We start from the raw sequence: 72089 nt of genomic DNA, 5'->3' as shown, positions 1-72089 counted from the left end.
CAGTTGGGGCTGAAAAGTCATTAGAATATGTGTCAGGTCTAGAGATGGGATAAGCAACTCTGTCTCCCTCTCATGTGTAATCCTAAGTCTCTCTCCCTTTTCCTGTTCGTCTGCACTGTTGTTTTTGTACAGTCTTTCTGCTCTAATTTCCCATTACTTCGGACAGGGCTGGTCCTTGAATTTTTTTCCTTCTGATCAACCTAATTTTTTTTTTCCTCATTGCTTCTGGCTATTCATGACTACTTCTGTTTAATGACATTACTTTTGTTTTTGTTTTTGTTGTTGTTGTTGTTTTGCTTTTCATAATTCTTCATGGCTTCTAACTCTCCCTCGATTTTTATGGCTTTACCTCCTCTTCAAATCTTTTCTTGGCTTTAGCTCCTGCTGCACACTGCTTTGCTCTCTTTTCCGTGTTAAATTCCAAAAAGAGACTTCACTGGCCCCGTTCCTTTTCTGGCATCAGGCCATGCTGTGAATCTGCTCCAGTGTTTACATCAGACGTCCTTCGGGTCCGTCAGATGTAGATGTTGGAGTCACACGTCATGGGATGCGATCACATTCAGAAGAGACCATAACAGTATTAAGAGTAAAGTCGCAAAGACTATAAACTCTGAAGCAGAGGAGATACCTTTAATCTGTAAGACTGTCAGCTCAGCGCTGCTGGCAGAGGAGAATTTCTAATTCTGGTCATTCATTCAAATAATATATATGTGATTTTATGCCCATGTGCCAAACACTGTTCTAGCCTCTGACGTTATAGTACTGATCAAAAATTAAAACGAATCGCCAGCTCCTCGAGAGCTGGAATCTTTGCGGAGAGAGGCAATGCTACAAAGAAAAGATAGTAAGTGCTATGAAGAAGGCGGTAAACACTATGAAAAACAGCCAAGCAGGTTAGAGGCACCTGGGTGGCGCAGCTGGCTAAGCACCTGACTCTTAGTTTCAGCTCAGGTGTTAGGTATGATATTAGGGTCTTCAGACTGGTTCCTGCATAGGGCTCTGTGCTCAGCAGGGAGTTTGCTGGAGGCTCTCTCTCCGTCTCCCTCCACCGCTCCATCTTATACACGCTCTCTTTTCTCCCTCTCTCTAAAATAAATAAAAATAATAAAGCAGGTTAAAGGGATAGAGACCCATGTGTGTCTAGGATTATGAGACTGATTGTTATTTTACGTAACACTGTGAGGGCTGTTCTCATTAAAAGATGCCATTTAATTAGAGAAATGACTGAAATCCCTCCTTAGCTTAATACCTCTGACCTCAAAGGAGTTTGCTCATAACTTACAGGTTTTAATACCTCTAAAATTAGAAAGGATAGGAGTTGGGTGTTCTGCTATTTCTGTTATTTGCTTTAAACTACTGAGGAAAGAGGATGTTAACAAGAATATGTTCTGCTTTTGCAGTGGGTAGTGTATGGATTGGAACCAGAAAAAATAGGAAGGATTGTGGTACTGTCCAGGAGAAAAACAAGAGTATCCAAGTCCTCAGTGATGCTGAAAAGAAGGAAGCCAGACAGTTTCAGCCTGAACCTAAGATGAGGCCTTGGGTGTTAGATGTTAGCTATATAGTGACAAGATAAGATGTAAAATGGAACTCATCCTTTAGCCCTAGACCAGTCTTCTGTTTTGATGTCAGATGGTATCATATCGAATCTATCAAATTAGAAATCTCACACTCAACTTCACTCTTGCTTTGTCTCACCTTCCTTATGTACACAGTTAGCCACTAATTCCTATCCATTGTCTTACAGAACCATTTGCAAAATATGTCCCTTTCCTTTCTCTTTCTCTTGCTACGGCATTCTTCTAGGCTTTTACAGATTCTTTCTTGAATTGTTGCTACATCCTCACAACTAGTCTTCCTCATATCAATCCCTTTTTTATCCCAAAATATGCACTGACCCCAAACCATTTTCTTAAATAGACAGAGCTGCTCTTTCTATGCACTGACTTCATGTCCTCTGAAGAGTCTTCCTTGTCTCATATGGTGATTCAAAACACAGGCCTAGATTTGAACACGGTTATCATTTCATGTTTTGTTTCTCTTACCTGCCACTACAACACCCCATGGCTTGGCAAACCCTTACCCTTCCTTCAAGATCCAGTTCCCATGTCACCACTGAGGAGGAAGGGAAATACTTCTACACACTTGAGCCCTTTCATTTGGAAGGATCTCTACAAGCATGACTTTTGTGCTTTCTTTATTTTTCTTCTTAGAAGAAGTGGAAAGACTCTCGTGTTGGTGAGTTTGGGAGGAAAAACTGGGCATGCATCGCTCCCCTCTTTTTGGGAACTGGCCTGTAGCCAGGGCTTTTTTCTTCTTTCTGCCATGTGGTAAAAGGGCCTACTAATTTCAGCTCTCTAGTTGGGAGGCTCAGTATTACTAAGCCCATTGTTACTACTACATCTATGAGGCACCTGCATAGATTAGGTGGTCAATAAATGATTGTTACATAGATATTGAATGAATATCTATCAACTAGCAGAACTCTGAAAAAGAAAAGTGGTATTTTGCTATCCCCCTTTCAGTCCCTATAATAGCGACTTGAAGAAGACTTCAGCATCTTCAGAAAGTAGGGATTTCTCTTCAGAGGACCTTGGTTGTCTGTACATTAAAAAACATGTTGTGGTGCTTGGAAAATTCCCTACAGAGTCCTGTGTGCACCCTCAAGATTATAGTTCAGGTTTGAAGTCCGGGCTGAGACTGATCGTTTTAATAAGCACCACAGAAGTTTCTTCAAATGCAAATTGGCTACTGTCTTTAGGTTTTTAAAGAACTCATTACTGGGTTTATTCACAGGCCTGTCTTCCCCAGCAGGTTTTGTCCTCATTAGGAGTATTTGTCTCAGAAGTGCAAACATACAACCCCGAACCTGGAACCTGGTAGCTAGTCAATCCATGTTTGCCGAATCAGTGTTTGTTGATAAAGACACACATGGGATTTGTACTTCCTTTTTTATTTATAAAGCCAGCATTTGGGGATATTCAAAAAGAACACAATGAAGACATTATTCCATTAAATGAGCTCACCATTAGCATATGAAGAATTCATGAGTTTTTCAAACCACGTAGCTTGTAGCACATTTTTAAAAAAATAGTAAACATCTTTTTTCCTATATCTAATACATAATTTTACATTAAATTGTCATGAAATCTTCCTTTAAAAAACATGGTAAAATGATGTCATAAAAATCCCTACTGTATATAATGAATTATCTTTATTTTATCCCGAGAATTGTCCATATCTTAAACATATTAAATATTCTCTGTTCTCCTAGCTTTCACTCGCATACCTTTTTCATTTGACCCACAACAGCATGTTTGCTAAGCAACAGAAAGAGGAAAATCTTTCAAAACATAAATCCATGAATTCCCCTCAAGAGAGGAAAAGCCAATACTTGCTGCATTGCTTAGGGAGTAAAAGGAAAGAGAAAAAAAAAATCAGATCAGCTTCTTCGCAGCTGTGCTTGGGAATTCAAGGCCACACCTGGACCGGGTGAAAACTCCTCTGATTATAGACCTTCGGCTGAAAGGAAAAGTTGCTGCCTGAAAAAGCAGGCTGTGTCTTTGGGGATTCCCTCTGGCTGTTTTAGTATTTAACAAATGTAATAGCTGAAGCTTTATGTTCTGAAAATAGCACGAAGCCTGTAGGAGCTCTATGTTTCTTCTTGAAAATTCCCTCTGTGAATGTAGGTGTTTAAAATGTATTCAGACGTTGGCAATGTATCAATTAGAAACATCTCCCTAAATCTCTTTCTTTTATTTTAGAGGAAAATTATTTATCCTGTAGGTATGTTATGAGTATGGTATTTGATATGCTGATTACAAACATAAAATTTTGCAAATGCTTTATAGTTTCAGGTTTAGATACACACATATTTTAAGTCTGAACATCGAACAGCACATTTACATATGAGGTGTACCCTGACGAAAATAAAGCACACATATTTGTTCTTGGCATCCAGAAAATAAGTCCTCATATCAGTGGTAAAATGATGTCTTTCTGACTTTATCATTTTAGTACAACTGTTAAATACTTTGTCACATGATATTCGTACTCAAAATTGCTAAGATGAGGTTAGGCGGTAAAGTACCTTCCTTCCATAAACATGCACTGTCTTCACATGAAATTTAGACGTGATTTTGATCAAAATATTCTAGAGACACAAGAGTAAGAAAGCATATCTAATAGTAAATGCTATTTTAATGACATTAAGTTATGGGAACTTTTGTATTGAAGGCAAGCATTTAAGAATTATTTTCATTAAAATCAGTGATTCTCAGGAGATTACAAAGAGACGTACAGTTTAAAAAGCCACCCAGGAAGAAGTGCCAAAGTGTTTGAACTAATATTGCCAATTACATCGTCAATGTTTGCCCTGGAATTTAATGTAAAAATTGGCTGGAAAACTACATTATTTTGAGTTTTTATTAATAGTAATAATGAATAAAAACACCCTAGAGATTTTGGAAATATGTCAATATCATGATCACTAACTTTCATTAGAATGAGGAATACTTAAAAGCTTAATAGATGGGCTCCTAGACCATTACAACATTCCTGTTAGTTCTTCAGATTTATTTTGGTGGTCTTAAGAAAATACAAAATACCAGTCAAGTAAACTGATCTTCTAGGATCTTTATAAGTAATGTGGCAGAGAGAAGATTTTATAAATAATTACAGACACATGAACCATTTGTTAAGGAATAAAAAGCAAGTGATAGAAATTCTTGACTATTAGCCCTGGTGGACAATACCAAGAAATAATTCCTTGACTTTTCTTGTCTCAGAGTCAAAGTAAGTTTTCATTAAAATGGGCTGCTAGGGTGTCAGAACACATATTTACTGGTCTGGAGAGTCTCCCAAAGTTCTATAGTATTAAATGGCACTTTTCACAGTTTATAAGATCATATTGACTCTTTTCATCCTATATTCCTTTCAGTTGAAAACATAAATTATTGACAATGAAAACAACTTTAGTGAGGAAATCAGAGAACTTGGGTTTATATGCGGATTTTGGCACAAAATTGATATTAAATCTTTAGAAGTAAAGTTTAATTTCAGTCTCAGCTTTAATGCTGTAAAATAAAGTAGATGGACTACATAATATAGTGTCCAATTGTTTCTTGAACATTTTTCAATCAACAGATTTATTGAATGTTTCTTGTGGGCCTAGTGCCTTCTATGTGAGGTACACCCCTGGGTAGTATGAATATTGTCATAAAGCAGATTAGATTCACCCAGCAATGGAGTTTACACTCTGCTGGGGTTGACAATGAACAAATAATTAAATAAGTCTGTGATTTTCAATAGCAATAAGTGTAATAGCAACCACGGAAGGAAATAACAAATCACTGGAACAAGGATCTATTTGACTAAAATTGCGAAGGATCCAATCATGTAAACACCTTCCCCGGAGAGGTAAGGAAGAGTGCCATAAGTCATACAAATGAACTTGTACCAAGGAACAAGGATACATCCAGTATTGCTTGAACATGGTAATCTAAAGGGAGGTGGCCATAAAAAGGTGTATGAAGTAGTTTGGGTTATTAGAGTTTGGTGAGGAGTTTGGATTTTGTTTCAAGTGCTATGGAAAGTCATCTGAAAGTTTAAATAAGATTGATTCTCCGATGTGACTTAATTTAGCTAGCAAAAAGATTGATATGCGGACTGTGTGGAGAGGACCATTTTGTGCTTTGTGTCGTGCTCAATTCATGTACATGCTTATGTATATGAATGCATGTATATGGACAGTAATATACATACACATATCTATACATGAGGAGAAATCAGGTTGAATCATTTAATCAAATTGGTTTGATGAATTAAATTGAAATGATCCCATAAATTTCCCTCTAATATTTGAAAAATTATTATGAATCTAGTTGAGTAATAAGGATATTCAATAAAAACCTAGTTGTTGTATGTGAAGAAAGACAGTATGAGATATTAATTGGTACTTGGAGGTCGGCTGCTGTCTGCCCTGGCTCTGCAGCAATGATGAACAGATAGAAAACCTGTAAGATACTTTTTTTTTTTCTTGCAAATTGACTGATTAAAGTTTTTGGATGAAGAGGACAAAGTCCAAACAACTAGAATAAGCATCTTTTAAAAACAAAAGTTATAAAATTGAGCTGTCAGACCTCTAAAGAAGTCTTCTATTCAGCAGAAAAGGGGGTTTGAAGGAACATTGCTAGTAAATGTTACTGGAAAATAAGATAATTTCACCGTTAAGTTATACATACTTTGGTTTTAGATTATATGTAATTCTAAGTTACATCATATTCTTTTGAAGGCAGAATGACTCATGAATGACTGAGTAAATACAGTCTAGTTTGTAGTCTGTGTAGTTACATGCTTAAAATGGAAATTAGTTTTCGTAATGTTACTAATTTAGATGCACTTCATAGGAGCGCTTGAGCTACTGACCCTTTTTAAGCCTTTGAACCTAGTTGGTGGCACATGTTTTTAAATGACACAAACTCAAAGTGAAAACCATACTTCTTACCCTCCACAGTGTTTCTTCGTCCCTCCGACCCCTTTCTCCTCTCGTTTTATATTCTTGGGTGACTAAAGCATTTAGAGCTGTGCCTGGTACGGGGTAACTATATACTAAGACAATGGTCATAGTATTAGTTACCACAATAGTTGTTAATGACACTATTTACTATAACTACTGACCCAGAAGTTTCAGTGACCTTTACTCATTCCTCTTAGTTCATAGCCACTTCATATACTTTTGCCTTGTGTTGTCCGTCATCATATGCTCTAATTAAATCTCATTGATCGGAGACTGGCCTTTCTTCTCTGTTCCATTCTCACTGAGTTGGTTTGGCCCATATCACTCAAGGAAGAGGACCCATGTTCTGGACTCTACTTTTTTTTTTTTTTTTTAAGATTTATTTATTTCTTTGAAGAAGAGAGAGAGCACATGAGCAGTAGGGACGGAGGGAAAGGGAGAAAGAATCTCAAGCAGACTCCACGTTGAGCTTGGAGAAAGACACAGGGCTCAGTTTCATGACTCTGAGATCAGAACCTGAGCTGAAACCAAAGGCAGTTCCTTAACTGACTGTATCACTCGGACCCCATGGACTGTACTCTTTAGGGGACACCTTCTGGTCCACCCCCAGCCAATGCCCCAGGGGTGAGTCATTTCTAGAGCCAAAGGGAATGCACTTTCCTAACCCTAACATTCTTCTAAACTATATTCCAGGATCCCAGGACTTTTAAAGAAACTTTTTGCTGGTTCTGTCTTCCCAAGGTTGTGGGAGGGACTCACAGAATTGACTTTTGGCCAACCATTCTTTGTTTTTGTTTTTGTTTTTTTTTTTGTTGTTGTTGTTGTTTGTTTGTTTTTTTAAGATTTTATTTACTTATTTGACAGACAGTGATCACAAGCAGGCAGAGAGAGAAGAGGAAGCAGACTCCCCACAGAGCAGAGAGCCCGATGTGGGGCTCGATCCCAGGGCCCTGAGATCATGACCTGAGCCGAAGGCAGATGCTTAACCCACTGAGCCACCCAGGTGTCCCCTGTTTTGTTTTGCTTTCGTATCATGGAGGTAGGTAGTAGTGGCAGGGGATGGTTTTGGTCTGGGGTCCTTGTGGTGAGCAGGAATAGGAGGAGGGAACAGAAGAGAGACACAGACGGGGCCTCCGTTCACACCCTTGCCCTATCCCAACAACATCGTGGAAGGTCTGTTTGGACGAACGCAGCCATTACCTCATAAGACTTCTTCTCTCTAGTCTGGATGCTTCTTTCTCTAGTTGAACGCTTTCTGGTGTCTTCTCACTGGTTACAGGGAAAGTCCAGCCTTGGCAAGACATACAAGGCCTTCATATTCTGTCTTGGGTTCATCTTTGGGATCATTCTGCATCTCAGTCTTGACATTCCACTTTCCATGCCTTCAACACGTTGTAATTCTCCACACACTGTGCTCCTTCAGGTTCGCGTGGAGAAGCTGCATGACTTTCCACTTTGCGGAAGACCTGTCCCAATTTACTGCCTTTAAGAATATGTTCCTTTATTCCTCTAGACTCAGGTTGAATACAGCCCTTTCTATAAAGATTTTCTGGTTCCCTATAGAGTGTTTCTAGCTCCTCTGCATAGTTGCCCACTTTCTAGCTTTCTTTGATTATAATGTTTTTTCTCTGACATTGTGCTTATTTCTTTGAGGACCTGCCTCCTTTGCTGGAACCTGAGTTAGTCAAGGACAGAGGTCTCACTTATCTAAGTCTCTAAATTATCTTCCTCCTCAGCCTGCCTCCTTGTTCCTGTAGTAGAAACTCACCGCATGTTTTCAGGGAAAAATAAAAACAAGGGAAGGGAGAATGATGTATACCTTCTGTCTTATGCAGAGGCTGCTTCTGTTGTTCATCTTACCTCTTTCTTTAATTTCAATCTATCAATCTGGTCCTTTGTTAGTGGAGAATGGAATAAGGACTTGCACATGACTTATGCCTTCCAAATTTAGAAATAACTATAAATTTCTCAATATTCACTATCTTATTTGTCAGAACTGATAGTCATAAGGAATTATTAATATGTAAATAATATGTAAATTTTCTTTTTTGATAAAAGAGAAAATATATTATTTTGCCAGGCTCTTTATTTTGCTTTGGCAAATTGCATACTCTACTCAAGATCTGAACACCAAAATTTGTTTTTATTCTTAGTTCAAGTTGAAGCTGTAAGGCATAGAGATTCTATAGGTTTGGGACCTTAAATGGAGATGTTTTACTGTAAGGTGAGCACAGCAAAATCCAGAGACAACCACATACTGTGTTCAAGTGCATTCTGTGATTATCTGGACATAATTGTACTAGCGAAGTAATATGAGTTCTTAACATGTGAAATTTGAGAAGGTTTTAATATAGGGGAGAGTTCTTAATATGGAAATAGATAAGTCCTTGTTTCATAAAATTTTTGAGAAAAAAGATGCAAAATAAGCAATTATTAAATAATACAAACATTAATCTACCTTCTTTTGTAATTTTTAAATTTCTGGAAAATTTAACAGTACCAAATGGAGGGAACTGAATTAAGCACCAGGCACTGTACTAACCGCTCTGCACGTTATTTTATTATTTCATTTAGTCACTGTTAATTAGGAAGGTATTATCCCCATATTATGAGATGGTTACTTGAATATACTAAGTAATCTGTTCAAAGTCATAGAGTCATACTTTTAGAACCAAGATTCAGAGGTATTTTATATGGCTAAGAAAACCTACATTAAAATAAATTGCAGTTAGTTACCATACAGTGTTACTTTGCTCTCCGGTGCACAACCCAGTGATTCCACTGTCCCGCACGTCACTCAGTGCTCACCATGTGCCCAACCCCCCTCACCTATTTCACCCCCCCACGTCCCTTCTGGTAACTTCCGGTTCATTCTCAATATTTAAGAGTCTTTTTTGGTGTTATCTCTTTTTCTCTTTGTTTGTTTTGAAGAAAGCTTTTAACCATTATACTGTGAATCTTAGACTGCATGTGGTGAGGCTACACAGGTGTGTAAAGGGATGCTGAGAAATGGTTAAAGAAATCTGAATGTCCGTGAGCTGTAGTATGTTTAAAAGAAAAAACAAAAAACAAGTCATCTGCCATTTTCTCTCTGAAGAATTTTAGTGCGTTTAAATAACAGAAAAGTTAAAAAGAAAATAGCAGAAAATTTGAGGATATTTCCTGGGGATTAGGGACTGCCTAGAATTAAAGGCCAAAAGCTTTCAACAACTTCTCCTACTCAAAGATAAATTCTCGGGAAATGCCTTGTATCCTCATCATCATTGTTTAGTTGAAAGTTCCTTACTTGAATTTGCCACCTCCCTCAGCTTTTGTTAATTATTACTGTTGAGGCCTGAGTAATAACCTTTCTCTGTGATTTAATATCCATATACTCCTCCCACTTCCAAATGTGTTCCTGGAGAAAAAAAAATCTTAAAATACTTTATAAAATGTAGATATTAATTTATTCCTTAATTGTAATATATGATAATATTAGTTTGTCCCAATGATATTTAAAGCAAAATACAACTTAAAATCTCTACCGTCATCCTTGCCTAGCAGAATGACACTATTAATTTCCAAGTCATCTTGAATCCAAATCACTTCCTGTAGAAATCTTATTTATAACTGTAAGACTACAGAAAGAGCCCAACCAAGACAGTTTACTTTTACTTTTGGGGGAAATGAAAATCAAGACAACTCCTGAATGATTTGCTCATTTGAACACTGACTGAAAATCCCATGTAGGAGGAATGGTAATGCTTTGTTTTCAAACTACAAGCAGAGTTTGTTTGTTTGTTTGTTTGTTGCTTTCCCTGCCCCCTTCCCGCGCCCCCCATGGCTCTTCAGCTAAATCCTCTTTTACCATTTTAGAATGCATGCGGCCTTCTTTAGGCTGTTTCCTTGGCCGCCTGTGAGAACAGCTGACACGGGAAGGAGGTATACATACTCGGTTTGTGGCTTCAGTGTATTATTATTAGTGGCTGCCTTTGATATGGATTCTTTAAAAAATGTAGTCTGAACTCCCTGTCAGGGAGCTCTGGGAGTGGGTGAATAATGAGGCCGTGCTCAGGAAATGTCAGAGGAAGGTGCGTCCTGGGAGTGTGTCCCTCCCTCCCTTTCAGGATGTGACAATCTGGTCCTCCGTCAGAGGGGTCTGCACGGGCCTTCTCCGTGGGGCCAGCTTCCTCCGATTCAGGCCTCGGTCAGTGGTCATGGCTCGGATAGGAGGGGCTGTCCTAGGCTTCGAACTCCCCTTCTAGGAAAATGTTCCTTCATCCACCATTTCCTGCCATTGTTGGACCTCAAGCTGAAAAAGCTGTGCTTCGCTGGGAACAGGCGGGTCCTGGAACTCTGCTTTTCCTGCCTATCACCTGAATGAGAGCCAGAGGGAAGGGAAGGGGCTTTAGCGCATTAGGACAGCTCCACTGAAAATGGAATTTTACAAAAAAGTTCTAGAAACTTCCAGCGAATTCCTGTATGGGTGCCTCAATTTACGCAGAGAACCAAGCAGGAAAGAAAGGTCGTCTTTCCAGAGTTGGGTTTATGCTTTACTTGAAATATTCTCTCCGCCCCCACTTCTTTTTTTACACATTGTGACATTCTAAGCTACAATACTTGAAAATGATTAAAAAGAACTGGAGACGAATCCCATTCCTATGTTTCCTCTTGGTTTCCTACTGCCAAGTAAAAGCCTTGCGCAGTGGCCGTCCAGCCGGTGGCCGACTGTGTAGTCGGACTGCTCCAGAGACTCTCTGTACATTTCTCAAGCTCTCTGTCAAATCTGTTGTTTCTACGGAATTTTTGATAAAATGAGGGTTAAAAAATAATGAACAGTAGCCCACAAATTCTTCCTGGTGATCTTTTACCATAGGAAATTGCACAGGCTTCTTTGCAAACTTCTATCCATCATATCCTACATGGAAATCACAGTCATCTTACCCAAAAGAAAAAGACTTCTCTTATTCTCCATCAGTATGAAAAGAGTCTTTAAATCAAGAGTGACATTTGATCCAGTGCCAGTGTAAGTGTATAATATCTATGCCTTTCTTCTACCCAACATAAAAATGGAAAATAACATAAAATTAAAGACTCTTTTTATTATTACAGCAAGTGGGGATTTAGTCTTGTTAACATAAAATTTTTTTATTAGCAATTTTCACACATAAGTAGAACTTTAAAGGTTGTATGGCTATGTCATGGCATAACAGAGTCTGATAAATAAACAAAACTGACCCACATGTCACACTGGAAATTGTATGTTAAAATTCTGGCGGTATAAATTGCCTAGAACTTTCATGCTTCTGTTTTGAAAAGAGAGAAAAAAACTTCTTTTGACATATTTATCTGTTTGCTGTAAATTAGAATTATCAGTTAAGCAAAACTATTAGCGAAGGAACCATGAGCATCATTATCTTCCAGGCGTTTCTTAGTCTTAGTTAAATATGGAAACGAAACTACGGACGCTCATTATGAGTATTTAAGTTCTTTAAAGTCCTCACATCATTTTCTTGATGTTTCAGAGAGAGGATTTAACAACAAAAAAAAAGTCATTTCTTGTTTGCTTTTTAATTTGTAAAATAAAACTGTTGTTCCACACAGAACTGTTTTGTTGGAACTATTCTGGAGAGAACTGAAGCAGCTGTGTGTGACTCTGATATTCAGTGGACCCTTTCTGGGAGTTTCTTTAGCCACCGGGGAGATCTCCCAGAGTAACGTCTGAACGGTTGACCCTCCTTTCCTAAGCCTCACGCAGCCGGCCAACAGGGCGCAGTGGCTTTCTTGGCTTTTGCTTTATTTTTCAGGATATTTCCTGGCCTCGTTGTGGTCACTTTTTCATTGTCAGCCAGCTTGTGAACTCGCGGGAACAGACATCCTCACAAACAAAATGACATTATGAAAAACAGACCCTGGATATCGGCGCGTCAGCAAAACAGATGGGGATTTGGAAAACACAAAAAGCAGGGACTTTTTTGGGAAGACTGGCGTGGGTCTCCTCATGCACACAAAGTGCTGCTCCATCCCTTACCCCCCGAGGCAGTACAGATTCTAACTCAAGCAAGTGGCATTCGAATGTGATTACATTAAAGGAGAACATATTGCATCAATTGAGAGAAGGGATTTAATTATAAGATTTTTAGAAGTTGCTTGACAGATCTCTGGGTTATTGGCAATGAATTTATATTTAAGAACCTCAGAAGCTCAGTAAATTTGAACAATCAAACCAAAATTTCTGTAAGATTTGTTTTATGTAATATTAAGTATTTATTTTGAATACAATCCTTTGTCTAATTCACCCAGTTCAAAATAATGATTGGCTAAAGACTTGTAAAGTTTTTTTTCCTAACATTGAGATCTAACATTTATTTAGGATTTACAATGGATTAGGCACTATATTAAAATCTACATTATCTCAGACACAATAATACCATGATGAAGGTAATTTTATTGTATCTCTCTCTCTCTCTTTCTTTTAACAATGAAGAAACCGAGGAGTCGGCGGTGTGTTCTCGTCCCCATTTAGCATACGGGAGCTGGGCCGGGCCCCTTGCAGTCCGTCCAGAGCCCCGCGCTCAGCCTCCTCAGCACTCTGTCCATCAGCCCTTCTGGATTCCCGTGCTTTTCTGCTTTGGTTACACACTGAATAATCTGCGGAATAAAGCAAAGCAAAAACTAGAATAACTTGTGCCTAGACCTCACCTTAGACAATTCAATCAGAATTTCTGTAATGGGGGATTTGGTCTGGGGGTTAGTAGTTTTGAACACTTTTGTGCATTATTCTGAATTGCAGCGAGGTTTAGAATCCGTGTTTGAAACCAACAATGTTCTAGGTGATGAGATTACAAGAGGAAAATGATCAGGTTCTTTCCCTCACGTGGGAGTACCTTAGTTCCCTGTGACTGGTGTCATAAATTACCAGAAACTTGATGACTTAAAACACCAGAGAGTTACTTTCTCACAGTTCCAGAGGCCAGAAGTCCAAAATCAAGCTTACTGCAGGGCCATGCTCGTTCTAGAGGTCCCAGGGGAGAATCCAATTCTGGTCTCTTCTAGTTTCTGGTGGCTGCCAACATGTCTAGGTTTGTGTCCACACACGTGATCGCGTTAGGGCCTGTTTGGGCCATCGAGATCATCTCCCATGTCAAAATGCTAATCAGTCTGTAAAGATTCTTTTTCCAAATAAGGTAACATTTAAAAATTTCAGGGATTAAGACCTGACATCTTTGGGTGGCCATTATTCATCCTTCAATAAGGAGTCGAACAACTGAAGATAGAATTTAAATACAAATTTTAAAAATGCTATGAAAAAGAGAGACCTTTAGAATAGATCCAGAGAAATTATGCAGCTAAAGGAAAGCCAGCACGTAAAGTTTTTAAAACCATTCGTGTGATAGTCTCTGTCTCTCTCTCTCTTTTCTTTTTTTTACAAAGATCTGTGAAAACATATGCAAAGTTTTCTTTTTTTTTTTTTATTTATTTTCAGCATAACAATATTCATTATTTTTGCACCACACCCAGTGCTCCATCCAATCCGTGCCCTCTATAACACCCACCACCTGGTACCCCAATCTCCCACCCCCCACCCCTTCAAACCCCTCAGATTGTTTTTCAGAGTCCATAGTCTCTCATGGTTCACCTCCCTTCCAATTTCCCCCAACTCCCTTCTCCTCTCTAACTCCCCATGTCCTCCATGCTATTGGTTATGCTCCACAAATAAGTGAAACCATATGATCATTGACTCTGTCTGCTTGACTTATATAGCCTACTCTGTAGTTTAAAGGCTATTCTTTAAGTGACCATCACTTTCCAGAGTTAACTTTATATTTACTCTTTTTAAAATGTTTTAAAGATTATTTTAGAGAAGGAGAGCGTGCTGGGAGGGGTAATGGGGGGCAAGCAGCGAATTTCGAGCACACTCTCACTGCGCGTGGGGCCCGATGCTGGGCTCTCACAACCTTGAGATCACGACCTGAGCTGGAACCAAGAGTTGAGCCACCCAGGCACCCCTAGATTTAACTTTTGTGGTCATATTTTGAATCTTTCCAAAAATCTTCATTTTCAGAAAATAGCATTACACTTGGAATTTGAAATGTCTACTGTGAATGTGATATTAGTGGAAACAAGGTGTGGATGGGATAACAGGAGAAAAGAAATTTGATTTATTTATAGTTACTTAAGAATGTAATAGACTGGGAAGAGAGTAAGGCTGTGTGTGTAAATACACGACTTTGATCATGAAGTGTCCTTTTTCTCTTTTTCTTAGAGTTAATATTTTCAAATTTTTGATGTTTTAAACTTCCAAATAATTAATGATCCCTAGAAAGATGATAGGTATGCGATAGAGTATCTAATACAGGAACTTTCTCCAGACGAAGTAATATCTGTCTTTATTGCCTCGACTCTTGTGGACACTTGCAATTGCCTAGAAACGGACAATAGATTTCTCAGCCACCAATGTGACTGACGGTGTGAAACCTTCCCCTTCTTATGAAATTCTTCTTCAGTTCAAGTGTAAAGACTGTAGGTTTTGGAAAGAAATAATATAGGTCTGCAAGTTGTCAGTCAGGCAACCTTGAACAAGTTATTTATCCTTACCCCTAGTATAGGGTTAATATTGCTTATTCAAAGAACTATGAAGATTAAGTGATAAGACATACTTAAAGTTTATAACACAGAGATTACATGGATTAGGCTCTTTAAAGAGTTATTTGTCAACTGCAGAAAAGGCCTTAGCTAGGTGATTACAGGAAAGAACTTACTGAGTTGTAAATATAGTCCTTTCTTATTGGAATTCTTAGTTATCTCACAGGAGCTTAGAGGCCTCCTAGCAGATAATCAACACAGGGGAGATAATGTTTAACCAGGCCCCAAGTAGAAAAGATCAGAGGAACAAAGTCATTGGTTCTAGAAAAGTTCACTTTATTACAAGTTTAGATTAAATTTGACTCTGTTCTACATAGAAAGCCCAAGTATGCACTCTTCCTTACTAAATTTCAGCGATGCAGATCTTTTGTTCAAACGTTCATGGTTATTTTGAACACAAATTTATGTTCTAAAGCATGAGTTAGGATCTAAATTTAGTCACAGATCATGGACATAAAGAATATAACATGCTTTTGATTTTATCATTCATGTCATCCAAAAGCACTCACTGTAGCAAATTTAATTTTACTTTTCAAGTAAGTAGATTTGATCAGCAAAGTCAAATGATCTTGGAAACATTAACTTCAAAAACATACAATTGAACTTTAGCCTGTGCTCCAAGCATTTTATTTTCTGAGAATTACTAAGCAAAATCTTTAGGAAAAATTAAGTAGATTCAATTCACCAAATACTGCATCTAGACTCCCCTTCAATCCTTGTGTATGTCCTTATGGGAAAACGATAATATTTTGACATATTTTATTTCAAGACTTAGTAGTTTCGAAACTTTATTCTGTACTAACATCTTGAATGTCTTGAGCATAGAGAAGAAAACTGAATGTCCTACGGGGGGAGATATTTAGATATCTAAAGTGCAATCTTATTGTTGAATAAATGGATTTAGGTATTGCTTCAAAACCAACAATGTATAGATTTATAGAAGTAAAAGCACCAGGTTTTCTCTAGAGAGAAAGAGGTAGAAGAGGTAGGATCTCAAACCTCAGTTCTTATATAGAACGTATTTTAGTAGTCTTTAAAGTATAGGGTAAAGTTGAAGGATAAAGTATATGAAAGGAATAGGAATAGGTATTTAAAGGAGTAACGGTCTATAAATCACCTCTTTGGTATTATAAAATCTGGTTTAGTGACTTTAACAGATGAGATTTTTATATGACCCAAATGTAAACAAAAAGTTATACATAATTTAAAAACAGACATCAGTATACTCTTTCTGTTTCCCATCCAAAATGAGTGGAGTGTGTTTTTGCTATTAAAAACTTGACCCAACTTTTTCATGGCTAAATGATAATTTTCTCAGGGTTATTCTCTTAGAACATGTTAAAATAGTGTTTTAAATGCTCCTATGGTACTTGCTGAATGATATTTGAGACAGAGGCAGATACTCCTTGCTTTTGATCTCAAGCAGGCAAGATTAATTCATCCATAGCTGTAAAACTTACCCTGAGAGATGTTCAGGTTTTATGGCGTTAAGTTATTTTCACAAATGATTGTCTCACATTTGTGCAATCACATATGATTGCAAGTTATATTTCATGATTTTCTTTTCATCAGTCCTACATATAATCTAGTAGGAAATCTAGACACTAATTTTTTGTTCCTCCATTTTATCATTACATTCAAAAGGTTTAATTTTTTAAAATTCCAGTATAGTTTGTAGTGTTAACAGTGTTCTGTAAGTTTCAGTGGTACAATGTAGTGATTTGAGAATTCTATGCATTACTCAGAGCTCTTCAAGGTAAGTGCACTCTTAATCCCCGTGCCCTGTTTAACCGTCCTCCAACTCACCTCTCCTCTGGTAACCATCACTTTGTTTTTCATAGTTAGAAATTTGTTTTTTTGTTGGTCTCTTTTTTTCTTTGTCCATTTGTTCTGTTTCTTAAATTCCACAAATGGGTGAAACCATATTGTATTTGTCTTTCTCTGACTGACTTATTTCACTTAGCATTATATTCTCTAGATCCGTTCAAAGGATAATTCTATAAAAGTTAGAAACAAGGCTTTCTTACAAATACCAAGTCAGCACATACTAAACATTTATTTAAGTTATTAATGAGGGAATCAGAAGGTACAATGCTAGTTCAAGGAGCACTTAGGAAACAGAGATTGATATAGAAAGATAAAGAAATAGATATTGTTAAGAAAGACAAGTTGAAGTAGATTTGTCAAGTTAGAGATAAAACAACTTAATTTCTGCAGGGTGATACATTACAACCTTTGGGATTGCCTTTCTTCTAGAAAGATATTATTTACGACTCTAGTTTTCCAAAACTGCAAGTGAGCATGTAACTTCACAAATTCTTGGCTTTAATCAGTAGTAAAAAGCAAAGCAAACAAAGGTACATATTCTAGGAAATTAAATTATATTTGGGTGGTCCTGTTAAACAGTGTTCTAGTATGACACTGAAATTATATGCAAATATTCTATTTCTTTAGTAGCTGTTTTGGATAATTTTTCTTAAGAGTTTGCTCTTGTGGTTATAAATATCCCCAAAGAATATTTGTCACAAAAAAGGCTATTCTTCTTGTGTTACAGTGTGATCGATTAATATAGGTCAGTAAAAGTCATTAATTAAACATATAAGCTTCTTTATAGGCAGTGAGTGTAGAGACAGTTAGTTTTGAGCAACTGTTATTGTCAGAGAATTAACTTCTTTCTAGAGACTGAATAAGGATAACATTAAAAGTAGTAAGAAACCAAAATAAATTGCATTGGATACGATATGACCACAAATTCTTTTTTTGTTTTTTTCATCCAGTCTTATTTCCCCCTTTTAAGTATGGGCTGGTCTTATGACTTTGAGCCAAGAGAGTTCGGCCCACGTGGGCAGCTGGGAGTCTTTTACTGCCTCATCGCATCGGAATCACTTCTAACACGTCTGTTTCAGTAAATATTGGCTGCATTAAAAACCAAGACCCTGAAATTTGTCTTACACTGTCCAGTTGACAAATGAATTATCAAGGCATAATTTTTACAGGAAGAAGATTATAGGTTTTACATCTACCCTGCGGAGTTTCCTAAATACACTTGAGCGAGAGGTTTATCTCTATCCTCCTGTCTTTCTGTCTCAGTTCAGAATTCTTGGGCTTGGCAGCAACAGCCCATATTGAGTTCTTTACTAGTGCTGTCACATTATCTTTTAGTACCTTCCTTAATTCTACTCTCACCCTTTGAAGTCTCTGCCAAGACCTGACGGGTAATGAGACAATCAGGTGCCCTGACCTTTGTCTAGCTCTTACCCGTGTAGGAGGAGGCACAGAGTAATGATCATGGGGTTTGGAGTCAGACTTAGAAATGTGATGTGAGTCATCGTGGCACCCTGCAGCGAATCATGTGACTTTAGACCAATTATTTTATTTCTTAAGCCTCCATTTTCTCGTATGTTTGTTGGGGAGCATAATTCTACCTAGTAAGGTAATTGTGAGAGTGAAAATAAATTAAGTACACATAGTTCATATTATGTACTAAAGGATTAAGTAATTGTAGCTATTGTGAGGAGCAGCTTCCCCCCCCCCGCCCCCCGAAATGTTGTATTACCTTTCACTAGATACCATCCAAAGAAGTTGAGGAGTTTAATGTTGAGAGATGGCGGCATCCTGGGTTAGGTGCCTTCTTCCTGGATAGCCAGCTATCCCAACCTTCTCCTCCAAGGACAGACGCCATTGCTTGGGAAGAAGACACTTTGAGACATAAATAATGAGTTTTTACATTATGGTTGACTAACCCTAGGAAATTAAATTATGCAAATATTCTATTTCTTTAGTAGCTGTTTTGGATAATTTTTCTTAAGAGTTTGCTCTTGTGGTTATAAATAATCCCCAAAGAATATTTATCACAAAAAAGGCTAGTCTTCTTGTGTTACAGTGTGATCGATTAATATAGGTCAGTAAAAGTCATTAATTAAACATATAAGCTTCTTTATAGGCAGTGAGTGTAGCCAAATAATCAGAAGAAGTTATAATTTACAAAGAATAGCTGCAATTTTTGAATCTGCAATAATTATAAAATTTGGAATATGTATGGTAGATAGTTTAGAGTAATTTATAATTACAGCGTATATGATATAAAAACTTGACTAGAACTTCTTGATGTAATTTTCTTTTGAGTCCTTAGCCCTCAAAGAATCTGTTAACTCCTGTGATCGTTTCCATGTCGAGAACAGTGGTGGATGCACACTGTGTTTAGAGCGTATTTATTGAATCTTCCCTATTCTAGCAAATTGTCTGCTTTCTAGGTTCTTCAAAAATGTAATCTGAACAGGCCATGCTGAGTATGTGAAGGTAAAATGCTGCATCGGGAGGTCCAAAGCGTGTGGAATCAGTGAGTAGAAGAACAGAACAATTTTTTTTTTTCCTTTTGACTCCTGTGAAAATTTAACTATAAAAGTGTTTTTTTTCTAATTCCTGTTGGTGTAGAGAAATGCAACTGATTTCTGTGCATTGATTTTATATCCTGACACTTTACTGAATTCCTGTATAAGTTCTAGCAGTTTTGGAGTGGAGTCTTTTGGGTTTTCCACATATAATTCCTGAAGTTTGTATTATTTGAAAATGAAAATCCTAGAATGTATTTCAGGTAATTTGGTTCATATAGATTCAGCTCAAGACTATGCTATCATATCACTCCTTTAGTTACAGATTAGCTTGTAATTGATAGAGATCTATATCCGTAATTGGGTTTCCTTTCATCAAAGTCAGCTTCTGCCGATTTTCAGCTGACAAGTTCATCTATTACAATATTCTAGAGCTAAGAACTTAATTTTGAGTTTTATTTGTTTATTTATTCCTTTAAAAAATAAATTTCAGAGCATAGATCAACAGCACATTTGAGGCACTTTGTTATTGGAATATATTTACTTCTCTTTAAAGTTTCTGAGGCTCTTTCGTTTTCCTCGTTTTTATTTGTGGCATTACACTTATGTTTTAGTGAAGTAAGAGATTCTAATTAGTGTTAGAGTCAATACGGCCAATGCTGATGCTGAGTTCAAACTCCTCTTCTCAGTTTGGGGGACTGTGTTATTCTGGAAATCACTTTAACTCATTCCCTCTGTTTGGTTTAGGAACAGCCTGACATTGTTTTAAAGAACATAGCTTTAAAGTACTCATATTTTCCATGAAACTCCATTTGCTCCATTTAAAAGAGTCAGCTGTTCTACCTTTGTTTCAGCTGTCCTTGCTACACTCACTGTGGTGGCAGGAATCACCTTTCAAAGGTCACACAGAGCCAGTGAAAAAGCCATTCACTCAGTGCCAGTGGTGTTCCGGGTCCTCTGTGGCTAACCCACCCTTACTCAGTGCCGTGTTCTTAAAATCCATTCACTAAAAGCATAACAAAGGGGGTGGGGGAGCAATTTCCTTTTTGGCTTTAGCTGAATACATTGTAATCCTTGGTTTCTATATACTTGAAAGATATTTTAAGAGGTCAGCTGAACTGACCAACCAACCCACAATCTTCATACATTCGCAGCATTTGTAGCTTATCCTTGGTCATTGCTTACAATTTAAAAATTCTCTTTAAATGTTCAAATTTTGCTTCAGTGGTTTTTAGTAAAGATATTACTAGTCTAGTTTTCTGATACCTAAAAGCTGGTCACAACAAAAATGAAACTATGTAAGGTTGTTTCCACAATTAAGCCAAAATAAAAGAAGAGGAAGGCCACTCAGTAGAAGATTGAGGTGTGTCTTAGGGGAGTTTTAGTGTCTTCCTCATTTCCACTAGCAATCCACCCCCCCACACACACATGCACACACACATATGCATACAGAGGTGACTCTTTCAATAAGTACAAGTGACTTTTTCTTATCTTTTGTAAAAAATTATGCACATGCAGCATAACTAGTCTCCTAATCTCATCCCCTTCCTAATAGGCCTCTTCCATATAAAACTTAGAGCCAACGTCACCGTCACCAGTTTCCTTGTATGTGTTTTGAAGATGCTGAACTAGCTGATATCTGATTTCTTACACTTTACATTTCTATACTAAATGTCTTTATCCAGTGGTAGAACCATATGAATAATGAGATTGAAGGGAGTTAAAAAGTAAACTACAATTTGGTGCAAAGCGCATGCATTTTAGTAGGAAGTTTAGAATGATATCATTTCCATGGTTTCCCTTCATGGACGCTGGCCGTGGTCTGCTCCTAGATGCTGAACACAAACTTGTCAATGACCATAATGTGAGAAACATAGAAATCACACTCCTTTAAGAATATCACTCTCTACTGGAGGAAAAAGGCCAAATACAAACGCTACATGGACTTTCGAGGCGGCAGGCGATAGGGCTGTAACTATGTAACAAAACATAGTTCCTGTTACATAAGGGAGAATATATACATGTTGAATCACCTAATGTTTTATCTTGTTTGTTAAATTTTCTGATACATAATTGACATAAAGTTTTATATTCGTTTCAGGTGTACAGCATAATGAGTCTGCATGTCTGTACATATCGGGAAAAGATCACCTCAATGTCTACTTAACATCCATCACCTCACAAATTTTTTCTTGTGATGAGAACTTTTGTGAGCTACTATATTAGTAACTTACAAATATATAATATAGTATTATTAATTACACTCACCATGTCCTACATTATATCCCCAGGATTTATTTATTTTATACCTGGAATTACCTACCATTTTTGAAGATGTATAGCTTGATTATTCTTTCTGTGTTCCTTTAACAGAAACATGACATCAATGCCCAGCTTACACCAGAATGCTGAATTTCTTGGCTTTCTTTTATTTGGCGTGTCCATCCAGTTATCTGTTGAACTTGCCCACTTCTCGCCATCACTACTCCACTACCGTAGTTGAGAACACTGTATTTCTCTCCTAAGTTATAGCAATGGCTTAGCTCAGGTGGACTCTGTTCCTTTTGTACTGTCCTATAATTTGCCTTCCAAATTTCATTTATACTGAAGTGTTTTTCAGTTTCTAACATTTCCCATAGTTTCTTTGTTGTTCTTCTGGTGAGATATAACTTATTTCTGGTATTTTTTTTGAACCCCACAATCTGGGCTAATATCTTTCTTCCTAAATACTTGTACAGAATATTGGATTATCTCCATTGTTACATTTACCATATTTTAATTGTCTGATAATTTATTTATATCAACGACTAGACCATAGACCATAAGCTTTGAGAGCTGAGAATCTGTTTTGTTCAGATTGTATGTTCATCTCACATGATGCCTGTTATGTCACAGGCCTTCAATAATCATTTGCTGAATTATTAAAAATTAATTATTAATTAGGTCAAAAGTTGGCAAGCTGTGGGTTGTGAGCCGGTCATCTGTTTTTGTAAGTTTTCATTGGAAAATACCCGTGGCCATTAGTTTGTGTATTGCCTACGGATTTTTTGTACTACAATGGCAGAGATGAGCTATTGGAACAGACATTCTATAGCCTGTGAAGTTTAAAATAATTACTGTGTCATCCTTTGGTGAAATATTTGCTGACTGTTGATGTAGGGCTATGCAGGCTTTTTATTCTTGAGTGAGCTTTGGTGATTTGCATCTTTTAAGGGATTTGCCCTTTAATCCAAATTCTCAAATTAATTCATATAAAGCTCTTTGGGATATTCCTGAATTACCCTTTTTAATGTATGAGGGTCTATAGTGATGCTCCCTTTTTATCTTGATATTTATGATTTATATCTTCTCTCTTTTTTTTCTTCACTAATTTGGCTAGATATTTATCAAATGTTTTACTCTTGTCAAATTAACCAGATATTCCTTTTGTTTTCTTTACTATTTCTACTGTCTCTCTTATCTTTACTCTTTCATCTTTTCTGCTTCCTTAGGGTATAAGTTGCTCTTGTGCTTATAGTTTTTAAACGATGTTTATCTTATTTGAAGTTCTTGAATTCTTTGATCCATGTTTTTTTTTTTCATTAATTTTTGAAAATTTTCAGATTCTGTTTTTCTTTTTTTTCCCCTGTTATGTTCTCTTTTTTCATCCTAGGCTACTAATTGTACATATGATAGACCATAAGACATCACACAGTTCTTAAATGCTCTGTTCTTTCTTTCTTTATTTATTTATTTTGCCTACAGTTTTTTCTCTTTGTGGTTCTTTGTGTTCTATTATATGCTATTAACATTTGAATGAGTAAATTCTGAATAAAGTGGATTGCTATTTATAATGAGGATGGGTCTCTTACAATCATTGAAAGTCTTTTTTTTTAAAGATTTTATTTATTTATTTGACAGACAGAGATCACAAGAAGGCAGAGAGGCAGGCAGAGAGAGAGGAGGAAGCAGGCTCCCCACTGAGCAGAGAGCCCGATGCGGGACTCGATCCCAGGACCCTGAGATCATGACCTGAGCCGAAGGCAGAGGCTTCAACCTACTGAGCCACACAGGTGTCCCCAATCATTGGAAGTCTTAAGAGAAAGAGGACTGTAATCTTTCAGTGAAGAGGGGATACTGCTTCTAGACTACCTTGAGACTAGAGCTGCAAGATCGATTCTTCCCTGAGTCTCCAATTTGCCAGCCTGCTGGACAGATTCAGAACTTGCTGACCCTGACAACTACATGGCATAATTCCTTGAAATCTCTGTCTCTGATACATGTGGGGTGTTAGGAGGTGCATGTGCACGTGGCTGTGTGTGCATGTATCTCCTAATGGCTCTTTTTCACTGGAGAACAATGATGCAATACGTCCAGCCCACCACCCGGTCACCAAGGTGAAGTCACAAGTTTCAGGTGTTTGTGATGGTTGCAGCTCATTTCTAGAGCCAATTTCTTTTATTTATAAGTTGTTATGTTAACAAACCACCTTAAACTTTAAGAGGTTAGAACAATACCAATGTTTTTTTTTTGTTTGTTTGTTTGTTTTTTGTTTTTTTTTGCTTTTTTTCCTTATGATTCTGTGTGTCAAGAATTTGGGCCAGGCATAATCTCTGTTCCAGGATGTCTGGCTCAAGTGGCTGGAAGATGTGAATAGGCCCATATGTCTATGGCCTCCACCTGAGTGTTAGCTGAGTGTTTTGGTTCTCCTCTATATGGTCTCCCAATCTCCTGAACTTGAACTTCTCCACAGCATAATGGTTTTAGGGTCCCAAGAAGGTTTTGATTTACAAGTACTTATCAAGACTCTGCTTTCATAGTATGTACTGTACTGGTCTGCTAGGGCTGATAAAGCAAAGTGCCACAGATTGGGTAGCTTAAAGAAGAAAAATATATTTTTCACTTTTCTCTGGAGACTGGATATTAAAAATCAAAGTACCAAGACAGCATGGTGCTGGCACAAAACAGACATATAGACCAGTGGAACAGAGTAGAGAACCCAGATGTGGACCCACAACTCTATGGTCAAATAATCTTCAACAAAGCAAGAAAAAATATACAGTGGAAAAAAAGCCTCTTCAATAAATGGTGCTGGGAAAATTGGACAGCTATGTATAGACGAATGAAACTTGACCATTCTCTTAAACCATACACAAAGATAAACTTGAAATGGATAAAAGACCTCAATGTGAGACAGGAATCCATCAGAATCCTAGAGGAGAACATAGGCAGTAACCACTTCAGTATCAGCCACAGCAACTTCTTTCAAGATATGTCTCCAAAGGCAAAGGAAACATAAGTGAAAATGAACTTCTGGGACTTCATCAAGATCAAAAGCTTCTGCACAGCAAAGGAAACAGTCAACAAAACGAAGAGGCAACCCATGGAATGGGAGAAGATATTTGCAAATGACACTGCAGACAAAGGGTTGATATCCAAGATCTATAAAGAATTCCTCAAACTCAACACACACAAAAGACTATCACGTCAAAAAATGGTCAGAAGATATGAACAGACACTTCTCCAATGAAGACATACAAATGGCTATCAGACACATGAAAAAATGTCCATCATCATTAGCCATCATGGAGATGCAAATTAAAACCACTTTGATATATCACCTTACACCAGTTAGAATGGCCAAAATTAGCAAGACAGGAAACAACGTGTGTTGGAGAGGATGTGGAGAAAGGGGAGCCCTCTTACACTGTTGGTGGGAATGCATGTTGGTGCAGCCACTTTGAAAAACAGTGTGGAGATTCCTTAAGACATTAAATATAGAGCTAAGCTATGACCCTGCAATTGCACTGCTAGGTATTTACCCCAAAGACACAGATGTAATGAAAAGAAGCCATCTGTACCCCAATGTTCATAGCAGCAGTGGCCACAGTTGCCAAACTGTGAGAAGAGCCAAGATGTCCTTCAACAACAGACAAATGGATAAGGAAGATGTGGTCCATATACACTATGGAGTATTATGTCTCCATCAGAAAGGACAAACACCCAACTGGAGGGGACTGGAGGAGATTATGCTGAGTGAAACAAGTCAAGCAGAGAGAGTCAATTATCATAGGGTTTCACTTATTTGTGGAGCATAAGGAATACCATGGAGGACATGGGGAGATGGAGAGGAGAAGGGAGTTGGGGGAAACCGGAGGGGGAGATGAACCATGAGAGACTGTGGACTCTGAGAAACAAACTGAGGGTTTTGGAGAGGAGCGGATGGGGGTTGGGTGAACCTGGTGGTGGGTACTGTGGAGGGCTCGTATTGCATGGAGCACTGGGTGTGGTGCATAAACAATGAATTCTGGAACACTGAAAACAAATAAAATAAAATGGAAAAAGAAATCAAAGAACCTGCAGGGCTGGTTTCTCACGAGAGTGCTCTCCTTGGATTCCTACTGTGTCCTTATGTGGCACTTTCTCTGCACACATGCACACCTGCTGTCTCTTCCTCTTTTATAAAGACAGCAGTTGCGTTGGATTGAGGTCCGGCCTTTATGAACTTACTTAATTTCAATGACCTCTTCAGAGGCCCTCTCTCCATATACAATTACACTGGGATTTGGAGCTTCAACCTATGAATTTTGGAAAGACAAAGTTTAATCTGTAGCATCTACTAATGTCTCATTGGGCAAAGCAAAATATATGGCCAAGCCCAGAGTCAACTTGGGGAAGTACTACACCAGCAGGAGCACTGCAGGTCGGAGTTGATAGAGGTGTTTATACAAGATGTGTTTATAACTCAGAGATATAGATACTGTCTGATAATCTTTTAAGTTCCCTTTTTACATAGTTTTTTTTTAAGATTTTATTTATTTATTTGACAGAGAGAGATCACAAGTAGGCAGAGAGGCAGGCAGAGAGAGAGAGGAGGAAGCAGGCTCCCTGCTGAGCAGAGAACCCGATGTGGGACTCAATCCCAGGACCCTGAGATCATGACCAGAGCTGAAGGCAGCGGCTTAACCCACTGAGCCACCCAGGCGCCCCCCTTTTTACATAGTTGCTCTGGTGGTCTTTGTCGATAACAAAAGTCAGCATGGTATAAGTTACTTAACGTTTTAACTACTTTTCAAGGTAATATTAATCTTCTACTCAGAACTCAAACTTGGTTTATCAAGCAGTTTATATAGGGAGGGGAGAAATGAGGTGGTTCATAGATATTTAAGGCCAAGGTAAAGTTGTGTTGTTGTCATTACAATATTATAGAGATGGAATAAGTGAGGCTTTATATTTTAGTAAAAGAAATTATCCTAAATTATTTAATTTAATTTTATTTTGGGGGATTTCAGCATGCCTTATCAGCGTGCTAGCCAACAACTACCAGGAACGCATCTGCATCTGAGCCACTTGGGTTATTACTCATCGCAGTGCGAGAGATGCACACCATGAAGGACTACGGGGTACCTTGGAAATAGGGTGCTAGAATGGACTTTTTATAGGATTTGAGCATTGGTTGGGTGATTTGGGGAGGAGTGCCAGGAATTAGGAGTTTGCTATATATCGACTGTTACTGGAAATGGGGGGCAATTCGATGACTGAGCTCTAAATAAATCTCATCTTTAGGGAGGATAGTGAAGAGGAAGAGTAAAGCAGTGATTGTTAAAGCACGCATCTAGGCTGGGAACGGGGAATGTCTAGAATTTTGTGCTTGGAGAGTGTTCATGTTTTATCTGTGTTCCAGCAAGGTTGAGTGGCCCTGTTTTTGCCTGGCTCTGTCGTGATTACAGGGTCCAGGTCTGATCCTGATGTTCTGTGAGATCACGGTCACCAGCAGAGTTGCGAGGCCCGGCTGTCAGCTCCTGGATGTCCAGGGCTGCATTTTCTTTTTAGTTCGTGTCTTTTCCCTTTACCTTAGTTGGGCCTATGCTGCTTGATACAACCTCCTGTTTGGGTATGTTCAAAGTAATATGTTTCACGCGACAAATACGAAGCTCTTCAGAGTTTCGCCGTATTCATTCTGAATTTTATTCTCTTAATTTCCTGGCTTGGACACAGAGTGAGCTTCCCAGGAGACACAGAGAAAAGCCCTGTGCCCTCCTCTCTCCTCCTTCTGTAAGGACCCACGCCTGTGTCCTCAGGTTTTCAGAGTCCAGACTCTGCCTGGGAAGCACCACCCTCAGCCCGTCCTTTGGAACCGAGTGCTTTGAGCCTTTCCTCCTAATCACCCATCAGGATACACTTGCCCTGTCTCATTTCCTCAGTTCCCACAGCTGCATTAAAAATTTGGCTAACAAATCCTTGATGATGTTTTATTACTTTTGTACACTTCATGGCAAATCCTTTTTTATTGTGACTTCCTGGAAATAATTCTTGGCTTCAAAATACTAATGGTTTCTGGACTAGACATGCAAAAGTTATCTGGGGCCCAGAGAGCATGTCCCCCCCCTCACATTTCCCAAACAAAGTTGGTGGCTTTCTACCCTGTTGGTCCTGTTATAAACTATTTCTCTTATGAAGTGCAAGTGGTAGATTTTGCTTATTAATGTGCTGCCAGGCTTGGGGATGTAAACCCTGGCTGTGTCATTCTGGGACGAGTGGAAAGGACACTCTGTACTTTGGAATGGCAGTTTCTGATACAGGTTAGAAGAAAGAATGTTCCGTTGTTTCATGGCTAGTTTTCTAACCATGGGCTGGTCCTCTCCAAAGCCTACCTTTGATGTATTTGAGATACGAGATTACTCTAGGGGCTGTTGTATTGTCATGGGATGTCCATACACTTACTTATTTTCACAGATGGCTATTAGTGTTCTCTGTAACAAAAATCTGATCTCTCTAATCAAAAAGTAAGTGTTCTGTGAAGAGGATTCAGAGAATCGAATCACAGTCTGTGTGGGTGACTAATGATTTTGACCAGTATGTCTTAACGTCAGCGAGGATTTCACACTTGTCCTGAGTACCATATGTTGCCTTTGTAACTGTTAGATTTGTTTTCAGGGATGAAAAATTTAAAGAGTCTTATTACTGAGTAACGTATTTAGCACGTGTGCTAGAATGATTTCCAGTGGTGTTGGAAGTTCTCTTTTTACAACATTGCAGAAAAGGCTGTCGGCCACTGTGAGGCGGATCCCGTCACTTGGAATGTCGGCCCTACGCAGGGTGAGGGGTAGGTAGGGAACTGTCAGAGGATATATGAAAACATTCATGTAATCCTGCCATTCCTGCAAAAGAAAGATACCTATATCATGGCTTTTCATAAAGAAACTTCCAGTAAATAAAAACAAAAACTATAGCAGAGACAATTCCTGAAAGTTATTTTTTCAAATATTTGTTTTATCATTAACTAATACAGTAAATCTGGACAATGCAGTAATTTTTGGCAATTTACTTAAGAGTGAGGAAATATAAACTTTATAATACATTGAAAATGAAGCTCAGAACTAAACTTCTAGAAAAGTGTATGGTGTCATTTGAAGATACGGCCCAAACACTAGGTGTCCTTGTATTTTTACTGACTTCAGCACTATCAGTGTTACCAAGAAAAATCTGTTAATAAGCTTGTCTTTATAAATAAATTAATTCAAGGAAAGCTAATTCTTATGAGTTGAATTTTGCCCTTCCATAATTGGTATGTTGACGTTCTAACCCCTAATCCCTCAGAATGTGACCTTACTTGGAAATAGGGTCTTTGCCAACATGATTAGTTAAGATGAAGTCTTACTGGAGTAGGGTGGGCCCCTAATAAAAGGGGTCCCTTCATAAAAGGGGAGCTTGGACACACACACACGCACACACACACGCACACACACACGCAAGCACACACACGCAAGCACACGCAAGCACACACGCACACGCAAGCACGCACACACACAAGCACACACGTGCACACGCAAGCACACACACACACGCACACACACACGCACACGCACACACACACACGCACGGAGAATACCACATTAAATAATAACTTGCCTTTTCCATCCTCCTAGTCCATGGAAACTTCTACTTCTGTCTGACGAATTCTAGGTTCCTCATAAGTTGGGAACCATAACATGTTTGTTCTTGTGTGTCTGGCGTATTTCATTAAGCATAATGTTTCGTGATCCATTCATGTTATGGTATATAATACAGTATATAGTTTAACATGTTATAGTATATAATACAGTATATAGTTTAACATGTTATAGTATATAATACAGTATATAGTTTAACATGTTATAGCTAAATAATATTCCATTATACATATGTACCACATTTTATTTATCCGTTTTATTTACCCATTTATCCCATGATAGACACTTGGACTTTTCTCATCTTTTGGCTGTTGTGAATAACGCATGAACATTGGCATATAAGTATCTTTTCTAATCCCTGCTCTCAGTTCTTTTGGAGATATACCTAAAAATGGAATTGGTGGTTCATCTGGAAGTTCTATGAATGACCCTTCGGAAAACCACCAAACTGTTTTCCGTGGAAGCTTCAGTTTCTCCACATCCTTGCTAATACGTGTTATATTCTATTCGTTTTTAGTCATCTTAGCAAGTGTTAGGTGATATTTCATTGTGATGTTGATTTGCATTTCCCTAATGAGTAACGATGTTGAGTATCTTTTCATGTGATTATTGGCCATTTGTTTATTTTCTTTGCAAAAATGTCTATTTCAGCCCCTTGCCCATTTTTAAATTGGGCTGTTTGGTTGTTGTTGTTGCCGAATTTGGGGAGTTCTTTATATATTCTGGATCTTAATCACTTATTAGGCATAAGATTTCCAAATACTTTTCTTGTAGGTTTTTTTTTTCACTTCTTTGATAATATTCCTGATGCACACAGGTTCTTAATTTTTATGAAATAGTTTATGAGTGTTTTCTTTTATGATGTGCTTTTGGGTGTCATGTCCATGCCATCCTTACCAAACCCGGTGTCATGAAGATTTTTCACAAGGTTCTCTTCTAAGAAAATTTTAGCTCCTAAAATTAGGTCTTTGGTGCATCTTGAGTTAATTTTTACACTTAGTGTAAAGTAAAGATCCAGCTTCATTCTTTGCATGTGCATATGCAGTTTTCCCAGGATGATTTATAGAAAAGACTGTCTTTTCCCCCATTTAAACGGCCACCTCACCCTTGTAAAATTCAATTGATTTGATGTGAGAGTTTATTCCTGGTCTCTCTACTCTATTACACCCATTTGTATGTCTCCCCTGTGCCAGTGCCATACTGTTCTAATTACCTTAGCTTTGGAGAAAGTTTTGAAGTTAGGAAATACAATCCTCCAACTTTGTTTTTCTTAATCAAGATTGTTTTGCCTTTTTTCGGACCCCTTGTAATTCCATAAGAACTTGAGTATTGGTCTTTCCAGTTCCACGAAAAGGCTGTTGGGATTTTGAGGGAGATTATAGCAAATTTGAGAAGTACCCTTTTGCCACCTTTCAGTCAATTTTGCCTTCTCTTACCACCACGAATAACCACAATTCGGGCTTCTAATGTGAGATCTTTGTTCTGCACGTATTAGCCATAATTTTGTCACAAAAAAATGAAGGCTTGATTTAAAAATATATATATATTTGAAGTTACTAGAAACAAACTTTCTTTGTGGAATATTTTGGCAGCAGTTTAGCCACAGATTTTCCAGATTTTTATTTAATTTTTATAACTCAAGAATTTATGTGTTCAAATATAGTTTATATTTATCTTAAAATGATATCAAACTTACAGAAAAGTTACATGGATGGTATAAAATATTTTTTTCCTGATCTGTTTGAGAGTAATATGCCAACACAATGATCTATTACCCAGGAATATTTGGTATGTAATTCCTATGTAAAAGATACATTTTCCTACATAACCACAATCCAACCATCAAAATCAGGAAACAAATAAGAGTACACTGACACATTATTACCATCAAATGCTCAGACTCAATTGAACTTTCACCAGATGACCTAATAATGTCCCTTGCAGTGAAACCATCTGTTAAAGGGTTTCATGTTTCCATAGTGGGTGTCTCCAGTCACCTTAAATCTAGCACCGTTCTTTAGTGTTTCCTTGACTTCATGACCATGTAGTTTTTGAAAATTCAAGCCATTTGTTTGGTAGAATGTTCTGCACTTCGGCTTAGCGGATAGTTTTTCCTTATATACTCAGGGCGTGTATTTTTGTCAGGAGTATCCCACACGTGAGGGTTTCTTCTTTTTCTGCTCAGGCGGGACACAGTTCTGATTTGGTTCGTTAACTGATTTCATCACTTGATTAAACTGGTATTTCTCGGGTTTCCCCTGTATTTTTTTCCCTTTGTAATTTATAGCTACTTTATATGGGAGGGGCTTTCAGAACATATAAGCCTCCATTCCTGATAAAGTTTTCCTGACAAACTTGTTTTAGTGTCCACTGACGCTTCCTAGCCGAGTTAATTATGACGCTTGTTCCTGATGATTTTTAAATCTTCCATTCCTTCTGCATTTATTGATTGACACTGTTATGTTAAAAAAACAATAATAATAATAATAAGTTTTATCTTTTCACTTTAATTAAATTAATTAAAGTAGGGAGTCATGGATTTATCTTTTATTTAATGAAGTGTATGACCTTTGAGTGCCACTGTTAACTTTGGTATTCAAGCGTTCTTGGATCTGACCGGTCGAGCCCCCTCGCATGGTTTCTGCACCCTTTGGCATGACCCCGTCTTCTTTTGAGCACTGTCCTACTGTCACCTGGAGTAAAGGCTCACTTGTGCTATCTCAGTCTCAAACCTGGAATTCACCATTTGAATAACATTCCCTTGTGTTTGGGTTTTCTCTTTTTTTAGAAAAAATATTTAAAAATCAAGATTAGATGTCAAGTGAGCTTGTGACTGTTGGGATATTGCTGCTCCTCAAGCCCTCTACAAGGATACCTCAAGGAGATAATTTATATATTTTTATAAGTTCCATATGTGCGTTTGTAAGTCTGTGTACAAATGTGTATATTCAACACATGTTACAGACGAGAGACTAACACACACACACACACACACACACGTTTAGTTGTGTCTCCCTATCTATCATCCACCCAACACTGTGAATTCACATCAGTATGAATTCTATGCCAACACTAATACTGATTCAACATCCCAGGACTCATGCTAGTTTTTTGTTTTGTTTTGTTTTTCCTTTTCATTTTTGGAACTCTTCTGACAGTGGGAGCCCTGGCTTCTGTTATCTCCAATATACTAACTTCTTGGGCCAGTGAGCCCTGCAGTTGTGACCAACATCTTATTCCTGTTTCCGCTACCAGCCACCAGCACCCTTTTTCCTGAGATCATGCTCTAACACCAATTCCAGGCACACCTTCGCACAAGCACCGCTTCACACTCCCCAGGCTCTGACGCTTCCTGGAGGCTGAAAATGCCCTATACTTAGAGCCCTAAGTGCCACGGACCTTTCAGCAATGATATAGGATAATTGGATAATATTTGCCAGTCTTTTTGTAATGCTGACAGGAAACTTTTCAGAGAATGACTGTAATTCCATCTCAACAGGCCCTTCACTGCATTACAGTGTCTAAACCGCTTTCTTATTCCTAAGTGAAAGCTACATTCGGGAAAGTGTGGCTCTTAGAAGTAAATGACAAAGTTTTTGTTTGTTTGACAGGTTATTTTTATCTTTGGTTTTAGAAGAATTAACTGCACTGTGATCTTGTTGAGACTACCTAGGAAGCCCATTATAATTTATAAAGCAAACCAGAACCAAACCAAAATTTGCACCAATCTCACTGTTGGTTACCTCAAACAAACAAAAAGGAATATTATGAATAAACTTATTTAGTCCAGTAAACTGATTTTCTCATAAAATCTACTTTAGTAAACTAAAGTTTATAAAGTTACATTTTAAATAAAATTTAACATTTTCTAGGTGGATAAAAATGAAACACTTTCATGATGATGTAAAATATTTATGCGATTTTAAACACGTACTCTGATGGATAAGTGTGTCAGATGCACTGTCACTCCACTTCTGAAATTATCTAAGGCACAAGATTAATAGTATTTTAGTCTCAAAACACAGATCCTATTTTGATAAAGATTTCATTTAGAAAAACACCCCATATTCATTTAAGTCATTTGGGGAAAAATAGGTTATTGAATTAGAAAATCCAGGTTTTGTTAAGAATGGAGGCATTATAAAATAATACATATGTGTATTTCATGTTGAGTTGTATATTTCTATCAAATTAGACTTCTGGAAAGCTACATTTTTAGATGAGTTTCTTAGAATGCATCATTTGCATAAAATTTATTTAAAATATTGGTTGATTTTGAAAACAAATGATCAGTCACTCTTGTGAAAGGCTCATGGAAGCACTCTTCTTGTAAATGTGGTGCTGGCGAAATTTTTCTTTCATTGTAGCAGATCCTGTCCCATCTTTGTGGAGTGGATAAGGATTGCACAAGCCCCTTGTGTTTCCTTCTGCGAGGACTTTTCTTGCTAAATCACATCAATGATATCAACCTCAATGGGAAATGGATTTGCAACTGTTTCTTCCCACACGCTTTTGGCTTTTGTGAAAGACCTATATATACTTAATATAGTCTTTTATTTTAAGTTTTCAGATATTAAATATTTGAAATTATGTATTTATTGATCAGTAATTTACATATAAGACTGATTTTCAAGTGTGAAGCATGCGCAGCTTTGACAGACCCTTTGGGCGCTCAGAACGGCAGCGTTTTTCTATAATTAGTGGCATCGTTGTCCTTTTGGTTATGTGGTATGTTCAGCATCTGTGACAAATATGCTGGTAGCAGTAGCTTAAACAATTTAGAATTTATTTCTCACTCATGTGAGAGTGTGGGCGTACGGGGTCCAGATCTGGTCCCATGATTGCACGAGGGCTCCGATGCTTCTGTCTCCTTGCTCTCCCGGCCCCTTGCGTTTTGTGAGAGGCGTGCAGTACACTGGTTCCCTGGGGAAGGAGTCTCCCTGGTTTGTGGTACCTGCTGGTTATGGTGGTACTCGCTGGTTATATTTGCTGACTTTAAGCTATCAGTGGCGTAACCACTTGGAAAATTCCTGAAAATTTAACAGTCAGCTCCAACACATGGGCCCAGCAGCACGAAGTGTCGCCTTCACTGCTGCGGCCATGATGCCTCACCAGCAGGACCATATTCCAGTCAGAGGAAAAGGGCCCTTCTCTTAGGAGTGTGACTTGATGGAGCCCACACCATTTCCTTTTGCGTCCTGCTAGTCAGAAGTTAATCACATGCCATACCTCCAAGACAGGCTAAGGAATGTCTTCTTTCTGTTTAGCTGATTATGAGTTGGTTCTTATAGAACGAAGGAAGAAAAGCATTGGTGACTAATAGTAGATTGTGCCACAGACGTGCATGAATAAAAGCCAGCAACATGAGTCATGGCTACGAGAATCACAATAAGGACTATGATGAAAAAAGATTACACGAGTAAGTTAATATATAGCAGCTGTTAATTTGAAGATTTTCCACTTCAATTAACAATTGATTTTCAATTAACTGGCTCAGTGGGTTAAGCTGCTGCCTTCCGCTCAGGTCATGATCTCTGGGTCCTGGGATCAAGCCCCGCATTGGGCTCTCTGCTCAGCGGGGAGCCTGCTTCCTCCTCTCCCTCTCTGCCTGCCTCTTTGCCTATTTGTGATCTCTCTGTCAAATAAATAAATAAAATCTTAAAAAAAAAAAATTGAATGAGTAATAACCAAAAGTGTCTCTTTAATAACAGGCAAAGAACAATGCAGTGCTACATTAAATCAGTGAGAAGAATCATTGAGATGCTTACAGAAGTAAAATAGTATTTTGTGTAATTATCATTACACATTTTCACAAGGTGCCCTCGTGGAGTTTTTAAAAAAGTTATCCAAAATTATATATTAGCAGGCTGGATTAAGAAAAAAGTTCAACTCAGAAGTCTTTCGCACTCTCCAGCTGTTTATTGCTGAAAATATAACAACTACAGCATTTGAAAATTTTATATTCCTAAGAGTTCAGATTAAAGAATGAGTAATCTGAGAGGTGGTCTGTAAATCACAGTAGAAGCACTGGGCTGGGTTGTTTATAAAGAAAAGTAAATAATGGTGTCCATGACAACCAGTGTGTCTCACATGATATTCTAGAGTTCATATTAAAAGCATATTTAAATTACACTCTTTGCACCTACAAATCAAAATACCACACTCTGCTAATCAGTGATACTCTGTGCAGCAAATTACACCACCTACTTTCTGTGCAACACCACCAAAGTTGTCTCTGTGCTTTTTCAGGTGGTAAATGTAATGAGGGTAGTTGCATCTTCTTCCCTTTGGAAACCATCACAGGATCCTCAATCACATCAGGTATTAATTTATACCTTCCAATTTCCCCCCAGGTTTATTGAGATAAAATTGACAAAAATTGTGTATATTTAAGATGTACAATGTGATGGCTTGATATACACACATACATTGTAAAATGATTACCACACTCAAGTTAATTAACATATCCACCACCTTCCATGGTTCTCATTATTTTATTTTGGCATGGTGAGAGCACTTAAGGTCTGTTCTCTTAGCAAATGTCAATATAATACAATAAAATTAACTGTGGCCACCATGCTGTAAGTTATTTTCCAGAACGTATTCATCTTGTAAATCTATTTTAATTCTTTATTAATTCTTAAAATCCCATAAAAGGATTCTTTTTAATATCATATTTTTTATTATTGTTGAATAAAGCAAAAATCAGAAGTAATTTTTTTCAGAAATAATTTTTAACATAAAGGATTAATTCTAGAATAATTTTGTATAGATAAACCTGTTTTCTATGTGTGAATTTTCTTTATTCTTAGTTGTTCTATAATCCTTAATCTATTATTTTTCCATCTGAGTTGTCAAAGTCTTGGGTACAATTTTCCCTTCTAAAAATCATGATCATTTATCTTGCTGAAGGGACCTATTCTTTGCTTCCAAAGTCCTAAATATGTTCATATCCATTCATTCAACATATGTTCATTAAATAGCTCTTTTTGTGGGTATACAAAGTCTCATAGTGAAGCAATGTTTACATTCTGAAAGCCACCAAGGATACAGTGTCCTGTCCTCAAAGAATTGGAATCCAGTAGATGAATACACACATGCTTAGAAGGAACATAAGCAAATGTAGAAACTGAAGAATGCAGGTGCTTGGTGAAGGAGCAGTCTCTGGAAGCACGTTCATGGTGTGTGTTATGGGCGCCACGGAGAGAAAATTGCAGCAGAAGTTGCTTAATACTCAACATCTAGTTCAGTCTTTCACGAATGTGCTTCCTGTAACCAAGAAGCTGGAAATGTAAAAACTCCATTTCTCATAAGCCTTTGTAAGTAGGGTCCTATACAATTTACCTTTGACCAATGACATCCTTGCAGGCAAGATTTGGAAGACAACTAAAATGAAGGCCTGATTATACTGCTTCTGCTGCCAAGTTCATCATGAAACAATTAGGGTTGTCAGAGATCCTAGGATCCCGCCACTAGCCCCAGGGGTGGGTTTGTTTGGGAAACAGAGCACACGGAATCAAATTGGTTAGTCTAGCTGTCTACACACTTCACAGCACTCACCATAGCACATACCCTCCCCAATGTCCATAACCCCACCACCCTCTCCCAATCCCCCTCCCCCCAGCAACTCTCAGTTTGTTTTGTGAGATTAAGAGTCACTTATGGTTTGTCTCCCTCCCAATCCCATCTTGTTTCATTGATTCTTCTCCTACCCCCCAACCCCCTCATGTTGCATCTCCACTTCCTCATATCATGGAGATCATATGATAGTTGCCTTTCTCTGATTGACTTATTTCACTAAGCATAATACCCTCTAGTTCCATCCATGTTGTTGCAAATGGCAAGATTTCATTTCTTTTGATGGCTGCATAGTATTCCATTGTGTATATATACCACATCTTCTTGATCCATTCATCTCTTGATGGACATCTAGGTTCTTTCCATAGTTTGGCTATTGTGGACATTGCTGCTATAAACATTCGGGTGCACGTGCCCCTTCGGATCACTATGTTTGTATCTTTAGGGTAAATACCCAGTAGTGCAATTGCTGGGTCATAGAGTACCTCTATTTTCAACTTTTTGAGGACCCTCCAAGCTGTTTTCCAGAGTGGCTGCACCAGCTTGCATTCCTACCAACAGTGTAGGAGGGTTCCCCTTTCTCCGCATCCTCACCAGCATCTGTCATTTCCTGACTTGTTAATTTTAGCCATTCTGACTGGTGTGAGGTGGTATCTCATTGTGGTTTTGATTTGTATTTCCCTGATGCCTAGTGATGAGGAGCACTTTTTCATGTGTCTGTTGGCCATCTGGGTGTCTTCTTTGCAGAAATGTCTGTTCATGTCCTCTGCCCATTTCTTAATTGAATCATTTGTTCTTTGGGTGTTGAGTTTGATAAGTTCTTTATAGATTTTGGATACTAGCCCTATATCTGATATGTCGTTTGCAAATATCTTCTCCCATTCTGTCAGTTATGATTTGGTTTTGTTAATGTTTCCTTTGCTGTGCAAAAGCTTTTGATCTTGAGGAAATCCCAATAGTTCAATCTTGCCCTTGCTTCCCTTGCCTTTGGAAGAAGTTGTTGTGGCTGAGGTCGAAGAGGTTGCTGCCTGTGTTCTCCTCAAAGATTTTGATGGATTCTTTTCGCACATTGAGGTCCTTCATCCATTTGAGTCTATTTTTGTGTGTGGTGTAAGGAAATGGTCCAATTTCAGTTTTCTGCATGTGGCTGTCCAATTTTCCCAACACCATTTATTGAAGAGGCTGTCTTTTTTCCATTGGGCAGTCTTTCCTGCTTTGTCAAGGATTAGTTGACCATAGAGTTGAGAGTCTATTTCTGGGCTCACTATTCTGTTCCATTGATCTAATGTGTCTGTTTTTGTGCCAATAACATGCTGTCTTGATGATGACAGCTCTGTAAAAGAGCTTGAAGTCCGGAATTGTGATGCCACCAACTTTGGCTTTCTTTTTCAATATTCCTTTGGCTATTTGAGGTCTTTTCTGGTTCCATATAAATTTTAGGATTATTTGTTACATTTCTTTGAAAAAAATGGGTGGGATTTTGATAGGGATTGCATTAAATGTGTAGATTGCTTTAGGTAGCATAGACATTTTCACAGTATTTGTTCTTCCACTCCAGGAGCATGGAACATTTTTCCATTTCTTTGTGTCTTCCTCAATTTCTTTCATGAGTACTTTATAGTTTCCTGAGTATAGATTCTTAGCCTTTTTGGTTAGGTTTATTCCTAGGTATCTTATAGTTTTGGGTGCATTTGTAAATGGGATTGACTCCTTAATTTCTCTTTCTTCTGTCTTGTTTTGTTGGAAAAAAAAAATGCAACTGATTTCTATGCATTGATTTTATGTCCTGACACTTTACTGAATTCCTGTACAAGTTCTAGCAGATTTGGAGCGGAGTCTTTTAGGTTTTCCACATATAGTATCATATTATCTTCAAAGAGTGATAGTTTGACTTCTTCTTTGCCAATTTGGATGCCTTTAATTTCTTTTTGTTGTCTGATTGCTGACGCTAGGACTTCTAGTACTATGTTGAGTAGCAGTGGTGATAATGGACATCCCTGCCGAGTTCCAGAGCTTAGAGGAAAAGCTTTCAGTTTTTCCTCCATTGAGAATGGTATTTGCAGTGGATTTTTCATAGATGGCTTTGATGATATTGAGGTATGTGCCCTCTATCCTACACATTGAAAAGTTTTGATGAGGAAGGGATGCTGTATTTTGTCAAATGCTTTTTCAGCATCTATTGAGAGTATCATATGATTCTTGTTCTTTCTTTTATTAATGTATTGTATCACATTGATTGATTTCTGGATGTTGAACCAACCTTGCAGCCCTGGAATAAATCCCACTTGAGCATGGCGAATAATCCTTTTAATGTACTGTTGGATCCTATTGGCTAATATTTTGGTGAGAATTTTTGTACCTGTGCTCATCAAAGATATTGATGTGTAATTCTCTTTTTTATGGGATCCTTGTCTGGTTTTGGGATCAAGGTGATGCTGGACTCATAGAATGAGTTTGGAAGTTTTCCTTCCATTTCTATATTTTGGAAAAGTTTCAGGAGAATAGGAATTAATTCTTCTTTAAATGTTTGGTAGAATTCCCCTGGGAAGCCATCTGGCCCTGGGCTTTTGTTTGTTTGGAGATTTCTGATGACTGTTTCAATCTCCTTACTGGTTATGGGTCTGTTCATGTTTTCTATTTCTTCAGGGTTCAGTTGTGGTAGTTTATATGTCTCTAGGAATGCATCCATTTCTTCCAGATTGTCAAATTTGTTGGCGTAGAGTTGCTCATGGTATGTTATAATTGTTCGTATTTCTTTGGTGTTGGTTCTGATCTCTCCTCTTTCATTTATGACTTTATTTATTTGGGTCCTTTCTTTTTTCTTTTTGATAAGTCTGGCCAGGGGGTTATCAATCTTATTAATTCTTTCAAAGAACCAGCTCCTACTTTGTTTATTTGTTCTTTTTTTTTTTCTTTTTGTTTCTATTTCATTGATTTCTGCACTGATCTTTATTATTTCTTTTCTCCTGCTGGGTTTAGGCTTTCTTGTTGTTCTTTCTCCAGCTCCTTTAGGTGCAGGGTTAGGTTGTATATTTGAGACCTTTCTTGTTTCTTGAAAAAGGCCTGTACCGCTATATATTTTCCTCTCAGGACTGCTTTTGCTGTGTCCCACAGATTTGGAACTGCTATGTTTTCATTATTATTTGTTTCAATGAATTTTTTCAATTCTTCCTTAATTTCCTGGTTGACCCATTCATTCTTTAGAAGAATACTGTTTCATCTCCATGTATTTGGGTTCTTCCCAAATTTCCTCTTGTGATTGAGTTCTAGCTTCAGAGCATTGTGGTCTGAAAATATGCAGGGAATGATCCTAATCTTTTTACCAGTTGAGACCTGATTTATGACCCAGGATGTGATCTATTCTGGAGAATGTTCCATGTGCTCTAGAGAAGAATGTGTATTCTGTTGCTCTGGGAGGAAATGTTCTGAATATATCTGTGATGTCCATCTGGTCCAGTGTGTCATTTAAGGCCTTTATTTCCCTGTTGATCTTTTGCTTGGATGATCTGTCCATTTCAGTGAGGGGAGTGTTAAAGTCCCCTACTATTATTGTATTATTGTTTGTGTGTTTCTTCTTTGGTTTTGTTATTAATTGGTTTATATAGTTGGCTGCTCCCACATTAAGGGCATATATATTTAAAATTATTAGATCTTCTTGTTGAACAGACCCTTTGAGTATGATATAGTGTCCTTCCTCATCTCTTATTATAGTCTTTCACTTAAAATCTAATTTATCTGATGGAAGGATTGCACCCCCCCCCCAGCTTTCTTTTGATGTCCATTAGCATGGTAAATTGTTTTCCACTCCCTCACTTTAAATCTGGAGGTGTCTTCTAGTCTAAAATGAGTTTATTGTAGGCAACATATTGATGGGTTTTGGTTTTTTTTTTATCCATTCTGATACCCTGTGTCTTTTGATTGGGGCATTTAGCCCATTAACATTCAGGGTAACTATTGAGAGATATGAATTTAGTGCCATTGTATTGTCTGTAAGGTGACTGTTAATGTATATTGACTCTGCTCCTTTCAGATCTACTACTTTTAGGCTCTTTCTTTGCTTACAGGACCCCTTTCAATATTTCCTGTAGAGCTGGTTTAGTGTTTGAAAATTCTTTCAGTTTTTGTTTGTCCTGGAAGCTTTTAATCTCTTTATTTTCAATGATAGCCTAGCTGAATAGTATTCTTGGCTGCATGTTTTTCGCGTTTAGTGCTCTTAATATATCATGCCAGTTCTTTCTGGCTTGCCAGGTCTCTGTGGATAAGTTTGCTGACAATCTAACATCTTTACCATTGTATGTTACAGACTTCTTTTCTCGGGCTGCTTTCAGGATTTTCTCTTTGTCCCTAAGCCTTGTAAATTTTACTATTAGGTGACGGGATGTGAACCTACTCTTATTGATTTTGAGGGGGGTTCTCTGCACCTCCTGGATTTTGATGCTTGTTCCCTTTGCCATATTAGGGAAATTCTCTCCAATAATTCTCTCCAATATACCTTCTGCCCCCCTCTCTCTTTCTTCTTCTTCTGGAATCCCAATTATTCCAATGTTGTTTCGTCTTATGGTGTCACTTATCTCTTGAATTCTCCCCTCGTGGTCCAGTGTTTGTTTGTCCCTCTTTTGCTCAACTTCTTTATTCTCTGTCATTTTGTCTTCTATATCACTAATTCTTTCTTTTGCCTTATTTATCCTAGCAATAAGAGACTCCATTTTTAATTTAACCTCATTATTAGCTTTTTTTATTTCAACTTGGTTAGATTTTAGTTCTTTTATTTCTCCAGAAAAGGGGTTTTATATCTCCAGAGATGGTTTCTCTAATATCTCCCATGCCTTTATCGAGCCCAGCTAGAACCTTAAGAATCATCATTCTGAACTCTAGGTCTGACATATTACCAATGTCTGTATTGATTAGGTCCCTAGCCTTCAGTACTGACTCTTGTTCTTTTTTTTTTTTTGTGGTGAGTTTTTCTGCCTTGTCACTTTGTCCAGATAAGAGTATATGAAGGAGCAAATAAAATACTAAAAGGGTGGCAAAGACCCTAGGAAAATGTGCTTTAACCAAACCAGAAGAGACCCCACATCGTGGAGGGGAGAAAGGGGATAAAAAGAAATTCAGAAAAAAAAAATAAGAAAAGAAAACAAATAAAGAAAAAATATATAAAAGAAAAAATATACATATGTATTAGACTGGTGACTAGAACAGGGTCACCCACTTAATTTGGGGAGTATTTTGGTCTCTTAGAAGAAACTACCTCCCAAATCTTTAAAGAATGAAAAACTTATATAAGAGTAAACACAATGAAGGGATGGGATATGCCTATAAAGATGAAAAAAAAATTTTTTTTATAATTTCTAAAAAAGGAGTTGATAAAGTTAGTTGGTTGGGAGAATAAAGAAAAAGAAAGTGGAGCGAATTTGCTCAGGCTGGAGAATAGAACAAGATTTAAATTTAGGGTATGTTTTGATCTATTAGAAGAAGTTGTACCCCAAATTTTTTAGAAGAAAAAAACCCTATGTGTAAACAAAAAAAAAAGTTACATACAATGAAGGATAAAATGTGACTATAAGAATGAAGGTTCAAAAATGATTATTATTATTTTTTATGAAAGGTATTGTTAATATAAACTAGTTAAAAAATGTTAAACGAGGAAAGGGTAAAATTAAATTAAGCAGAAAGAAAATAAAATTAAAAAAATAATTAACTGCAAGACTAAAGAATCATGGGGAGAAAGCCATGAGTTCCCTGCTTTGCTTTCTCCTCCTCTGGAATTCCGCTGCTCTCCTTGGTAAATGAACTTGGTTTTGGCTGGATTTATTGTTGATCTTCTGGGGGAGGGGCCTGTTGTAGTGATTCTCAAGTGCCTTTGCCCAAGGCAGAATTGCACTGCCCTTAGCAGGGGCCGGATTAAGTAATCTGCTCAGGTTCACTTTCAGGAACTTTTGTCCCCTGAAGGCTTTCCGTAGAGTTCCAGAGGATGGGAATGAAGATGGTGGTCTCCCAGTCTCTGGCCCGGAGGAGCCGAGAGCTCGGGGCCCCACTCCTCAGTGCGCCCTCAGAGAATAGTGCCCAATTACTCCCATCTCCCTGGCCTCTGGCCATGCTCTGAGCTCACCTAGGCTGCGACCGGTTTAAGGTAACCCTGAGCTGAGAGCTCACTTCTCGGCTCTGTCTCTGTAGCCAGCTTCCCTGGTCTAATACCTGCGAGCTCTGCAACACTCAGACACCCCTGATCCTTCTGTGACCCTGTGGGACCTGGGGTCATGCTGACCGTGCTTGGGCTTCACCCCGGTTTAGTCTCTGGAGCAATGTCCCTCCATGGAGCAGACTTAAAAGTCCTGATTTTGTGCTCCGTTGCTCCGCCGTTTGCCGGGAGCTGCCCCCCCCCCCCCACGGTCTATCTTCCAGTTGCTTTGGATTCACTTCTCCACCAGTCCTACCTTTCAGAAAGTGGTCGATTTTCTGTTTCTAGAATTGCTATTCTTCTTCTCTTCCATCTCCTGTTGGACTTGTAGGTGTTCGGAATGGTCTGATAAACTCTCTAGCTGATCTCCTGCGACCTGATGTCGTCTCAGCTGCTACTTTTCCGCCATCTTGCCTCCTCTCCTACTTATGACTATTCTTAAAGGCCACTGGACTTAGTCCAGGTCCTGCTTTACTTTTTTTTGTGTGTAATTTTAGACTAACCCCCTGAATTCTCTGTCTGAATTTCTCCGTATGCAAGGTGGGGGTTCTAATACCTGCCTTAATGGTTTGAAGTGCTTATTTTAATAATCATTTTGTTTTGAAGAAACATTCAGTATTCGCTTCCAGACTGAATTAAATTGAGCTCTCATCACATTTTATGATACATGGAAAATAACTTATATTGCAATAAGATAGTCTTACCATAATTTTTAAAAAATCCTTAATTGCAGTAGAGTAAGACAATGGGAGTGAAATATTTATTCTAGAAAATACTATTGCAGGGGACAGTACTCCAACAATAATAATAATATATCAGGTATTAATTCATTTGATCCTCAAGAAACCTATGAGGAAGATATTAAGTGATAAAATAGGAATACTTGTTGAATGTTTAAAACAAATGCCGCCAATAGTCTTTCTGTTCAAATTCAGCCTGAATTTAGTGCCTGAATGCTAATTATCCTATGCGTGTTTACTACTTTTCTTTTTACCTTTAATTCTTACAAAAAATTCTATTAAAGTTACACCACTGGCTTAGTTTCTGTGTGACTAAAAAAAGCACCCACATTTTGGTGTGGTAGCTGAAAACTATTATTTGTATAACTCAAAAAATTTCCAGTTTAAACTTTCTCTGGTTGTGCTGTCCCAGTTTTATTCTTATTCTTATTTTCCTGATAGAACTTCCACCTTCTTGCTCTCTGTGTAACATTTCTTTTAAGTATGTGTTTGATAAAGTGTATAAGATGATTTTTTTCAAATTTTCTCTTAGCAGACAATATAATCAAGCTATATTTGTTAGAATTACTAACTTTTATTTCCCAACTTGTCTGTGTTTTCTGCGATCCAGGCATCTTTTTTTGTCTTTTATTCTTTCCCTTTTGTACATCCTTTTTGCTCCCATTTATTTTTGTATTTGATTTTCACATGTTTTAACCATTATGTTCCAAGAACTGGTTTAATTTGAATGAGACTTACTGTGGTTTGTAGTGCCGTTGGAGGATTCATCTGTTTTTAAATTTTTGTGACCACATTCTATTCACATAGTGCCTCTATCTCATTCTTCTCCTCTCTTTTATGGACTCCAGATACCCGTTACTGACCCTTCACTGTGACTTCTATATCTTTACACATTCCTCTTATCTTCCATTCTTTTATCTCTTTGTACTTCAGATTGGATGTTTTTTCTTAATCACCTTCCAATTCACTGCTTCTCCCTTTAGAACTGTGTCATCTTTTAGAAAACCTAAGTATTTTGATTATTTTCACTTTTGAATTATAAAATTATTTGATTAGTTTACATAGTTTTAGTTCTTGGCTAAAATCCACAGTATTGTCATTTAATATCTGTGCATATTAATCTCTGTTGTTTGAAAATTATTTTCTCCAAATTCTAATATCTGGATCTCTGGTGGGTCTATTTCTACTAGCTGAATTTTTTTTTTCATTTCATTTTCAGTTAATTCTTGTTCTTTTTTTCCCATGCTTCCTCCTGTCTATTGAGTGTCATACTCTATATATGAAAAATGTTAGATGTAACATTATGTTTCTGGATTACATTATCTTTCTCTAGAGAGGATTTTTCTTTTCCTTCTAATCCAATGCAGCTAATCCAATTAGACTTTTAGCTGATTCAGAGTTGGTCTTGAATCCATGTAAGGACCAGTTCATTTCTCACATTTACTCCTGGAGTATATCCCTTTGGGAATACAAACTAAATACTCTGTGTCTGTAATGAGATTCCTCTGTCTTTGGTTGACCCTGGGATCTGATTTTTGTCTTTAGAATTATAAAATTGCCAAAAAGAAAAAAAAAAGCTCTGCTTCCTAGCCTCTGAGCTGTACTTTCTGTTTTCCTCCTCCTTCTCAGACTCTGCAACGAACTAACAAATGACTCTGTGGGACACTTCGTCTTCCTCACCCTGACGTCAGATCTGCTGCCCTTGAATCCTCTCAGCCACTACGTGCTTCTTGGGTGGAGGGAGAAGCAGGATATTACAGGCATGGTTTCCTTGCTACCCTGAAAGGAAAACCCTTTTAGTTTTATATTTACCTAAGCTTTTAAATTCTACTATATAGGAATTTGGGTGTAAGTGGTGGTTTGCTATGAAATGTAATCTCTTGAGCAATTTGGGATGCTAGGTCACAATTCTTTCTGCTCAGTTCTTTTTTTTTTTAAGATTTTATTTATTTATTTGACAGACAGATCACAAGCAGGCAGAGCAGCAGGCAGAGAGAGAGGGGCACGTGGGCTCCCCACTGAGCAGGGAGCCTGATGCGGGGCTCGACCCCAGGTACCCTGAGATCACGAACCAAGCCAAAGGCAGAGGCCCAACCCATTGTCTGCTCTGGATTCTTATGACCACATGTGGAAGAGATCTGTGCATAAGCACTTCTATTGTTCCAATTAACTATCAGAGCTTAGCCTAGAGTTCAGGTCATTAGGCACATCCTCAGAGACTCATCAGTGTTTAAATTCCAGTTGTGTCCTTTCTGATTTCTCTCTCTTGCTCACTTGTCCAAATCTTACCATTTCGGAACAAGGAACACCTCTTATCTCCTCACTCTTCCTATTATATACATTATGGCTGACACATCTATGTTCTATGTTTATACATTCATTATACATTATACATTCTTGTTATTTAAGGTCAGGTTTTTGAAATTATTAACAATATGTAAACAACACCATTCTCTCTCAAAATCTGTTCTTTCTTTCTTTTCCAACTGAGCCACCCAGACATCCCAAACATCTGTTCCAGAACTTATAAAATTACAGTATGCTATAATTTTATAGAAGTCAACTTTGGGGGAACAGTGATCTACTGCTTGTGAGACACTGTACTTTCCCAATCCATATATTATTTTTCCCTTGAAAGAACAATATTAAACTTGTTACTAAATTGTTTTTGTTTTGTCTTTTGGTAGTCTTGGTGATGAGATCGGACCTGAAGTCAGCTGCTGAAGATTCTGAAGATGGTTCCTAGGAGCAGGTGAAGATAGCCACAGAGCCTCTTTGTTTACAGCCTCTTGAGCACTCTCCAGAATCTCTGGTAAGCTGTTCACAGATTAAACTCTGCTTATTTTGCATTTTGAGCTCTTCAAGTTTGTTTTTTCTAATATGTCTGGATGGGAAATTGTAGTGTGAGACTCCAGAATTTTCACAGGATGAAGCTGAGGTGTGAGAAAACCAGATTTTCATGGTGAGATTTAGTGGGCCACAACATTTGGGTTTGTAGCCAGCCTCATCTATAAGGTAAATGACTTTGGGAGGTCCTGCCAGTTCTGAGGAACTGCACACAGTTCCTCAGACAGCCAGAACCAGTAAGTCTGGTTGAATCTAGCAGGATTATTTTAAGGGAAAGTAACACCTATGCTTCAGTCAAAAAAAAGCAAGATGGCAGCTGTTGGGGAATCACAAAGCCTTGAGGTAAGTCCACAGCATAATTGAGACTAGGGGACTTACTTAGGGAAATAAATTAAGAAATTCGGACTTTTTTGACCAATGTCTCATCAAAACCTAAGTAGGGAAAAGTCCGACTATAAAAAGCCATTAGGGTATCTGTCACTATAAAGAAATCTCTTGAAGGCATAACAGATCTACTGTTAGTGGGAATCTTAGAAGCTAAAGCTGAAAAACTGGTGGGCACTGGTTTAGCACTGACATACTGACAGAGGGCTGGCCACCTAACTCTGTGACTGCCGTGGTAGGACACATTGATTATGGGTATAGGTTAGATATCCCCCCAAACTCAAAACTTTCAGTGCAACAAGATATGCTGTAAAGTACCACAAATGTCCAGCTCAGAAGCACATCTCCCTTAGGTGTTCATTGGGCTCTGAGACACAAGGCTTACCTGAAGAAAGAGGGTCCTCAAATTTCAAAGAATTGAATGGAACATTCAATTCAATGTTCCACCTTCCAGCACACCTGCTTATTTTATGTCTGAGAACTATAATCCTGGAAGCTATAGATACCTACAAAAGTGGAAAAATCTTGCTAAGACCACCTAGAATTATAATGGTAATTATAGGGAATATTCCAATTAGACACGATCATTGACTTAGGAAGAGCTCTTTAAGGTAAAGGTTTCCAAATCAAACAAACAGAATGGGATACTTATTTTAATTGGCAGGCAGAGACTGCAAAAAGCTTCAAGATTCCAAAATAGCTTCATTGCAAGTCTCATTGTGAAGGGTTAATGAGAAGGACACAACAGGTACCTAAAGGAAAAAATTGTGAGACTGACATGTCTCCGATTACACCCCTCTATCCTTCTTTGCCTCAGTCCTTACAGTCTACTAATCTGAATTGTCTTTCCACTTGCAAGAGGCTAGAGACTATACACGAAAGTCTGCCAAGTCAGTGGCTTTATAGTTGCGCCCCGATCTGTCTTCGAAGGAGGGCCCCTGTGAGTCCCTTGCACGCCTGATGCCACTCTGAGGGAAACTACCAGTTATTTCTTTAAATACCCAAGGATAAACTGAAATTAATAGAAAAATTTGCCAAATTTTGGTAGGTGTATTTTGTATGTTAAATTCCACTTGCTCCAGAGTCTGAAGACGGGATCCTGGGAAAGCTGGATCCAGCAAAGAGTGAGAATTCTTACTAGAATCAGCTCTCCCAGCTCTCTGTCTGTAGTGTCCAATTCAGAGATGAAGGTAAAACTTCACATTGTCTCTTCCTTTCCAAATCTATACCCATTGGTTGTCAGTCCTTTCTCTCCCAGAGACAGCTATTGCCTTATTGATTGCCTTATTTTGTGTCCTGAGAACGTGGCTCGGTAGCCATCAGGTTGGGAGCCCCAGAAGATCATCAGGCAGGAATGTTCATTGCATCCCATTTGCTGCTGGATATGGTTGGGCAGAAGTGTGGCTGGCACTGCAGTAGCAGTGGGGTTCCGCAAACTATTGCTAGGTCTTGGAGGAATCATCTCAGTCTCTCTCTCTCTCTCTTTTTTTTCTTTCCTCCACCCCCGCCACCAGTCTTTCTTTTACCTATCTTTAGGAACAGTTTTGGATGTTGGAAAGGTAATATCTTTTGTATGCCTTTGATGCCTCTCCCAAGGCAACCTTGAGGTTGTTCGGTACTGCCAGAAATATTTGGCATTTGTCCCTGCTAAAACCTGACAAGATATTGAAATATTTTTCTAAAGTAGCTCTATGGCCAAAAGTTGACCAATTTGGAAGTTGGTATTCAGAGCCTGATAGGAATTCTTAAAATACCTTCTCCCTTAGGTTAAATAAATTCAGAGTGGGAGGGGGCAGTGAACATTCCAAAGACAATGGTCTAAATCAAAGAAAATGTAGTTGGATGGATGGATTTGCCCCTTGCTGTTATTCAGGTCATGATCCAGGTCTTTGAGGACTTAAAAACAACTGTCCTTGTCTTAGAAATTGAGTCTTTACAAGAATAGAAATGCAGCTCTGGAAGCAACTCAAAACCCACTATCTTTTTTACCGATTCTAAAACCCCCTATATTTATATTGAAAGACTTGTAGTTATTGTAAAAATTCTGGCCTTGTGAAAAGAGAAAGTTCTTCTTGGAGGAACTTCTATACTTTTCCTGTGCCTTTGAGATGTAAATGTTCTACCTGGTCTTCTCTAGGAACTTTTTTTTTTTTTTTAAGATTTTATTTATTTGTCATAGAGAGAGGGAGTACAAACAGGGGAAGTAGCAGGCAGAGGGAGAAGCAGGCTCTCCACTGAGCTAGGAGCCTGATGTGGGCCTTGAACCCAGGTCCCGGGGATCATGACCTGAGCTGAAAGCTGAGGCTCAACAGCCTGAGTCACCCAGGCGCTCCTTCTCTAAGAACTTTTATGTGGGCCATCTCTTTGAAATGCAGACTTCAGGGACGTAATTCTTACTGGAAGGGGAAAAAAGGGTGAAAGGATATTTGGAAACTAGGTGTGAATTTTAAGTTTATCCACAAGTGTTACCTCAAGACATCTGAAGAGGTAACTGTAACTTAATCCATCTGCTAGAAACACAACTTAAATCCAGTAGTTCTTCTTCTATGACCTAGTGAGCTTTGCATCATCATGCCTGTCTCATGGCTAAAATTTTAACAGAAGGTAAAGATCTCTGTTTACCTCTATCTCTGTGTTGATGAATATTTATGTGTGCATGTTGTAAATGTGGGTTTTTTTTCTACCAACAGATGGTATTGCCCAAATCAATCTGTAAAGAGCTCTATTTAATTGGCTTAAAGAAATTGAAGCATTTATATAATCAGCTATATATTCAGAAATATAGAAATTGACCTAAATGCTTTTCAAGTTCACATGATCTAGGATAATATTCAATAACTAGCTTAAGGTTGTTGGTTTTACTAGAATAGGCATTTATTCAGTTATCAGCAATGCATATGATACTTTTATTCTATGTTTACTAAAAGTCAAAAAGGCTCGTGTCTTCTCTCACAGAATTTGTGCGCAACAGAGAAAACTCATAATAACTCGAAACTTTTATGAATAATCGAGACATAATTCTTAAGAATAAGAAAATTAAGGGGCGCCTGGGTGGCTCAGTGGGTTAAGCCTCTGCTTTCGGCTCAGGTCATGATCCCAGGGTCCTGGGATCGAGCCCCGCATCGGGCTCTCTGCTCAGCGGGGAGCCTGCTTCCTCCTCTCTCTGCCTGCCTCTCTGCCTGCTTGTGATCTCTGTCTGTCAAATAAATAAATAAAATCTTAAAAAAAAAAAGAATAAGAAAATTAAATAGACATTAATAAAAACCTTACAAATGAATTCTTCCAACAATAAAAAAGTCAATTTAAATGTAAATGCTTTAAATCTTTGTTTTTCCTACTCCCACTTGAAGGCAGTACACATAAAATCCCTTATTGAAATCTGGGTGATTGGAGGGGCCAGATTCGAAGAAATCTTCAGTTCAGTAGAGGGCTAAGTATGTGGTATTCCAAAATAAATAGTTGAGCTAGAGTCACAATGATTATGTCAGGGATTCATTCCGTTTTTCATTGTTTCTCAAGTGCCTGAAGTGTTTTGTGAATCTATATGATTTCCTTAACAGCCCTGTGAAGTTAAGATAATTACAGGTGAAAATAAGTCTTTGGGAAGGACAAGTAACTTGCTTAACTCACCAGTTAGTGGTAGTTCTGAGATCTGAGTTCAGGTTTGTCTGACTCCAAAGTTCAATGTTATGCATGCCTTTTTGGTTCATTAGACTCTATTTTATTCCTATCAAAATAACAGTGGTAGTATGGAGCATTACCTGGGAACGACAATTCAATTTATAAAATTATGATGTTCAAATGAAATTTTATCTTGCATTTGATAAAATGATTTGTGGGCTGTTGCAATGCTTTCTTTCTGTGTGTGTGTGCGTGTGTGTGTGTGTGTATTTCATGTTCTGGATTGGAAATTTTGGAAGGCAGGCTTTTCTTTTTTTTTTTTTTTTCCTTAAGTATTTGTTACTATTTTTATCATGGTAAAACCTAAGCAAATTCTTGGTTCCTATTCAGTTCTTATTCAGACAAAAGAGAGAAGTTTACAAAATACTGTTTCTCATAATTTTACCTGGAACCAACTCTGGAAGTTACCATGGGCCATCAGTTGAAATAAGGGTGTTATATTTTTTTCTTTTCATATCTGTAGACCAGGGCAGTGAGATTTACCTCTGAACAGTGATCAAGGAGACTTCCACTTACCGTTTCTTCAGAAGGCAAATTTATTTTGGGGTAAAGGGGTATAGTATAGGAACACAGAATCAAAATATAACTTCAGGAACTACATATGAATAAATGCCAGAGTGGTGGGGGAGAGAATGCTGGAGTCAGACCTAGGAACAACGACAGTAATAGTAAAAACAACAGTGATTCATGGAGCAATGACTGTTTGTGAACACTCTGCTAACACTGCCTCTCACGATCCTTACAACTCACTACACCTTTTATGCAGAGGACGGAACGGTTTTGGAGAGGGTAGGTCCATCGTCCAGCTTTGCACAGGTAGTGATGGACAGAATCAGGGCTATGTCATAGGTCTATCTTACTTCAAAATGATCTATTTACCACTAGGTTTATATTGCCTCTCAAATGCCCTCTGGTCTAATGCTATTTTTGTATTTTTTAAAAACAGCTTTCTTGTTTTTAAAATATAAATAATGTCCTCACAAAGGGTTGTATGCAAACTGACAGGCTCAGAATAGTCATAAACTATATCACTCCTTTCTAGTCATACCCTAGACTTCCCATTGTCAGTTATTGCTAAGACTACTGTCAGTTTTAACAGTCAAATATACTTACTAATAATGTACATTTTAGGTAATCCCAGCATAAAATCTCTACATCTTAATTTATCAGTAGACAGAAAAGGAATGAAAATTCAGTACTTGATATGACCTAATTCCATCCAGGTCTCTCTGTGCTCCTACATCCTCTGGGTAATAATCTGACCTTCCCCTTGAACTTTGGTTTTGTTTTGTCATTATTTTTAGGTTTCTGACATTTTCTGACATTTTCCTTTCTCCATCACCCTCATTTTGTTCATATCTCCTCTCCTTCACCCCGTCTCCCTAGGTAACAAAGTAAACAAAGGAAAACCTTTTGTTTTCAAAAAATTTAAAAATGTAGATAAATGTTGAAGAAAAAAATATTGTCTTTTCAGATGCTTATGAAACTAGGAAAAAAAGCAAAAACCTTTCTCACTTCCATTCTTACATCTCTATACCAGCTGTTGCCTCTCTAGGAACTCCGAGTACGCTGCTGACCCAGACAGCAACTGACCTTTGATCTTGAGCATCTATTACGTATCTCTTTGTTTTCCTTGTTTTTTTCCTTTATGTGAACCCATATACTCTGTGAGGATAAAATCATTTCACATGTTCAAAGTAAACAAAACTGCTCATCTTGGTCAAATATCCCTCAGAAGTTTCTTCCAGGGAAACTCCAAACCAGATAAAAATTTTATGCGATTTTTCAAATCATGATCTCCGTATCTTTTCATATGATTTACTTTTCATAGTAGCTAAAGTTTTGCTTGAAAAATGTCTAGTGTCGGGGCACCTGAGTGGCTCAGTGGGTTAAGCCTCTGCCTTCGGCTCAGGTCATGATCTCAGGGTCCTGGGATCGAGCCCCACATTGGGCTCTCTGCTCAGTAGGGAGCCTGCTTCCTCCTCTCTCTCTGCCTGCCTCTCTGCCTACTTGTAATCTCTGTCTGTCAAATAAATAAACACATCTTAAGAAGAAAGAAAGAGAGAAAGAAAGAAAGAAAGAAAGAAAGAAAGAAAGAAAAATATCTAGTGTAACTCAAGAAATCCTTGTTATATTTAAAGAGAGAGAGAGAAAGAAAAGATACCAGTGAAATTTTTTAAATAAAGGACCAGTTCCGGACTAAATCAATCGTCAAAAGTTCTCATTAGATTTAGTTTGTAAAGCACGGTTGTTGGGGTTGGGTATGTGGCCAGGGCATCTGCAGTCATCATAAAAAGCTTCTGTAACCTCTGCTCAAGTTACAGCAATATTTTCTTCATGAAAGCTGTGTCTTTGACCCTTGTACACTATTAGAAAACTTTAGCTATTTCAAACCAAACTTGGCAAAAAGAAGTCAGGAAAACACCAAGGTAATTGTTGCTTTTTTATAGTAGGATAGTGGCCCACATAAAAATTTTCTTCAGTATAAAAATAATAAAAACTGAAGCTACATATCTGTCAGACTCATGTCAGGAACTTGAAAAATCAGTTGTGATTAATCTACGATTTCATCACGCAACGTATTTTCAGCCCCAGAAAGCATAAGTGTACCTTACTTATAACTCCAGCTAGTAAAGGAAAACTTCCCCCAAGAACCCCCCAAATTAGATTATGAAACGAATATCCTGTCTATAGTCAGATCACATCTTACTCTCGTCTGAGACTGGCAAGTAACCCTCTGATTACGCTTGTAGATCCCACTTGCAGCATAAACTTCTGGGTTGCCCTGATGACCAGAGGCCACATCCGGACGCCAGCGTGGGCCAACAGTGGAGATGACCGCTCTGTAAAGTGAGCACCTACAATGTTGTCAGGCTCTGTGGTTTATAACCATTTCTAGTTTGTCTTCCACAATTAATATTGTTTCTCTAGTATGTAGGCAAGAAAATTAAAATCTGAGAAGGTTCAGTAGTTTGCCAAAGTACATAGCTATGGAATGGAAATCCTTGGATTGACATACAAATCTCATCTCCTAATCTAGGGCATTTCTACTACAGTTTGTTAGGTACAGAAGTGATTGACAGAATTAAGGAATCCCTCGGGGGCGGGACAGGTGGAAATGGCCGTATTTCATGCTCCAGATGCAGCCTTCGTTTTTGGTGAATTAATACAGGACAGTCATTTCTTTTTCTTTCTTTCTTTTATTTCCTTTCTTTCTTGCTTCTTTCCGAGAAAGAGATGGGGGAGGGGCCCAGGGAGAGAGAGAATCTTAGGCAGGCTTCATGCTCAACATAGGGCCCAGGGCAGGGCTTGATCTCACGGCCTGAGCCAAAGTCGAGAGTCAGACACTTAACCCGCTGAGCCTCCCAGGGGCCCCAGGACAGTCATTTCTTTATAATTATAAACTCAAATATCACTACCCAGTTTCTGGTTTGTGTGTCTGAAAGGTCAACATGTTTGAGGAAAAAGTAGTTTATTCAATTTAAATATGTTCCAGTATATTGAATTTATCGTACCTGTAAGGATACCAGCTTACCTGTTTTCATCCAGTGGGAAGGGCACTCTGCAAGGAAGCCGGGACCGGAGCGCGCGGTGCAGGACCCGGGACCGGAGCGCGCGGTGCAGGACCCGGGACCGGAGCGCGCGGTGCAGGACCCGGGACCCGAGCGCGCGGTGCAGGACCCGGGACCCGAGCGCGCGGTGCAGGACCCGGGACCGGAGCGCGCGGTGCAGGACCCGGGACCGGAGCGCGCGGTGCAGGACCCGGGACCGGAGCGCGCGGTGCAGGACCCGGGACCGGAGCGCGCGGTGCAGGACCCGGGACCCGAGCGCGCGGTGCAGGACCCGGGACCGGAGCGCACGGTGCAGGACCCGGGACCGGAGCGCACGGTGCAGGACCCGGGACCCGAGCGCGCGGTGCAGGACCCGGGACCGGAGCGCGCGGTGCAGGACCCGGGACCGGAGCGCGCGGTGCAGGACCCGGGACTGTGCTCTCCGTGTAAGCACAGAAATCCTGCAGCGGCCTTTCTAAAAAGTGTCCTTAGAGTATCTGAGTGAGTCGCTGTAAAAAGACAAACTGGATCACTTTTCAAAGCCACCAGCTGGGATCTTAACTGGAAATTCTGCAGAATCACCTGTTAATGTGTCCAGTCGTTCATGACCTTAAAAAAATAAAAAGTAAAAAAAAAAAAATTGCTGGATCATTCATTCTTAAAAAATTATTATTGTAACTGTATTGTTTTAGTGATGTGAAGGTTCATTTCCTATTTCTGCGTCTTTAGGAATGGTAGCCATTCTCCACAGGCAAACTGTATAGTGAAAGGAAAGGAGTAAAAGACAGTCATCCCATATCCCATAGAGTTGCTTTTATCTGTGTGAAGAATTCCCTTTTTCTTGGTCATTACCTTACTCACCCGCTTCTATATGTTGTGTAATCGATGGACATTTTCCCACTTACGCTGGCATTATACAAGGCAAATACCTAGATTACAGTGACTGATTTTATAAAAGACAATGCAAAGCACACATATGTAAAGTCATGTGGATACAAATTATCAAAAAAATACAGTCTAGGGATCTGGTTCTTAAAGTTGTAAATAAGAGATTTTGGGATATTTATCTTTGACTGCTTTTATAATATACTTTGAAAAAATTTATTTTAATTGGATTTATTCTGACTGTAATAGAAATGTGAACTTACCTGAATTACCAACAAGTAGAGCACAGAATCTACACAGTTCTATAAATTACCTTTAAACCCTGGTTTAAACATAAATAGATAATTTTAACTTTCACTCTGTTAAAGCATGTATATAGACTAGATGTTTTTAACCTTTATTTTAATATATTTTAATTAATTTATTTAATATATTTTAAAATATTATATTTTAATATAGCATATAGTATTCTATATAAATATCATATTTAAAATGTCAGTCTTTTCAATCTTATAGAAGAACAATTTTACCCAATTTAAAATAAAATTAGACCCATTATACTAAAAAATTAAGTTTTCCAATTTAAATACTTTTTCCTCTTCATTCACCACAGCAAATACATATCTAGTCATCAACTTTCACACTGACTCACAACATGATTTTCTTAACAAGTTCACTGGGAGGTCATTGCTGTTTTGCTTTCCAAGTATGTCAGTCTCACTGGGTGTTGTGTATCATAACGGAAGTTTAATGGGGAGTGATGAAGACTTTGCATAAAACTACAGGCAGTTTTACATGGCAGAAAACATACATTATATTAAATAAAGTGACTTGAAGTTTTCCATGTTTTATTCTGTACATTAAATGTGAAATATCATTTCAAATATCATGTTCAAATATCATTAAAACATTCCCTTAAAAGTAGAAAACCTAGAGTGTGCATATGAATGAAATGCACAAAGTGAAAATCATCTGTGAATGACTTTTGATGGAGAGACTGTCCCAGTCGCAGAGTGTCTGTGTGGTTTGTAGAACACAACACTTCACTAACATCTTCTTGTGCAGCCCTTGAAATTTACTGTGAAGAGGTAAATTTACCTTGAAAAATAGAAAACTTCTGGTTTGAGCATTTCCTGGGTCACAGGCTCATGACAGTGCTGGCCCCAGACACAGGGACTATCTTATGCACAATGGACAGATTTTAGACCACCCACAGCCTGTAGACCATAATGATGAACGTCTGTGTGCTGAGCAGTGGAACAGACATCATCTTGGGGCACTTACAGCTTTTGCCATCTGTGAATCACATTTGCGGGCAGTATGAACACTATGTAACATGGTAGTTTTAGCTACAAAAGGCAAAAAAAAAAAAAAAAAAAAGTCTGTTAAAAATAGGAGCGACCTGAAGGTACTTGCTGCTTCACAGGGTGGGTCATGTTCAGGTTCCTACTTCTTCATCTTTTATTTCCTCATGCCAATATTCCAGAAACAGAAAAAAGTTGCCTGTTTACAGAATGTATAATAGATTTTCTAGGTTATTTGATGAAAGTGCACTTTTAGTTCTATCACTCAACAGAGACCAAATGAGCTTTGTTCTTACCTTTGAAAGACAAAAAAGTAAAAGTAAGCATATTGACATCAAAGAACAAAATAATTTGTATTTAAATCATTGAAATGAGAAAAAACATTTTTTGTATTCTCTTAAAATTCTATTTTATTGTGGTAAAATCTACTCTCACCAAATTTCTAACTGTACAATACATACTGTGGATTACAGTTAGAATGGACTCTAGACCTCATTCATCTTGCTTTGGTGAAAATATGCTGTTGATTAGTAACTTCCCGATTCCTTTCTCCCAGCTGCTTGCAACCACCACTCCATTTATTGATACTTGAATTTGACTACTTTTGAGCTCATTTTAAAAATTTCAACCAAAATTGAAATTAAAAAAAATTAAGGCAATATAAATGCACTTTAAAATGAGATGAAATTACACCAATAATACTAGTTCTTTGTGCTATTTTCTAGCATTATTGTTTCTAGCATTATTATAAAGAAGCCATATGACTCAATTTAAACATCCATATCATTCTGTAAGTTATGGAGAGCAAAACTGGGGCTGACAACTACTTCCCTAAAGTAGTTAAGGTGATTTTTGCCAATGCTAATTAAGGGCATGGAATGTGTCCGTGAATAAGCGGTTAGTCCAGCTTTCAGAAAACGTGTTCTTCCTATTTAGGTAAAATATGCTTATATTAATAATTATTAAAGTACAAAATGGTATATCTATTCTCTCATCTTTCTTATGAGATATATCTATAAAGTGAGGTGGGTTAAATTGAGAAAATACAAAATAACAAAAGAAATGTGTACATGTGAGCTATATATGTGTGTTAATATGTGAGCTACTTTATATTTGGGATCATTTATTGGTTAAAAAATCAGGTGAGAGTAGAATTTCAACATATTGTAAAACAGTAGATGTAAGTCACTTTTTAACATTAAGTGCATTCCTATTTACATTAACCTAGTACTTTATAGGTTCTTAGCTGAGGCCCATGGCTGATCTTGAGGGGACTATAAATCCCTTGAAATTCTAATAAAAGTTGTTGTGTAAAAGTGTTGTGTACACATGCATTTTTCAGGGAAAAAAGTCTTTTTAGTTTTCATCAGCTTATAAAATGTATCCTTGACCCAGGAAAGGCTAAAGGTTAGTTACTACATTATCTGTCCTGATTATTCAATGTAAATTTGAAAAATAAATAAATCTAAAACATTGATGTGATTGTTTATTTCCAGAGAGCATGAAATAAGACTAATTAGACTTCTTTTGATGGAATGGAATTACTGAAATGTTCAATGTAGAAAACAAATACTAGCTCAGAGTAATGTGATGAAAGTTTTGCATAAACCTAATAACCCAAAAGAAGACAAATATGACTGTAAGTCAAAGATGACAAAATCCATTTAAAGCCACACTCATCAGGAAGATCCTTATTGAGAATTAACATACTTTCTCAATATTTCATATACTCTCTATTTCCTTGGAATTAGTGTTTTCTATTATTGTGCTAATCTGTTAAGCAACTGGTATGATCAGGAGCATATTTAAGTTTGAAGTTGTTTGAAGTTGGTGATGATTAGTTAGGTAGAGATTGTCCTTTATTTGTTAAATTATCGAGAGATACAAATAAATTATGCTTTTTTTTAAGTGTTGAAAGAGTTATGATGTCAAGTATGTTACAGGATCCCCAGGTAATGTGAATTAAAGATAAATATAAATGTGAATATTCAGATGATGAATAATTTTTAGTATAATTATGTTCCAAGTATTGCATAGGACCTACTTATACTAAATAATGATTTGCTGATGTTTATCTGAAACTGAAATTTAACCATGTATGTTATATTTTTATTTGATAAATCTAATAACTGTACATATATATTAACTGCTGAAAATTATTTCAGAGGCAACAGAATATAATTTTATTGCCTTATAACTTAAAATGAACACTATGAGGAAGAAATTCCCTTGAGAATGAATATTCTATTATGAAAAACATGGAAGTAAATGCTTTCTCTATGTCCATAACAGCTGACAAATAAATATACACAGTAAAGAAGTCACAACAAATTTAAATTTTAAATAGATGTATTACTATGTTTGGTAAAGGAAGGATTCATATATTACATATCATGGGACTCTATATCTTTTATATTGTAAGAAGGTGCCTGCTAAGAATGAAATGGATTCCAGCATTGAAATTTGCATGTCCAGAAATGTTTGTAGGAGGTAGAATGTAAGAACCAATGGACAGTGTTGAGGTATTGCAAGGTTACTAAAAATGGACATATCATGATTATGTTAAAATTAGTAGCCATAGAAGTCTCAATGTAGAAGGGCACTGGGTAATTGAGGTAGAGAGAAATAAGGGAGCAAAGCATAAACTTGGCAAGAAAGCGTAAGGGAAAATGAAACTCAAAGAGACTCAAAGATAGGCAAGAAGTTAAATTAGCAAGTTCGATTGAAAGTATTCTATTTGGAAAAATACAGCATCTGTTCCTGATTAAAACGATGCGAAGTAAAGGGATAGAGGGAACATTCCTCAGCTTCCTAAAATCCATTTTATGAAAAACCCACAGCAAATATCATCCTTAATGGGGAAAAGCATACAGCCTTCCCTTTGAGATCAGGAATATGGCAAGGATGTCCACTCTTGCCACTGTTCAACATAGTACTAGAAGTCCCAGCAATAGCAATCAGACAAAAAAAGTTATAAAATGAAAAAAAAAGAGAGAAAAAAGAAATAAAATTTATTCCAATTGGCAAAGACAAAGTCAAACTCTCTCTCTTTGCAGATGACCTGATACTTTGCATGGAAAACCCAAAAGACTCCACCCCCAAATTAGTAGAACTCATACAGCAATTCAGTCATGTGACAGGATACAAAATCAATGTACAAATCAGTGGATTTCTTATACACTAACAATGAAGAAATAGAAAGATAAATCAGAGAATCGATTCCATTTACTACAGCACCAAGAACCATAAGATACCTGGGAATAAACCTAACCAAAGAAGTCAAGGATCTGTACTTGAGGAACTACAGAACACTCATGAAAGAAATTGAAGAAGACACAAAAAGATGGAAGACCATCCCATGCTCTTGGATCAGAGGAACAAGCATTGTTAAAATGTCTATACTGCGTAGAGCAATCTATACTTTCAATGCCATCCCAATCAAAATTCCACCAGTATTTTTCAAAGCAAAGAATCCTAAAATTTGTGTGGAACCAGAAGAGACACCAAATTGCTAAGGAAATATTGAAAAAGAAAAACAAAATTGGGGGCATCACACTGCCTGATTTCAAGCATTACTACAAAGCAGTGATCGTCAAGACAGCATGGTACTGGCATAAAAACAGACACATAGACCAGTGGAACAGAGTAGAGAGCGCAGATATGGACCCTCAACTCTATGGGCAAATAATCTTTGGCAAAGCAGGAAAAAATACCTAGTGGAAAAAAGACAGTATCTTCAATAAATGGTGCTGAGAAAATTGGACAGCTATGTATAGAAGAATGAAACTCGACCATTATCTTACACTGTACACAAAGATAAACTCAAAATGGATAAAAGACCTCAAAGTGAGCCAGGAATCTATCAGAATCCTAGAGGAGAACATAGGCAGTAATCTCTTTGATATCAGCCACAGCAACTTCTTTCAAGATATGTCTCCAAAGGCAAAGGAAATGAAAGCGAAAATAAACATTTGAGATTTCATCAAAATCAAAAGCTTCTGCACAGCAAAGGAAACAGTCAACCAAATGAAGAGGTAACCCACGGAATGGGAGGAGATATTCGCAAATGACAGTACAGACAAAAGGCTGATATCCAAGATCTATAAAGAACTCTTTAAACTCAACACACACAAAACAGATAATCATGTCAAAAAATGGGCAGAAGACATGAATAGGCACTTCTCTAAAGGAAACATACAAATGGCTATCAGACACATGAAAAAATGTTCATCATCATTAACCATCAGGGAGATTCAAATCAAAACCACATTGAAATACCACCTTACACCAGTTAGGCCAAAGTGAACAAGACAGTTAACAACGTGTGTTGAAGTTGTGGGGAAAGGGGAACCCTCTTTCACTGTTGGTAGGAATGCACGTTGGTGCAGCCACTTTGGAAAACAGTGTGGAGATTCCTTAAGAAATTAAAAATAGAACTTCCCTATGACCCTGCAATTGCACTCCTGGGTATTTACCCCAAAGATACAGATGTCGTGAAAAGAAGGGCCAACTGTACCCCAATGTTCATAGCAGCAATGACCACAGTTGCCAAACTGTGGAAAGAACCAAGATGTCCTTCAATAGATGAATGGATAAGGAAGATGTGGTCCATATATACAATGGAGTATTATGCCTCCATCAGAAAGGATGAATACCCAACTTTTGTAGCAACATGGACGGGACTGGAAGAGATTATGCTGAGTGAAATAAGTCAAGCAGAGAGAGTCCATTATCATATGGTTTCACTTACTTGTGGAGCATAAGGAATAGCATGGAGGACATGGGGAGATGGAGAGGAGAAGGGAGTTGGGGGAAACTGGAGGGGAGATGAACCATGAGAGACTGTGGACTCTGAAAAACAAACTGAGGGTTTGGGAAGGGGAGAGTGTAGAGGGTGCGGTGAGCCTGGTGGTGGATATTGTGGAAGGTGCATATCACAAAGAGCACTGGGTGTGGTGCATAAACAATGAATTTTAGAAAAAAAATTAAATTTAATTTTAAAAAAAGAAAGAAAATATTCTATTTGGAAGGTAAAGGGAATATAAATAATAGGGTTTCTCCTGGGTGAAGAGCCAGTTGGGAAAGGGAGGCTAACGGATGGAGGAGGGAAGGAGGCAATAGTCATGCAAATACAGGTGAGTTGTGTGAGAGCAACACAATGCCTGTCTGCAGATCATACCCTTGAGGGTAGAGCTGTTAGGAGGTGGATTCCAGTGAGAAATGCGATGAGCTGAGTGTGTCATACACAGTTTTAGTTGTTAGAAATAGCTTAGGAAGGGACACCTGGGTGCCTCAGTGGGTTAAGCCGCTGCCTCCTGCTCAGGTCATGATCCCAGAGTCCTGGGATTGAGCCACACATCGGGCTCTCTGCTCAGCGGGGAGCCTGCTTCTCTCTCTGCCTCTGCCTGCCTCTCTGCCTACTTGTGCCTCTCTATTTATTTATTTATTTATTTATAAGTAAATAAATAAATAAAATCTTAAAAAAAAAAAAAAGAAAGAAATAGCTTAGGAAGAGTATGTGATCTTTATGGTCAATTAGTGGTTGCTATATGTGTATACCGAATACGATTGTTTATTGTTTAATAGAATATGAGACTTGTCTACATTGCATAGTCTTACTCTCTAGAACCTTGTTTGGGTAAAAGAAGGTATGAATAAGTTTCATTCTTTTATACACTTATTGTTTGTAGAAGAGGCACCTGTCTTGTGATCCAATTCACAGAGCACATGAAATGAAAAAAGTTCAATGCATATTAGTTGAATGAATGGACGCAAAGGAATTTTGTGAGGTATTCACAAACACTGCACTAAAGCAATTCCATTTCCCAAATAGTTACAGAATTTCCTCCTATGTATAAGAATAGAGTTTAATGAGGGAAATTAGTTTTTTAAAAAAGAATAAAACCTCTGCCTCTTTAATACCAGTTTCAAGATCAGTGTTGATAATCACTAATAGAGATTAACGAACCTAATACCAAATACATTTTCAAAGTCCCCAGAGTATTATCCCCAATGAAATAGGCATATGGGAACCCATGCTGAGGTAATTATAAAGAAAACATTAGAAATTTAGATAATATATTCTTGAAGAGTTCATGATGGTTTGAAAAAAACAAATACTCTTCCACTTGGGTTCTCAGGGCTGTCAGCTGGGTGTAGCTCAGCTAGTTGTAACACACGCTCACTTAAATTAGTTTTTAAAATGTATTATCATTTTTAAAAACTATCTTTATTAAGAGTGCCACAATTCTAATTTAATTCATTTATACCGAAAACTGATTTACAAAAAAAAAAAAAAAAAAGTAAGCTAAGATACTTGGAGATATCATTTAATGCCCTCTAGATGGGGAAAATTCATGAAGTTGAACAAAATCAAATGTTGGCGAGTGTATGGATCAAAATTGCTGTTGAGAGTCAAAATTTGTCCAACTAATTTCAAAACAGTTGAGCACTTTGTGAAATTATCTTTTAAACTCATCGCTGGAAGCATCTTTTCATAAGTACACCATAAGACATGTGCAAGACTATTTTAGCAGCATGGTTTACAAATGAAAAATACTAGAAGCAAACCAAATGAGCACTGACAAAATTAATTTTAAAACTGTGATGTTTTTGTAAGATGTGGGCACTCCACAAAGGGAATGTTAATATGGATACTGTGGTGCACCACCCGATTCTCTGCTTCAGCACTGAGGCACTCATTTTTTTTCCCCAGCTGTGAGAAGTATTGTTTGATAATAGTAATATCTGAATGCTCCTGGGACATCATTCTTCGTCAAAGACACGAAAGAGGTAGTCTACATCTTCACAGAGAGAGTCTACATCTAATAGGCTATGAAGGCTTGGCCACATTTTTTTCAATTTGGGACTTCTCCAAATAGCCACTGTAGCTTCAGTGCTTTCTTGGGTTTAGCCAAGTTCTCTGTGGTAAGTGGATTGCAATTAATTCAGTGTCTCCCTTACCCAATTCCCCTTTCCTCGTTTCTTAGGGGGGTTCCTGAGAATACTTCCCAATAAACCACTTCCAAACATATTTTTCTCAAGAGTTTATTTTCTAAAAAGCTGAGCTATGGCAGATGGTATCAAGAATAGTGTTGAAACAGAAAATAAATGGGAATTTTGTAGCTGGATCACCAGTTGGTCAGCTGTCACTGAGGACCTCACTGCAGATAGCAGGTGGAACACGTATAACGTAAGGCATAATGTAGTGGTGAAGTTGCTGAATTTCATTGGTTGTGAACAGAAAACAAGAGTAACAGTGTAAGTAATAACCCGAAAAATCAGTATCTCAGTATTGGAAAGATTCAAGGGAAACAGCAATTATAAGAACTGAGGAATCAGACAGCTACTGATAAGGAAGAGGTTGGAAAACAATGCATGAAAGAAGAAATGCATTTATGACTGAAAACTATAATTGACAAAGATATAGATGAAAGATACATTGTATTCTTAGGTCAGAAGAATTATAATTGTGAAAATTTCCATACTGCCCAAAGTAGTTTACAGATTTAATGCAATCTTTTTCAAAATTATGAAAGCATTTTTCATAGAAATAGAGCAATCCTGAAATTTATATGAAACTACAAAAGACCTCAATAGCCAAAACAATCTTAAGGAAGAAAACCAAAGTGGGAGGCGTGACACGTCTTGATTTCACACTATATTACAAAGCTATAGTAATCAAAGTGCTATGATACTGGCATAAAAAGAGACACAGAGCCCAATGGAACAGAAAACAGGGCCCAGAAATAAACATGCACATACAGTCAACTAGTCTATGACAAGGGTACCAAGAATACACAACAGGAAAACAAAAGTCTCTTCAATAAATGGTGATGGGAAAACAAAACAGAAATTACTATAAGTAATCTTTTCACACAAAACTCCTAAATGTATCCCAGAACTCGTGGGTGAATACTGAGAATATAGTCTATATTTAAAATACACCTGAAAAGAGAAGAACATTCATTTACATTATCTGGGAGTATTTGTCCACAAAATGCTTATTAAATATGAAGAAAAATGTAATGTTATAGTGGAGAAACCTAGCAGTTACCACCTTAAGTGATCAAAGCTGATGTCACTAGTAATGTAATGTTACATTGTAATATATTCTTGTGAAGAACATAGCAACGCTTCTGGGAGTATTCTGGTTAAAATGAATCTAGTTATGAGTAAACATCCAACAAACCCAAAGTTCTAGAAAATAAGTGACCCATACACTTAAAAAACAACAAGGTTACAAAACATAGGGAATGCAGAGAAATTGTACCAGATTGAAGGAACATAAGGAGACATGACAATTAAATTTAACATGGTATCCTGCACTGGGTCTCTGGCTATAGATGCTATTTACTTACTGGTTGGTTGGTTGGTTGGTTGGTTGGTGTTTGCTATAGAGTTAGGGTTAGGGTTAGGGTTGCAGATTGATGATGTACTGTATCAGTTTTAGTTTCCTGATTTTGATGTACTCTGATTATGTAAGGAAGTATCTTTGTCTTTTAGGAAATACATATTGAAATCTTTGGCAGTAATAAAGTACCTGCAGCTTATACCCTAGTAGTTTAGAAAAATGTATATGTTATATATAAATTACATAGAAAGAGAGAGAAAGAAACATAAATACTTAAAACGATTTTAAATGTCAGTGATTTGGGTACTTTGTGACAGTAATGGGAATTCTTTGGACTATAGCAATGTTTTTATAAATTTCAAAGTGTTTTAAAATAAAAAGTTGAAAAGCTAACCTCTAAAGTGGGACATAAGAGAGATGTATAATAATTTGAAAACTGAGATTCAAACAACAAACTAAAAAGTTATATTTGATTTTCCTAGACAAGTGCATAAGCTGACTATTAATTTATTCAGTGAACTTCAAAACAGAATCATTTACTTTGTTTCTTTATTAGTAAGCGGGACTGTGGGTTTTGTGATTTGGATTTTGTTTACAGTATTATTTTGAGATTCTGTTTCCTAATTCATATGCAGCTTTTTAAATTTGCCATGATTCATAGCTTCTTGTTCATGTTTCCTGATTTATGAGACTGAATTATGAAATCTCGTAAGTCAGAACATATGTAATGGAGTCACATTTATTTTACGGGCTCCATATTGAGTATTTAGAACTGCTGAATTGCTGTAAGTAGAAAGTAAATATAAAGAACATTCAGAGGTTAAAAATGCTTCAGATAGAAATTGCCTAAAGAATCTTTGTGGGTAAAACTAGTAGCCTCTTTAAGCAATACATTAAAAAAACATATATGGAGCACCATAGTGACCACCTACAGACTCTGAAGTGATTCTGGTTATGTCAAGTCAGTAATATGTTTATTTTTTTATTTTTATTTTTTTTAAAGATTTTATTTATTTATTTGACAAAGATCACAAGTCGGCAGAGAGGCAGGCAGAGAGAGGAAGGGAAGCAGGCTCCCCGCTGAGCAGAGAGCCCGATGTGGGGCTCGATCCCAGGACCCTGGAATCATGACCTGAGCCGAAGGCAGAGGCTTTAACCCACTGAGCCACCTAGGTGCCCCATAAATAGTAATGTGTTTAAAAAAAAAAAAAAAAAAAGAAAAGAAAAGAAAACCTTAAATGACTCAAGTTACTCCCCCTGCTGTTTTAATCAGATCCACTAGACAAGTTTTTTAAGTAATATGGCAGCACTCAAACCTGGTGAACATCCCATATATATCTTTTCAAGTTTATGATTTTTTGGAAACCTAATACTCTATCAGTATCTGTGGGAACTTCTTCTACAAGGTGCTGCTTATTGTTGGAAAGACTCTTAAGTCACCTTCTGATCCAAATCTTCGATGACCTCTAGGAGAAATAGTGCGTGTTTTGTCTACAAGATTTGCCTTGGTCTTTTCCAAAACCAAGGCAAATCTTGTAGACAAAACACGTGCGTGCAGTATACAGCGTTTATCTGATGCATTTGATCAACATGGAGAGTAAAAACTTTTCCACAAACTCATTCATCTTGACTAACATTATATGAAAAAATATATATATGTTATCCTAAATTTTCCACATTACAATATGAAGCCAAATGGAGTAGAAAATCTAGGCTGGCGCCCCGAACACAGACCACATGTGAGGCACATTGGAGTGGAGTGGAGCTGACACCGTACTGAGCAAGGCAACAACTACAATTCTCTGAGGAACAACATCAAGGATGTTTGGGAGGAAAATGACATTCTTAAAGATGAAAAAAGATTTCATAGTAAGGTTAAGGAAAAGTAACAGTAAATGCTCTTAGTTTGGGAACAGAAGAGACTACAGTTTTTAATTCATTTTAAAATATGATAGATTAACGAGGCTGTAAGTCAAACAGGAGTCAAGGGAAGGGTTAAGAGGAAGTAGAGACAACAGATTCAAAAACACATTCCTCTAAAAATCATTTGCACACATTGATTAATATTCTTTATAGGATTTTATCAGTTAGATAATGCTTATAATTCACCCATTAGTCTTAATTATTGAATCACATTATTCTGAACCAAATTATTGTCCCTCCAAGGCTCAGTGCTATAAAAAAATTAAACAAATATACTGTGCACATCACCCTAACAAACATAATTTAAAACATGTATTAAAGGTCCTTCTTTTTCAGCTTTTCAGGTAAATCTTTATTAGGGAGAAAAATCATTGAGAATGTAGTTTATTTGAAAAATGTGCCTGAGAAAACAATAACTTAGTAACTGTGTTCAAAAAGATGTGTGTCTCATCATAACATTTGAGCAGCCTTGATCTGTTGAGGAGTTAACTATAAATCATGACAATGGTAGGAAGTGCCCTGGGATCAGAGACTCCTCCAGTGTTACTGTAATTTCTACAAAGTATTTCCTCTTTGCTATTACTTGTTTATGATACATAATTTAAGAGCATTTCTCCTCCAGGCACAGCAAGTAGAATTCTTTGCTTTTCCAATTACTTAGAAGAAAATTTCTCAGTAATAACCTTTCATTGTGTAATAAATGCTATTTCACATGAGAAAGTCTGATTTATTTATAAATACTTAAGCTTCTGTTTATGTGTTAGTTTAACCTTTATTTGGGTTTCATGTTGTAATGATCTGCTTATTTCTGCTTTCACTCTTGACCAGATTCTAACTTCAGGTGACCCTTACTTACTCTTTTTTTTTTTTTTTTTAGAATCTACCAGTGAATAAAAACATGGGATTGTTTAATCCTCTTATAAATGGCTACGTTCAGTAGGGGTCACACAGTGGTAACACGCCCATTTGGGGAAATTAAACTGATTGTGAAAACATGCTACAATTTTTTAAGCTAGTGCTTTTTAAATAATTGAAAGTGATAATTTTATAACTAAATCATGTAGATCCATTTTGAACATTGTTTATGGGAGGGTGAAATAATCTGGACTCCAGTCCTCCCTTGTCTCATTTACAGAGTGTGAAAATTGGACTCCATGACCTCCATGTGCCCCACAACCCTGTAATCCCGAGATCTGCCTCTTTTCTGCTTCATGAGTGCGACTGCGATACAAGTAAGACAAAACCCTTCCGGAAGTAGAGCTCCTTGTCTGGGACATAAATAAAGGGTCCTTTGAAAGGGAATCGATATAACTTAAGCCTTCGCATCTTTAAGTTTGTCCTTCCTTCGACTGGGATTCCTTTCCTTGCTCTTCACACGGCAGGTTCAGCTTCTCTCTTACTGCAGGTCGAGTGTCGTTTACTATGTGTTGTCCTTTCTGACCACCGTCCCAGGGAAATGGTGGAAAATCCCTTAGGAATATGTTTTTAAACTTGAGAAATATGTTTTTAAAACTTCTCTAGGAGGGGGTGCCTGGGTGGCTCAGTGGGCTAAAGCCTGCTGTCTGTCAAATAAATAAATAAAATATTTTTTTAAAAAAAAGTATAAAAAATAAATTAAAAAAATAAAACTTCTCTAGAAGATTTATTTTCAGAGTTATTTGATTGCCCTGCTAATCAGAAACATTATTTTTTCATATGTTAGTGTATTAGAAGGAAATGAACATTCAAATGTCATGAGTTTAATTGATTTAAAGAGAGCGTTCATTGGGAATTAAGCAATAGTTGCAGATGTTGTGTTTACTGCTTGAAATGTGCTGATTCAGGGAACTTAAATGTTAGAAGTATTTGGTTGATTATTAAACACCGCCTTTAAAATACGTAAAAATAATTGATTCAGTTCTTTTTTGGGGGGGGGGTGTCCAGCATTGCAGCATCTATGAAAAAGGATTAATGTATCAGCTAAAGTCCTATTTAAGTAGTATATTTATTCTTATAAAACTGGGGCAGTCACCTGGCAGAGTTAGGATCCTCTAGACTGTGAATTCCTTTGTTTTTGATGATCTTGACAGTTTTGAGGAATGCTGGTCAAGAATTTTGTAGAATATCTCTCAATTTGGGTTTGTCTGGTGTTTTTCTTATAGTTAGATTATGGTTATGAGTCTTTAGGAGAACGACCATAAAAGTGAAATGCCATTTTCATGCAATAGAGTTTTGTATTCTGTTTATCATGATAATGCATCACTCTATATAATTATCTGACATTATATTATACAGATTATATATTATTATATATTATTTATTTGTGTAATATCTGCCCCCCCAAAATAGATCATATCCATAAAAGTCAATATTTGGCTGTCTTGTCCAGCACTATCCCTAGAGTCTTGAAGAGTATAGAGCATCTGATAGCAGTTTGAGAAACTCTGGAGTATCACTGAATGAGTGAATTATTTTCTGTATAGATAGCTGAATGCCATCTCAACTCTGAATGTTGTGGTCAATATATCAAATAATATACTAAGGCAATGTCTTTGAATTTGGGTATAATGTCAAGAAGAAGGTACCCGTTAAGCTTTAAACTAATATAAATCAGTAGATAGTAACTGAGATTAACCAGCTCAACTACTGATATCTTAGTCTAAGAAGTCATCTTAGATTTGAGTATTCCCTAAATCAAATCAGGATGACCAGAACTTCTTAAATCCAGTCGTGGAGAACAGTGTATATTTAACATATCCTTTGGGGGATATATCAAAATAGTACCCAACACGAACCATGAAAACAGAAGAGTTACTAGGATTTGGCTACTATGATGCTAGAAGAATATGTCATTTGCAAATATCTTCTCCCATTCCACTGGTGGCCTTTCAGTTTTGTTGCTTGCTTCCTCGTGCAGAAGCATTTTATTCTGACGGAGTCCCAATAGTTTATTGTTTGCTTTTGTTTTCCTCGCCTCAGGAGACATATCGAGAAAAAAGTTGCTACAGCTATTGTCAACGAGGTTACTGCTTGTATTTTTTCTAGGATTCTTTAGGGTTTCAGGTCCCACATTTATGTCTTTCATCCATTTTCAATTTATATTTGCATATTGTGGAAGACAGTGGTTCAGATTTTTTCTTTTGCAAGTTGCTCTCCAGCTTTCCCAACACCAGTCGTTGAAGAGACTGTCCTTTCCCCATGGATAATCTTTTCCTGCTTTGTTGAAGATTAATTGACACTTAGTTTTAGTGCAGTTGTAGGTTTATTTCTGGGTTTGTGTTCTGTTCCATTGATCTTTGTGTCTGTTTTTGTGCCAGTACCATTCTGTTTGATTACTATAGATCTGATCTGTAATATGACTTGAAATTCAGACTCATGATGCCTCCAGTTTTGCTTTTCTTTTTCAAGATGGCTTTGGTTATCCTCGGTCTTTTGTGGTTCCATACAAGTTTTAGAATAGTTTGTTCTAGTTCTGTGAAAAATGCTGTTAGTATTTCAATAGGGATTGCATTAAATGTGTAGATTGCTTTGTGTAGTATAGACATTTTAACAGAAATTGTTCTTGCATTCTGCAAGCTTTCCATTTCTATGTGTCGTTTTCAGTTTCTTTCATCAGTTTTATGTAGTTTTCAGAATATAATTCTTTCACTTCTTTGGTTAGGTTTATTCCCAGGTATCTTATTATTTTTGGTGCAATTATAAATGGGATTATTTTCTTAATTTCTTTCTGCAGCATCATTACTGGTTGTGTAGAAATGCAGCAGATTTATGTACATTCATTTTGTGTCCTGCAACTTTACTGAAATCAGTTCTAGCAGTTTTGGAGTGGTGTCTTTAGTGCATTCTATATATAGTAGCATGTCATCTGAAAATAGTGAAAATTCTACTTCTTCTTTATTGATTTGGATGCCTCTTATTTATTTTTGTTATCTGATTGCTGCAGCTTGGACTTCCAGTACTGTGCTGAGTAAAAGTGGTGGGAGTAGACATCCTTGTCTTGCTTTTCCCCATTAAGTATGATGTTAGCTATGGGTGTTTCATATATGACTTTTTTTTTTTAAAATATTGAGATATGTTCCCTCTAAAACTACATTGTTGAAGGTTTTTATCATGAATTGGTATTACACTTCTTTAAATGTTTTCTCTTTTGAAACAATCAGGTGGACCTTATCCTTTGTCTTAGTGATGTGATCTATCACATTGCAAATATTGAACCACTCTTGTAACCCAGGAATAAATCCCACTGAGCATGGTGAATGATTTTTTTAATGTATTGTTTGGTTCATTATTTTGTTGCATCCATGTCTATCAGGTATACTGTCCTGTGGTTCTCTTTTTAAGGGGTGTCTTTATCTGGTTTTGGCACCAGGATAATGCTGGCCTTATAGAATGAATTTGGAAATTTTCTTTTCCCTTTTTTTTAGACTGCTTTAAGAAGAATAGGTATTAACTCTTCTTTAAATGCTGGGTAGAATTTGCCTGTGAAGCCATGTGGTCCTGGATTTTTGTTTGTTGAGAGGTTTCTTTTTGGAGGGCGGGGGTGGGGGGGTTGATTAGTGATTCAGTTTCTTTGTTGGTTACTGGCCTGTTTAAATTTTCTATTTTTCTCATTTCAGTTTAGTAGTTTGTGTGTTTCTAGAAATTTATCCTTTTCTTTTAGGTTGTCCAGTTTGCTGGTATGTAGTTTTTCATGATCTCTTATAATTATTTGTATATCTGTGATGTTGGTTGTTATTTTTTCCTCTCTTATTTGTGATTTTATTTATTTCTGTCATTTTCTCTTTTTTTCTTGAAAAGTTTGGCTAGAGGTTTATCAATTTTATTGATTTTTTTCAAAGAACGAGGTCCTGGTTTTATTGATCTGTTCTATTGTTTTTAGTTTCTATATAATTTATTTCTGATCTAATTTTTATTATGTCCTTCCTTCTCCTGGTGTTGGGTTTTGTTTGCTGTTCTTTTTCTAGCTCCCTTAGGTGTAAAGTTAGGTTAATGAGATTTTTCTTGCTTCTTGAAGTTGGCCTGTGTATTGCTATAAACCTCCCTCTTAGAACAGCTTTTGCTATAACCTAGTGATTTTGGACTATTGTATTTTCATGTTCATTTATTTCCATGCATTATTTCTTCTTTTTTGCTGGTTGACTCATTCATTTTTCAGTAACATGTTATTTAACTTCCATGTATTTGTGGTCTTCCCAGATTTTTTCTTTTGGTTGATTTCTAGTTTCATAGCATTGTGATCAGAAAAGGTACATGATATGGCTTCAATCTTCTTGAACTTGTT

At 37.4% G+C, this 72089-nt stretch overlaps 1 long non-coding RNA gene across 2 annotated transcripts; it reads left to right on the top strand.

Annotated features, from left to right (window-relative positions):
• Nucleotides 1–35320: 35320 nt before the first annotated feature.
• On the top strand, nt 35321–68146 carry LOC309843658. Of its 2 annotated transcripts, none has more exons than XR_014300271.1 (3): nt 35321–35726; nt 46589–46713; nt 67965–68146. It is a non-coding gene; the product is annotated as an uncharacterized lncRNA (long non-coding RNA). The 2 variants fall into 2 exon arrangements; XR_014300272.1 differs by lacking the exon at nt 35321–35726 and adding an exon at nt 42970–43113.
• The last annotated feature ends 3943 nt before the right edge of the window (nt 68147–72089 follow it).

The sequence above is a fragment of the Mustela nivalis genome (genome assembly GCF_964662115.1).
Source record: "Mustela nivalis genome assembly, chromosome: 11".
In the NCBI taxonomy this organism is placed as follows: domain Eukaryota; kingdom Metazoa; phylum Chordata; class Mammalia; order Carnivora; family Mustelidae; genus Mustela; species Mustela nivalis.
Note: the sequence above shows the minus strand (reverse complement) of the source record. Positions and strands in the feature narration are given on the sequence as shown.